This window comes from Xiphophorus hellerii, chromosome 12 (assembly GCF_003331165.1).
Source record: "Xiphophorus hellerii strain 12219 chromosome 12, Xiphophorus_hellerii-4.1, whole genome shotgun sequence".
Taxonomy (NCBI): domain Eukaryota; kingdom Metazoa; phylum Chordata; class Actinopteri; order Cyprinodontiformes; family Poeciliidae; genus Xiphophorus; species Xiphophorus hellerii.
Window position 1 is genome coordinate 32,193,630 of NC_045683.1, and position 72,089 is coordinate 32,265,718.

A 72,089-nucleotide genomic window follows, 5' to 3' on the forward strand; every position below is an offset into this window, starting at 1 on the left:
CTGCTCCTCAGCACAGCTGTTGCTAATCACCTCATCCTCTTCTGCTTGAGCTTTTCCCTCAGCCATTTCCATTTCACTCTGACTTCCTCCTGTGGTCTTTCTGTCACTCTCCACTCCTTTTGTATTTAAACCTGGGTGTTCTCGTTGTTTTCTGTTGCTTCATCCATCTGTCTTCCATGGTTCTGTTTTGTTTCCTGAGTTTACCTTCATTGCCTTCTACATCATACGTTTTCTTTTGTTATTTTTTTTCATTAAATATATTCTCATAAGTTATCTGCACTTGGCTTCAATCAGTGGTCATTATTTGACCATTGGGTACTGTAGTGGACTGGAAGTGGATCAATGACAGACGGTTTTGTGTCTCAGTGAGTTTTTGTGTAGGTGACATAACCATTTTGTTATGTCATGGTAAGATGTAAAACTTTAAGGTTTTCTGTAGGTCTTGGAGAGTTCTACAACTGTACCAAATTTCAGACTTCTACATTAAATTAAGGTTAATACGGAGGGTAATTCGAAAGTTGCTCAGGGGGCGCTGTTGATCAGTTTGTGGGGGGAATTTTACGAAGCCCTTAACACATGTAAATTTCGCACACAATTTCACAACTGATGCATATGCAAAGTTTGGTGACTTTTAGAAAATATTTATACCTCCAAATGGCCACTTTATTTTTGCTAAAATTAATAAACCTTACAATTTGTAGCACTTAGCTTATCAGGCCTAATTACAAGGTGAAGTGTGAATGACCTCAGCTCAGGTTTTCAGTCCATCCAACACCATCAAGTTGTTCTGCAGTGTTCTGGTTTTTTATTACTAATACTTTATACCAGCATGGATAGAAATTTATTTTTTTTTTTTTATCCAAAGGGAAATTCAAACTTCGTCGCAGCAAAACAATAACTCTCAAGAAACATAAAAATACAATAGAAACTGGGTTAGAGCTTTTCTCAATCTGCCAATGCCTCCTCCTTTGTGGTTTGACCCTGTCTATCTGCCCCAGATAGTCTCCATGGTACCAAATCTATTATGCCTTGCATGTATAATGATATTATAGGTGGGCCACAAAGCTTTATTACATGAACCCTCCTCTACCTTCACAGGTCAGAACAAGGCAGCGGTGGGAGAATGTATTATAATGAATGCCAAAGCTAAGCACTAAGAAGCATTTTGCTCTTGCTGCTCTTAAGGAATATGGATTATGAATGAGGGCGGGATCAAACCTGCTGTGGTTTCAATATGTATGAATCTTTTCATATGCAACAAGCCTGCTGCTTTATCCGTCACAGCAGGTGTGGACTAGCAAGCACTTCTGCTACTGCTAAAAAATGCAGCCAACTGGTTTACAATGTTCTTGACTCTGTGCTGAGCTGAATTACATATATTCAACAAAGTTATCACGTATTAATGGAATTCTATTTTCCGCTGCAATAATTATAATTAAATTCTAATTAATCAGATAACTCTATACTAATTTTATATTTTTGATGCTTGTGTTCATTCTTGTGGGCATTGATAGTACATGGAAGAACAATCATTTCTCTGCTGCTCATCCATGTTATCATACTGTGTTAAACAATAATCATGAGAGAGCCTAAATAAATGACATATCAAATCAACACACAAGTAGTTCACCAAATACAAAATGTATCTTCTTCCAATCACATTGCGACCTTAAGACTTTAACCATGCAGAAAGCCTGTGATCAGGCTTCATCACTCTGAGCTTCATGGGAATGAAGGAACGTATCACCGATAACCCTGTAATGAAGCGACATCTCCATAGCAAACAGGAAGCATTCCACTTTTTTCTGGCTCAGATTGAAGACTTGTGACTTTAAATAGATATATCTCATCCCTGCCACTCACTCTGAACTGTGTACCAAATGCTTGAGCATATCAACAGAAAAACATCACTATCATCCTGTGGCTCCTAAATTGAAAAAAACAAATTCTACTCTAAGCTAGACCTTGAGATCTTGAAAATGGGACAAATGACAAGAGGCAGGGCTTGCAGATTTCAGTGTTAACCAAGATTTGCACAGCTCCTGTTTTGTTAAGCCTTTTGCCCCTAAAAATAAATTTGGCACCTGATAGCATCCCCCACAAAATATCTCTGGAGTTGTTAACCGGAGCCTACACCTGATACACTGAGCCCACATAGAGACGTTCTGTTACCACCATAACCCAGAAAACCTAAACCAGAAAACAGTAACAGTACATTGTAACCAATGGGTACCTTTGATACTCTGTCAAGTGTTCAAATAGGGCTTGACCCAGAAGTCCATACTTGACTTCTGGGGATTGTTTACAGGGTTATGAGGGTTGCCAGTGCTGTCGACGAGGTATACTTTGGACAGATCACCAGTCCACTGCAGGGCAACACAGAGACAGACAGGACAAACAACCATACACACACACACACACATGCACACCCCCTCCAAAAGAGAATTCAGGTCACTTTAGACCAATTAACCTAACAGTAATGTTTTTGCACTTTGGGAGGAAGCTGGAGTACCCGGACAGAACCCATGCATGCACTGGGAGAACATTAAAACTTCATACTTCAGTATTCCAGGCTTGGACCTGAACCCAGGACCTTCTCGCTGCAAGGGAACCATGCCAACAACAGTGCCATTCAGTACACAGTGTAGTGTCTGTACCCATAGTGCTTTGTTTAGCTTGTTTGTTGTTTATTAACTTTTGGGTCTCACTGATCTTAAGCTTTAGCCAGCCTTACAACTCTAATGTTTTATTACTAGATAAATTAGCTGGTCAAACGTGTGTTTGTGTGATTGAGTGGACCCCTCATATAGTTTATGTCTTTCACATAAGATTTCAATGAAATATATTTATGCTTGTGGTTGTAATGTGACAAAATATGCAAACGTTCAAGGGGTATAAATACTTTGCAAATCACTGGATATTGAACAATCTGAGTGCATTAGTGGTTTTATGTGCTTTTATGTGTATGGTTATAAATTTCTTAAAATGACATGTTTAGTAAAGTAAGGGCTCACATTTAACTTACAGGTAGTTATTTTCCAAAGCTTAGAAGTGTGTGCATGTGATGTGTGTGTTGTGTGTTGAAGGGGAATTAAGAGTTAATAAAATGCACCAGAGGGTGAATTTAAGAAAACAATGACTTAAATTAATTAAGTTAATTTTTTTAATGCTATATAGAAGAATCTAGGATGTTCTTCCCTAGTACAGAAGGTTAAGGTGGCTCCATAAATATTCAGGTTCTGAATATTTATTGTTGTTTAATTATGGTCTGTCATTGTATCTGACAGGTTTCATATATGCACAGCAAATGTCCAAACTTTAGGTAACCAAAGTATTCAAATGATTATTATTATTATTATTATTATTATTATTATTATTATTACTTGTAAGATCTGGCAGACATTCTAAACATGTATACAGTAAAGTCTAATATTTATCTTGGCACACAAAAACTTTTTTTTTCTTTCCCTGACATTTCTCTTTGCTTTAAACAACTGAATGGATTTGTGAGACAACAGGAAATAAGTAAATCACAGTGCACATCGATGTGGTCCTGGGTGTGAAAGTATGCAGTTAGGTGTGTGTGCTGTAGACTGTGTGCAAATCTATTCCTGGGCCTGGGGAACCTCTTCTGCAGGTCTAATTACTTTAATGAGGGATGTCTCCCTATCTATCAACCCTACCCAAGGGTACACATTAACATTCCCCCCTTATAGACATACACAACATCACTCACAATTAACCACAAATTCATCAGCACAGTAAATTCTGTCTTTTGTGGTGTGAAACTTTTGCCAGAAAGCTTCCACTGTTGACTGGTAACTCAGGTCAAGTGATTCAACCCAGGCTTGTTTTGATTCTGTATAATTTCAATCTGTATACCTGGACGGCAAGCTGACGTGGTTATAGGTAAATATTCCTTTTGTCCTTCTTTTTCTGACTTAATAGATCAGACAGTATATACAGTTATTATTGGCCACAACATTTCTTCCGCTACCAATTTAAACTGGCTGACAGGTATATAAAAAATATATTTTTGTTTTGACCAACAACTATCAGCCAAGCAGTGTGAATATATTTGTAGATGATGGTGTGTGTGCATGTGTGTGTGGGGGCGTGTGGGCGTGTGTGTGTCTTTTGTGTGTATCTATATATTAAGCTTCAGAGAGCAGTACAGTGCTAGCAAGAGCAACACCCCACCAAGGGCCAAGCCTTTACTCATGGGAGACCTGTGCAGGGTGTGTTATCGAAACTGATCTGATGAGCCGTGGATGTCCGAGGATTTGAAAAAAAAAAAAAAAAGCACACGCCAACGGCCTCATTTCTGCCCATGTACAGTCAGTGCTGCAGTGCATGTCTTCCCTCTGCTGGGCAAGGAAGAGAAATGCAGCATGTTGTCCACCAAAAGGACGTAAAGCAGAGGGACACAGGTCGACTCTTTTTCTAAAACACATGCAGAGATCTGCTAACAAACAGGAAGCCACAAACTACACAGTTTATTAGAATGAACTCTGCAGTCACTTTGGCAAATGAGAAACCAAACATGGCAACCACATTCTGGTATTCATAGACTTGATTTGGCTGTGAATAGGTTAACTCTTAATAAATCCCAAAGGCAGTTATAAATAAATTTAGTTTGGATCGAAATTACACCTGATAACCTGGAAAATTATGGCCAGATAATTTTCAGCCTTAGTTATTGTTAATGGATACCTATTGAATAAAGTTTAGGTATTAAAGTAATAATAGATTAAGGAATAAATTGATCACTGATGTCTTCAGCAGCAAGGCACAACACACAATCAACTTCTCTCCAACATATGAGTTTATTAACAAAATGATTTCAACCTTCTAGTTAAAATACTCTATTCAACAAACTCACAAAACTAGTAACACTTAACTAAACTGCAAAGTAAAAATGATAGAGTGCTGAAAACCAAGAAATTACCAAAAGTAAAATAGTAAAATATAAATATGAGTAGAACCAATAATCAATAAAGCAATATATTGATGGTAAAGTTCAGCATGAATTGTGAAGTGTAGAAGCAAGACTTATTTAAGAATAATTTAGAAATGTGGCTAAATTAATTTATAAGCAATTTGGATTAGGTTGCATCAATTTGGGCTGTAGATCAGACACACAAAGCAACATCAAAAAAGATAAGAATTAATCATGAAATAGCTCATAGAATAATATACAGTATTATCACAGTCCAGTATGAATATGTATGCTTAAAGATCAAGATTTTAAAGAGTTAAATCAGCTCTTAAATAATTCAGAATGTGTGTAGAAATCGCAAGAGAGATGAGGAATAAACCAACCAACTTTGTCCTTGGCAAAGAAGCTGCTGCTGCTACCTTCAGCTTCATAAATGAAACAATGAATGATATGTACCTCTGGTTGGACTGTGTGATCCTGTAGCTCTGTGTCCGGTCCAGTAACACCTGTTTAGGGTCTGGTCTTTTGCTCACAGGCCGGCGGCTGTGGGGTTTAGATGCTTTGTGGATAAAAACTGTCTGCACTGCATTGGCATTTGGTTAAGAAAGTAACAATCACTCGTACAAATGAGTCAGTCTTCTGGAGGGAAATGTACAAATATGTCCTTTCAGAAGTTATGTTCGACTCTGCCACTGCACTCTGCTTTTTTTTTTTTTTTTGGTTTATGTGGGAAACAATTCAAACTCACAATGGTTTTTTTTGTTGTTGTTGTTTTTTTATTACGGCATTATCTAAAATTACTCCAGTCAAACACAATTTGATAAGACTAGAAATACCCAAACTATATCTAGAAATTTAACTCAGCCAGTAAACACACTAAAGTTGATATGGTCAGTACTGTAAGTAGGTGTGTCAGAGGCCCTTTACCATTATGTCATCATGTAAATTTGATCTCATATTGATTTAAGAAAAGGTAAAGCTTAAAAAAAAAATTTATTTGCTAAAGGAAAATATGAGCAAATTGAACAAGTATTATCAGTTGTAATGAAGCTTTTGTCAGAAACTCAAAGAAAATACACCTGGAAAAAGGAATAGTAAATGTTTTCAGGGTTTAAACCACTTGGCTTTAAGACAGCTGGATAATACATCTGCTGTCAGTTCTGACAAGTCTCAGAAACACACACCTCTAATCTCAACCCCCTCACTTCCCTCTTTCTCCACTTCAACCATGAAAAGTGACACCAACACAAATATTAAACATCTTCCAAGGCTTACGTATTCTTTTCTCCAGCACTCCTCCTGCCCCCCAGGACCTCATTCCTCCCCCACCTCTCCTCTCTCCCTCCCATCTTGTCTTGTCCTTGTCTCCTCAGAAGCCCTGGCAGCCAGATCATCTCTGTCTCTTAGTGTCAATTAAAAGTGAAATATCTGCATTTGTCAACATATCATTTGTGGTGTGCCCGTGATGCACTGCTGATTTGTCGTCCAATTCCTGACACTGGGGACGGAATGCCGAGGCGGCAGTCTCCCTCATTAGACCTGTAGCTGGTATCATGATGGCTGACACCACCAGGAAGCTGCACTCCCCGCCATCTTGATGCTAATCCACCAACATAGCACGTCTGTCAGCCTTGTCACTTGCCAGCCAGCTACCCAGTCAGGTAGAGTGAGGGGCGGAGGGTGGGAAGATGCTTCATTCTCCACTTTCTGAGAGCCAGAGATGATATTTAAATTTGTTTGTAAAGCACAGTTTCAGTATATGGAATTTTATGAAGCCATGTGACGCCGAGTGGACATTTTGGTGTGGTGGAAATTGTAAACTGCATGAACTATCTTTCACCAGCAGAGCTGGTGAAAGATAGTTCCTGGGGGCGAGGCTGTCTGACTGTCAGCAACATTATGTAACATTTAAATAGAAGGCTGGATCCAAGTGTTGGAAATGGAAAAGCAGTGTAAGAAAGATTCCTCTTATGGATGGTAAAAAGCATATTCTGACTTCTTCCAGACATGATCTTAGTATAAAAAAGATTGCTAGAGGGATATTTGTCACAATTTGCCAAAGTTAAACCTATGAAAGGGTACCTTTCTTCAAATACAAGTTTTTATTATTATTACTTCATTTCCCCTTGTCTGATGCTAATATTTTTAAACATCTGCATCTTTCTGGCCTTCTTCTGTTTGTGGGAACTTTGCATCTGTGTGTTCATGTGCTTGCAAATATTTGCAGACCCCGAGAGTACGAACTGACACTTCTAATTTTAATTAAGTTAAAACTACATTAAATGATATTATAGTTAATAAATATAATTTGATACATTTAAGCGAATAAATAAATGTAATTAAGGCTAGGCACATGAGTTTATATTTTCCATGCACCTTCAGAGACACATAAAGACAGCTATAAAGTCGGTCTTCTATCACCTGAAGAACAAGTCCAGGATTAAAGGACTGACGTCCCAGCAAGAACTAGAGAAACTCATATGTGTTTATCTGTAGTTGCATTGACTACACTGACTCCCTGCAGCTCAGAGAATAGACTTTAAAATAGTTGTTAATTTATAAATTACTGAATACATTGGGATATATAAAACATGTTCATTAAGTTTAATACACAAAATAATTCCCAGAAATTGAGATTCCATCCGATCAGTTCTGCCTGTTTTGAGCTCATTAAGGAATGCGCTGTTTTAGAGCTACATCTCAATTATGCAAATGAGCTTCTGCTGGCCACGCCCTGCTTAAATTAGAACCTCAAACTGAAAATGTCTACAAGTAAACGCACCGTGGTCCAACCGTAACCATCTTTGACTCCAAAGAAGACGTGCAGCCTCCTGAACACCCATCAATCCAACCACTGAAGGATAAAACGCTGCATATTTATATCATTAGTTCAAACTGAGGATTCTTCTTTGCTTTCAAGGCAGTGTGCCAAGAAGTGAAGTCGAGCAGCTGACATCAGCACAATAATTCAGCACAAAGACCATTTCTTCTGTAAATGCAACTTATTTTAAATATATATACTGTATTTGCAAGGTTAGAGGAGAGGCAGTTCTCTGAACATGGACAAGGACATCACTAGCAAAACTAAAACGAAGGCACACAGCTCTGTTCTATATGACTGGGAGAAAATGCATGGACACATGCTCTGTATTATACTTGTCCTGCAGCCATTGTGCAGGACGTCAGCTGCCCCTGCGGTTGTATGACTGTAGGCATTGTGTGTACCTTGAGATTTTCCTTTAAGTAAAAAAAGATATATATGTATTTTAAATTATTGGATTTGTTTGTTATCTAACCTTCTTTATTATTAAAGTTGTTGAGAAACAGAAAAGGTCTTTTGTGCCAAAGCATCCTGTACACAGCCCACATCTGCATCTGTGGGGGTGGGCACATGTCCGTCCTGAACCTAAATCTTATTGGTGTGTTTATTTTTGTTTATTTGGTGGCTTGGTGATCTTTCTGTAAGCTAGAGGTGACTGTGCAGTGAAACTAGAAATGAGTAACCCTGGCTGAGCTTGTACTGTGTAAGGGGTCGCCAGTTTACAAGCTTTTTTTTTTTTTTTGTGGTTTTGGGAAGTGAAGAACTGACAGGACACCGCCACCGCTTCTCTACTGAACATCCATAACATCGGCTGGGCTCTCCTGACCGTCAAATTGAACAGATAAATCCAGTCTAAACATTTGCCAAAAAGATTATTGATTAACTAACATTGTTGCTTCACCTCCTCCAAAAGTCTCAAAGACTCTCTGAAATATACTTAGATAAGAGCAGGGCAGTTGCCTTCTTTTTTAAATCCACTAGATCCAGTGTCTGTAACTTGGAAATAATTTTGGATTATGACATTTCTCTTGATTTAAAGCTCTGACAAACATTATCAGTGCTTTAATAGTAAAACTCCCAAAGCAAGACGTCCATCTGATGTTTTACCCAAAAGTACAGATGTGGCTCAAATATTCAGGAAAAAAGTTGGATTGACTGATAGGAAAAAGACATTTTTATCCAAGTGGTTGACAGGGTAAAGTTTGATCAAAAGAAAGGATACCAAATGTACAACCAGACAAAATTGAACTCACTTTTCCAACACTTACAGAGTTAAGAGAATTAGATGCACTTTTGACACCGTTATAAGTTTTCTTTTTTTCCCACTGTGTTCTTCTCAAAATACATCCCCTCTACCACACCACATCCTATTTCTGTCCCACTCAGTTAATATAAGAGTGCATTCCTTTGTGCATCTGAGACTCCCATCCAGAGTGTCTGCTGGTTTTGGATTGGCTACTGATAGCCCATCTAATAGATCAAGCATCACCCTCATCCTCCCTTAACCCATTACGTGGGAGTGGAGGAGTCTGGAATGCTGACATGAAAGTCGGATGGCAAGTTCCACCTACCTGAAGGCAGCACTGCTTCACTTTAAAACTTCATGCAGTTCATTTCCTACCCTACCCGTTAGCATTACCAAAATCATTGCTATTTGTTAAATGCAACAATTTTAAGAGAATTGCTTTACCTTTCTTCAAATAAACAAGTTTCCATATGTTACCATATTATTTGGTAGAATTTCCCCCTTAACATGTATGACTTGGGTCACACATTTTGATTCCTTCAACAAGCTTCTCACAGTTAAATCCTGAAGGTTTGGCTCATTCCTTCTGACAGAACTTTGTCAACGCCATGTGCTAACATACCGGTCTAACTCTGGCTCCAAAATTGAAGAAATTCTGAGATCATGTATATTTCTGGATAATGTTCATTTTTCATGATGTTATTCATTATCAAAAGTCCACAAGTCCTGAATTCCTCTTTCTTTTTCTTGTGGAGTAATAGCTTTGTTCTCTATATTTGGTGTATTCCCAGAATGCTTAAGGCACAGAAGTGTTGTGTGCCATATTCTTGTTTTCTGTCCTTTTAAGGACCAAAAGACATTTATCTTAAGTCACGTTATGTTTGACTGAGCTAAACGTGTGACATTTATTACAATTTTAGAAGATAAAAGCATCAGTACTTGTTAAATTCACTTTTTCTTTTTTTACTTGAACTGTGAAAACACAAATAAAAACACACATATGTGCTTGACAACCATATGGCTCTATTTACACAAACATAAAACATATATAGAAACTATCAATGTTAAGCATATGCATCTTCACATAGACAGGTTCAGTCAGTGCATATGAAGAGTTGTCTTCCAGAAGGACATCTTTGAACACATTGGGCATGACATCAGATCAACACATACAAATTCAAAGCCAAAGAAACATTAACACATGTAGGCTGAGTTAAAATCAGTGAAATTGGAGGCTCTGGCTACACAGCTTCAGGGAACTATTATTTCCTCTATCACATAAAAGTGAAACTAGTAGGAACTGTTTCATAGAAACTTCATTTTTACCAAAGCTGAGCATATTACAAGTTTAAATGATTCAGTGCTTGATCACAACCATTCTGAAAATACATGCATTTACCTTTTGAATAACAGTGTAAAATAACATGTTGTCAATATTGTAAGATCTTAGGAGTGCTAAGTCTTCTTCAGTCTGCCAGTCAATCTAAACACAGAGCATCCATACAGCATCATGGGACACATCAGTGTCATGGATTCAGAAAACATCAAGGCACATATCAGTGTTGCACCATGAACATATATGTTTTCCTATTTTCAAATTTTATATTGTTATTTCATCAGTACAGGATTGAGATTTGTAGACATCAGTTGACTTGATAAAATTAGCCTAACAATTACTTTTGCAAAATAAGCAAACACAGATTTATGCCAGTAATAAATAGCAAATTACTCTCAAAATTTGACATTAATAATAATTTGAAGTTTGTTTCTCTGTATTCCCTTTTTGGCTTCTGATTGCTGTTTGCCTGATCCGGTTAAAATGCAACACCTCCTGATGATTTTCCACAGTTAAACCGCAACTATAAAAACTAATATGCAACCATAGATTATGGGAGTTATAGATGCTCAGCAATGTTAAAAAGAAACTGAGTGATAGAGAAAAAACTCAGCAACAAAATACAGTTTGGCCTGACTGTACATATATTACATGAATACATACAGTATTTACTTTGTAGAAAGAAATCATCTAGACATAAAAAATACATTAAACACCTCAATTCCAACCATCTTCCCTTTTGCAAAAGACGGATTGAACAGGAAATGTAAAAAAACCAGCAACATATCCTTTCATGTGTAGATTCAACAGCATTTTCTCTTTTTAACCAGACTTTTGGCATTTTGCTTCATTCTGTCTAAAACTACTCCCATATGCAGTCATCTTATGTCACATTTAATTCATGTAAAACACCATTTACATGAACAACTTCAAAAACTAGACGTTTGTATGATAAAACAAAGTCCAGTGCCTTTAGATTGCTTTGTTAACACCTGGGTTCACCAGCCACAGTGCTGCTCTTACTTCATCCTGTCACACATAATTCTGCCGTTTGTTTTTCCATCATTTTATAAGGAACTTCTTCTGCAGAAACTAATTATCCATGACATAAGATGAGGGTAGTGTGTTAGACTGACTTGATGTCAGATAAGCACCTTTCAGTATTGCAAAAGCAACTCTTTGAATGATTTTGAGAAATTAGCAGCACCAGAGAACAGAAGGAAAAGGCAAGCAAGTTTTTGGGTTTTTCTGGGTACAGAGACGTACAGGAGCATGTTGGAATCATTAATATTCCCAAGTAGCTAACATAATTCATCTTGTACTAATACAATGCCTGTCAAAAAGTAAAGAGAACATTATGAGACTTTTTTTTCTTTTTTTAGAAATGTAAAGTATTAAAAGTAGTCAGTATCTGACCTGGAGGAGGCAGCGGTCAGTTTGTCCTCAGTTTGAACAAACAAACCAATGCTATGAGCAGGACCAAATCAAAGCCAGGTCTCAACAGCTAAAGTATTTCCTAATTCAGCAGTATTAGGAAATACATTTCATCTGTTTTTAATAGAAAAGTGTAGCTTTTCACACATTTTTCAACCAATTAACCCGCCAAAGTTTGGCTACAATTTTAAGCCCTTGCAAAATGAAAGTTCAACAAACCTCCCAGTGACTGAAGCAGGATATCTTCCTGCTGCATTTTTAATAAGCCACAAGCTACTTATGAAGTTGTTTTTCTTCACCTTACCTGTTGTTGTTGTATTTTTATGGATCGGATGAAAGCAATAACGCATAAATCATCTGTCAGATTTCAAAGTGACAAGGTGCAAAATTACCATATAAAATATTTGTTCAGTCTGTATGGCAGTCCAGCATGTTTTGACATTGATCATATTCCTAGCTGGTTCTCCAAACCCAGGTTTCCCAGTTCACTGTAAGGAAGATTAGAACTAAGACTGAGCCCTGTTGCATCCCCCACACCGCTGCCTTTTCTCAGATCTGTGTTTTGTAACAGCTTCCTGATCACATTCCTCTCATGCAGTGGAAGGCTGTCTGGTTCTTTAAATGGATTGTTTTGTCAGAGGCACGCTTCAAAGTGTCCACTGTCATTACATTTAGTAATGTGGTTTAGTTCGTCATGGCATTACCACACCACAACAATTATTCTTTATTAAAGCAGATTATTTTTCCTACATAAGCAGCCTATTTGCAATTAATAAGAGTGTTTTATGCCTAATCAACAGTAGATATGTTTTTCTTCTCTGGACAAGGCCATGCCAGTTGTTTCCCTATTGTGAAGTCGTCATGAACAATGTTCGCACATCAAATTGTTGAACACACAAACGTAGACAACTATAATTTGATTAAACTTAATATCCCCTTTTGGAGCTTTTTCTGACACACTGACCACAGCAACAGCATTTTTAAATAAATACTTCAAATATGAAAATATAGAAAAAAGGTTCAGTGACTTCAACTTGAGCAGTTTAGACGAACATATAACCCAAAACACAAAAATGAGGACAAATACTCAAAGTAAGTAGAATAAGAATAATAGGTAGCACAGTTAGCCTATTGAGCCCTACAGTGTTTACTAAATAAATAATACAGCTGACGATGTCCCAGTCCAATCCCAGGTTTCGCCTCAGGATCCTTTTCACATGTTCAGTGTGCCTGGTGTTTGTTTGCCTGTCATTTCGCCTTAGTTGCATTCTGCATAGTAACTTTTTTGATTATCACTGCAGATTTTCTTGAGTCTCTTAATTCTGTATTATGGTTTCTGTGTAATTTTGGGGGAGAAAATGCTTAGAATCTAAATATCTTTTGATGCTTTTTGCCCATTTTGTGTCATGTGATCTTCTTCGTGTGCTAAGTTCAGGAAAGTTTCAGTGCTGGAGACAGAAACACCTGTCTGCAGTTTCTGAAGCAGGAGAAGTGTATTCTGAATTATCTCTATTGACTGAAACTGCAACAAAATGCACTGTGAACTAATTTATAGAGTGATAACAGTGACCAACGATGCTAATGTTAGCCAACCATTGCAGCAACGCACTCCACTGAACTGAGTTTATTGAAGACAGATGCATGTCTTCAATGTACGTTATTTAGATGTACGCATATATAACTTTACATTTCCAGGTTGTCACTTCGTTTTACATTGTTAACCTGTGTTAGAGCATCACAGAGTAAATCCATCTAGTTATTTTAACCAGATGGGGCCTGGGCTGACACCTGTTCTTAAATGATTGGGACATCCCTACATGCCGCAGTAAGACTTTGTCTTTCCAAGCCTGGGTGGACGTCCATTCAGGCTTGGAAAGATATTTCAATTGTGAGGCAAAGTTCTACCACATGCACTGTAAAATCATTCGCACAGAATGATTTTATCCTCAAAGCTTTAGGCAAAATATCTCATCTGGAAAAAAAAGAAAAGAAGGATGAGTTGGCTGGGTACAAGAAAATAGTTAAAAAGTTTAAAATGATTTTGCTTGTCAAAAAAAGCTGCCAGGACTTGTCAGTTAAATAGACTGTTGTGCAAATTTCACATTATGTAAAATACATGGAGAAACTTATTTCCCCTCAACAGCCACATTCCTCATTCTTCTTTGTCATCGTTGGAATCAGCAGAAAAAGGTTTTTCCTTTGTTAACCATTTAATGACGAATCCAGTGTCACTAGTTACTCCAGGCAGTTTATGACATCTTCCACTGTCTCTTATTTGTTGTTAAAGCAGTATGATACTGCTAAATATTTTCCTGGGCTTGATATGCATCCTTTGGATGTAAGATAGCGAGGTGGGAATGTAAGGCTTTAGATCAGCCTCTCCTCTGGTGGCACTTTGAGCACACTGCCCATTTCCAGCCTGGCACCGGCCACCTCCTGACAGCTGGGGCTGTACGTACCCTCCGACTGCCGCTTCTTCCTTGCTGTCATGATCAGGAAAAACACAGTCAGGATGGCTAACAGCACACACAGGGTGGTCAGGGGGATGGTGACTGCCAGCCAGGGAACTCTTTCCTTATGCTCTCCTTTCTGCAAGAACAGCACAGAGTAATATTTAGAACTAGTTAAATGGATTTCAGCTCTAACTTTCATCTGCAGGTGGCAGTTTTAATAAGTAAGTGTTTGTGAAAGTTTATCCTAGTCAACCAATGTTTCGATCAGAATAGCAAGAATAACTTTGTTACACAGTCCGAGCAGATATTGTTAATTTTCCAGTTCAGGTGATATCTGCTTTTCCTCCAAACGTAAACAGTTCATAATGACTATTTACAGTCACTATGACTTTAGTCATGACTTTAGTGTCATCAGACATGACCCTAAAAATTAATGTTTTTGTGCTTGTGTGTATTTCTAAACTACAATCTGGCTTTAGATGTTTATTGTGAAGTAAAGACTTCTTCTGCACTGACTGAAAGGCCTTTCAACACACGGTGATAAAGGACCTGTTCTCATGTACCGCCATGCTGTGGCATTGCAGAAAAAACCACTGTAGCACTTCAACAGGCAGCAATTTGCACAATATTGTCTGTAGCTAGACGTGCTGCATAGAACGACACTACCAAATGCCACACAGGGAAAAGCTCACTAGCTAGCCAGCCAGCTGGCATAAGTCTGTTACATAACAGCTATGAGAGTCTCTATCGCAATGGTAAGCCCACATCTCAGCAGAAAGCATGTCTTGGTATACCTATAATGTTTGCTAACATGGTTGTCAGCTTTGACCTCAGGCACCAGTAGCACCAGTGGAACAGTTAAAGTCAAAGAGCCAGTCATCACTTAAACAGGCATTTTCTCAAAGCACTGCATATGACTGCAAAAGCAAACGGTGGAGTGACATTACAAACACATTAACGATTCACCTATTCAAACAGGTGAAATAATGGGTTCAGAACAAAGATTGATGGATTCAAGGTATGCTGTCCAAACATTATACCAAGAACACAACTGGAAATGGAGCTATGTGCAATCACACACTTTTCAAGTATTTATAATGTTATAATGTTCATTTCTAATGTTTATAGAACCATCTTATAATACTTTGTTTTGAAAAGGAAGCAGTGTTAGAGTTTCATAACTCTGCACTTGATGGAGGTTGAGGTAATGTGTCTTTAAGCAAGATCTTTATTCAAAGCAACTTTAGACATGATCCTTAGCCGGGTATGTCAAAATTTTAAACTTCAGTCTCTGAACATGAATGAAAATGATTCAGTTTGCAGAATTCATCCAACTTACATTGCTCTCACACAGCTTGCCACTGAAGCCTGGGACACAAACACACTGGAAGTGGTTGAGTCGGTTCAGACAGGTGGCTCCATTTTGACACGGACTGGACTCGCATTCATCTATTTCCGTCTCGCACCTGAAACACATCAGAAGGTTTTTGCAAAATGCTGACTGACAGGGTGGAGGCTAACACACACACCCACACACACACCCCAACACGCCTGCACTCTTTTTTTGTTTGCATGCTATCTTTGTGGAGACTTTCCACTGACTTCCATTCATTTCTACAGCCTAACCTTTACCAGAAGCTAAACCTAATGCTTAACCAAAAACAGCATTTCCCTTTGTGGGGACCAGGCTTTGGGCCCACAAGGTGGAGTGAGTCCCCACAATGTGTCAGAAAAATAGACCCCACAATGTAATATGGGTCAGAAAAATTGTCCCCACGATGCATCAAATATGTGGTACACACTCCTTAAACTGGCATATATCAGAAACACACTGTGATAAGTGGTGAGTGTTAGATATGTATAGTATGAAGGTCTTACCTGACGCCAGTGTATCCAGGTTTGCAGGTGCAGTTGCCTCCTATGCAGACCCCACCATTGAGACAATCCTTGCTTGCATCACAAGCTACTGGAGGGAAACGCCATCTATTAGAAATGTACAAATGCACAATTTATTTCCAATGACACTTTAGTAAATATGAAAACACATTTTTTCTTCGCCAACAAATTTGTTGGACAATATCAAAAAATAATGGAAACTACAATCACTTGGCAAGCTATAAATACAGTAGATCACCAGTTCAACATGGACATTCTATAGTATAAACACTAAAACTTCATATTTATGGATGATTCAGAGTGGCTAATTGTTCTAACATGCTATCCAGATGTCTGATGGTATGATAGTATCCACAAATCAAGGATGGACAGTCATAGTAGTTCAGCAGGCTAAAGTGGCTTTAACCTGATGTGGGCTATACCTAATAAAGTGGCAGTGAGCAAGTGCAGTGTGATGTTGTGCCATAGTTCTATTTTATAGCTCAAGAAGACTAATAGTATTTAGCTGCATGTATACTGTACATGTTTCTTTCACATGCATTTACATATTTCTCAATTTCAGACATGAGAAAACAACAATAAGCCAGTATTAGCCCAAAACATGAAATAAATATTGAATAAATGCTGATTTAAGCTGTATAAGTAAAATTAAATGAGATATGAAGAATTTGTAGAGCAACTGATTTTCCTTTGGCTGTTGTATGGTTAGTACAACATCTACATGCAGGATTCAGAATGTAATGGTGGATTTTTTACCAGTAACTGAGTCAATATGCAGATATCTCTAAATGTTACATTAAATAGTGTACTTACTGGCAGCGCGTGCCTTTGTACCCAGGAGGACATGAACATGAATGAGCGCCAGTAATTTCTTCACAGACTCCTCCGTTAATACAGCTGAACTCCAGACAGTTATCCACTTCATTCTGGCAGTTGATCCCATCATATCCAGGATCACATGTACACTGGTAGTCTGCCATGAGGTCTGTACAGGAACCATAGACACAGGGAGCTGAAGAGCACTCGTTTATCTCCTTCTCACACAGGTTGCCTTCCCATCCAGGGCTACAGCTGCAGTTAAACTCGTTAAACTGGTCCTGACAGAGTCCCTGGTTAAGGCAGGGCTGGGATTCACAAACTGGTGCACCTTGACATCCAATGATTGGCTGAAGTCCACTGATCATGGAGAACTGGCTTCGCTGAGGGGCATCTGGTACCTTTTGAAGAGGCAGATAGACACCACCTATTCTCACTTCCCGTAAACAACCAGTGTAGTTTTCTGCCAGCCAAACTTTGCTGTTATTCATGAAGTTGAGATATCCTCCAACGCCAAAGCTGCCACCAGCTTTCTGCCCATCCACTGTGAGGTGCCAACGAGACACTGGAAAGAGAGGGTTGACCATACTGAGCTGGATCTGGTGCCATGCCCCGTCTGCAATGGTCCTGTCACTCATGAAGGCCAGCAGTTCTTCACCTGGCCCACTATCCAGCTTGACCAGCAGGCTGGAGTTTAATAAACCCAAACAAAAAACCTCTTCTCTGCCTTCAGAACGCAACAAGATCCCATTTTCGTCCCTTGTCCGTATGGCCATGGTGATGTTGGTCACAGGGTTCAGCAGGGAGCCATTGGCAACAAACTGAAGAGAATTGTCCTGAAACACAGCTTCTGTCAAACCTGTAAGAAAATCACATGTTGCTAGCAAGTCAGTTCACAGGTTCCTTCGAAAAAGATCTTTGCAAATGTGTTCCAAATAAATGTATTAATAAAATCAGCCATGTTGTGTTTTTAAGACAACATGGTTGATTTAATAGGTAACAGGAGAAAAGTATCGCTTCTCACATTCGTAACCATCTGTTAGACCCACACAGATTGCTCCCTCAAAACATGGCTTCTCAATGCACCACAGGCGGGTTTCACAGAGCCGGCCCGAGAAGTTACTGGGGCACACACACGTGAAGTCATTCCAAGTGACCTGACATTGTCCGTTATTTAAACAGGGGTTATCCTGTGAACAGAACACAGATTGAGGGATTAAATGATCAGCAGTAGAATCTCTCACCTGTTGAACCTACCTCAGTAAAAGCTGTGCAAGGGATTAAATGGTGACTTTCAGATCAAAGGATATCACATTCAACCACAGTCAATGGGGTAAAATGAAATGTAACACACTGAGTCAAAAGGGCCCATACACGATTTGCAAAGCACAAGATTTCAAGTTAAATAATAGCAGGTGGAGATTCAGTGTTTGTATCTGCATCTGTACTCAACCATAAAAAGAAGGGAACAATCAGGAATTAACATATAATAAAGTAATATTAAATACAACTTCTCAATGTTGTTCATCCCCTGTTTGTTGTGGAGTTTAGATAGTCTTTAAAATGGACAGCATTGCTTCTCTTTTACCTTACATGTGTCGTCACTGTGACAGCCTGGCAGCACATTCACCGTGGTGAACTGGTAAAGCTCCAAACCCTCCAGATGATCCCCAGGACTCATTTGTTTGTCATCCAGCCGGATGTCCTGAAGGCAGCCCTTGAAGTTTCCACCCCAGGCATTCATGTTCCTGCCTGCAGGGAGCCCTCCAACAAATGCCACATCTCCTGCTTCTACGCTCAGGTTGCCTAAGGCACGGTGGTTCCCCGCTTTAGGAAAAACCACATGGCCATTGATAATCTTTATGGTCACTAAATGGTTCTTTCCATCAGTGACTTGCTTAGCCTCAGACAGCAGAGTTGTGTGAGGACTGTAGATGGCAACAGTGCTTTCCTTCAGATAGACCGTCAGATAGGACTTTCCCTCTCGGTGGAACTGCAGGAGCAGGCCGCTGTGTTTTAGGGATCGCATTAAAAAGGAAATGGTGAAGTTTTCTCCATGGCTGTTTGAAATGTTGATAAAAGAGTAGCTGCTGGTGTTCTCATAGCCAAAGGTCAATGACTGGTATTCTGAGTTGGGAGTGGAAAAAAGAAAAGTGCAACTATATTATTTCAAAATATTGGCAAACTGACCACATATATAAATTGGACAAGCAAAACACCTAAAAGGTTCCACAGTTTGCATTGTATAGTTTCAGTTGTTTTGATCAGGAATGTCACCATAATCCTGGGTTTTCAGTTATGGATTTGAATGTTTGTTTCAGGATGTAAAGATCACACAACATACAACTGTAATGATTTAAAGAAACAAGAATCTGACTATATTCTGGATTTCCCCATCCCATATAAGGTCAAAATTATACATAGAGGTTCAAATATATACATTCTCAATAGTTAACATCCTTTGGGAGGTTATGCCACAGCCACATGGTTTTTGCAGCCATCAACAAGATTCTGCAAAGAATTATGACTGGATATTTGGCAGCCATGTCCTAAAGCTGTAACCATTCAAAAACTGGCTCTACTGTGAGAGAGTGGAAACAGAAAATTGTTTGATTTGAAAGCATAAAACATTCTGGTGTTCATGGTCAACAACTCAGGAATCACAAAGAGTCAAATAAATTGTTTAACTAAAAGAAATCAGAATGGCAATGATGAGTGTTTGTAAATTTCTGTCTGAAACTGTGTATAACTTTAGAACAGCAAAGGCATCTGGCATTAGGAAGTAAAAAGCACCAATCACTTTAAATTTGACTGGGAAAAGCTTTAAGAAAAAGAAAAATGATCCATGCAGATGCATGTTTCAGTTCGTATATCTGCCTTTGTGTACAAACCTCCAACAAATACTCACTATTCTAGCTACAGGTAAGTCATCCAATAAACCATGCACATTATTTTCATTAACAAGACAAGTCTTTGTAGATATGTGAACTATTACCTTTTTCACAGCGGCTGCCATAATATGGCCGATGACACACACAGTTTGCACGAACCCACATGTCCACACACTGTCCTCGGTCCGAGCAGACGCCCTCAGAGCACCAGTCCCTTTTGGAACATCCGAGTTCCAAGCCCTTGTTTTCCTCCCTGATGAGGTCCTGAGGTAGCAGCAGTGTGTGGTCAACTTTAAGGTCTTCCATACAGCCAATGAATCCTTTCTCACTGGATAAGTGAGAGGAGTAATTCTGAGGAATTCCTCCTATATAGAGCTGTTGGAAAAATCTAGGCTGGAGGAAAATCAGATGGTTGTGACCTTCATTCCTCACTTGGCATTCTTCCTTACAACTAGGTCCTGTCACAGTCAGAACCAACCCATCATCCATCGTTACAGTCACCTGATGCCATTCTCCATCATTGACCGGGATGGGGTGAACCACCTTCAGTACCTTCCCTGAGCTCAGCGTAGCCTGTAGAGTGCCGTCAACAAGCTCCAGGGAGAGAAAACGCTCCATGGTGCCCCGGTAGTACAGCAGCATGTTGGGTAGAGTACTCCTGAAACGAAGCTGCATGTGGAGTGCTTGGATTTTTTCGACAGCCTCTCGTTTCGTCTTGTTCCTGAAAACAGGCAGCTGCATGAGAACATAGCCCTCTATGTTGAAGGAGAAGGTGGTCAGGGTGTTGCAGCGTTCTCCACCCCAGCCAGGGGAGCACATGCAGATGTAACTGTGATCTCCGGCAACGTTTAATATGGGGACGCAAGTCGCCCCATGCTGACACTGGTGCTGCCGGCAGCCGAGCAGCTTTACGTCACAGTCACGCCCCCCCCAGGGTTCCTGACCCCGCTCTGTCATGGGGCAGTGACACCTGTAGGAGTTGGCAGCATCCTCACACGTGGCGCCATTCTGGCAGGGATTGCTGTCACACTCATTGATGTCAACCTCGCAGAGAACACCTTAATGAAAAAAGCACTAAGGTTAATGTTGCTCATAAAACTCTCAGTGAGAAGCATTAACAGGGTGTCTTTAGGTAAAACTGTAAAGTCTAACTATAAATCATCAACAATATTATGTCTAGGAAGTCAATTACCATCGACAAATACAGATAATCAGGCAGTTCTGGTTAGTGTAAGGCATCTGTTGTCCAAATAATACGAATATGAGGAAATGACATTATAGACATCACTAGGATTAGAAATCCAATTAAATCTGTCTTTTTTAATAAAAGCGTCAGCTGGACATAGAAATAGTGCACTAGATACTTGTCAGATAAACCCACTGACACAGTCTGGACTCTAATTACGGATTTTCAAACTGGTGTTGTTGAGAGCTGCCTCTTTAAATTCAGCGTTAAGCCCTGGCAGTAGCAGTCAACCTGCATTAATGTAGTCCTTAAAATACTCTGCAGTCAAAGAGCTCTGCAGCTCATCTTTTCAATGCCAAAACTCCAACCTCTGAATAAAAAAGACTAGAAGTTTCTTCTATTGTTGTTGCTTTAAAAAAGTCTGTCCATCATACCTATCAAGCATTGTGCCCAGTAGCAGCAGCACAGCAGTGGCAGCAGCATCAGCCGCCTCCCTTCCATGATCCTCCAGGACAACTGCCAACCCACTCCTCACACTAGGGATGGCAGCAGAGACACAACGAGGTCCGCTGCCTCTCTTTCTCACTTCCTTTGCTTTGCACCAAACTGTCAGGCAAAAGTGATTGCAAGGCTGCCCTGCCCACCTTTTCTCTTCCTCTCTCTGTCACCCTCCCTTGTCCTTCCCTGAAAAGGTTCTTCCCTCCCTTTCCTGCTCTCCTGACTTCAGCTCAGCCCTGGCACAGAGGTAAGCCTCCATCTGGCTCCTGTCAATTGACACGAGGAATGCAGCGCTGCAGTCCCTCCCACATCTCCTCCTAACATAGATGGCAACTAACAGCAGATTTTTTTTGCGAGAACCAGCAGGAGGTGCTCCAGGGTCAAACTGAGGCAGACCAAACAGGGTATCTCTGAGAAGGTTCAGACATGCTGGATAATCACTGTTGTTCTGTTAGTTTTGGTAGACTATTTAATATGTAAGATTGTTCAAAAGCTTTTGTGAATAATCTGTGTTTTCACAAGAAGCATTCATGGTAAAAAAGGTTTGCAGAGTCTTCAAGAACATTGAAGGTTCCTTTGTCTTAGTTCAAAGCCACTGCTTGGTAAATGAAGGACATTAGGAGAGTCAAGGTTTCAGCTGAGCAATAGAAACCTCTTTTTTCAACTCTAAATTTTTCATCAGATTGTCTTTTTTTACATTTGATAATATCCTTACTTTTTTCCACAGACAGGAAATGGGACATGTTGTAATCTGTTAGAGGTAAGAAGTTGTCCCACCAAATGAACTCTGGTGTGGTTACAATGTATGTGTGAATGCCAAGCTGATGAGAGACATCTCCAAAGGCAGGAAGTGCACTAGTGAGAAGAGCATTCTGGGTAAATACAACCAAAACAAATGCACTAGCAGGAGAAATGGCTCATGGTCTTTAGTCAAAGACAAAAACGAAATCCTACAACTACATCTCTTTGAAAAGTGGCACAATTTACTCAAAGTATTCTGGAGAGAAATGTTGAAGGCACAAATGTATGCTCTTTCCCACTGTGCTCTTCTTTTTCATGTGGGAAGTGTTTCAGACTCACCTCACTATATTTTATTTTATTACACTCAACATCGACTCAGTGTGGCATTGTCTAAAATTACTCCAGTCAAACACATCATGATAAAAAACAACTGAGGTAAAGTTAACCTTCCTGTTTACTCTGTAGATTCCAGTACAGAACGGACACAACCTCATCATTCACCCAGCAGGTGAAACAATGCCGACCTCCATGGGTGAAAAATATAACAAAAAATATACATTTTTTGAATTATGAGTTTTGACGTATCACAAATAACAATTCTTTAGTTAATAGGAAAATTACAACATATTTAGGCCAACATGTTCAACTACTCGTAGAGCCTTTTAAGTTTTGTCACTGCAGGATTCTTTAGAATGTGTGTAAAAGACCAAAGCATTTGGTAAGAACAATAAAAAAATATTCATATTTTACAATGAATCTTATTATGATACCAAACATAATCTAAATCTGAAACACAAAGTTGTTTTTATCTGTCTTCTTTAGAAAATATGAACAAAGACAAATTGGAGATTTGGAGGGTTTTTTTATTTTCAGTCTGCTTTAATTGATCATTGAATTTAATGAAATATAAAAATAAATGTTATCCATGAAGACTTTGCCCAGGAAAGAAACAAAAGTCGGATTTTCAAGACAAAAAGGTAAAAAATGAGACCCACACATATTTTTTACCTTTTAACTGTCCCAAATGCTCCAAAAACACTTAAATGCAAGTCAATGGGTACATGAGGACACCAGCATCCTAACTACAGTTAACACTATAAAATGTCTTTTAAATGTCCTTCTGCTCTTCCCTGTTTTGTAGAAAATCCTGGCTGATAACTGCAGGACAAATCAACTAAACAGGTTCTTGTTTTGCTGCTTAAATTGTCCTGTTTTCATCAGACTTTAATTAGGGTCCTAAGCAGCTTTGCTTTAATCCTCCCCTGACAAGTTTCCTAACAGACCCCCACTTAATATCCAACATGGATTCCTGGCATATGGCTCCATGTATTGGCTTTGTTGTTTGCACAAATGTTTATCTATAACATATGCTCTCTCACCAGTACTATTCTCTTCTGTGTTGTGACCTGCACATCTCACACTCATAACAATATGGGTGAACCAGCCTTTTATTCTTTGGATGAAAACTGACTTCCTTGGTCTGGAGTCAATATTTGTGTGTCTTATTTTAGGGTCATCAGCTGTTCTGTGTCTTTCTGTTTTGAGTGATAAAGTGACTAATCTCTTCTAATTAGGAATTAATAGGTTGACTAGCCATGAGGAATAATTAGGAGGAAGAGGATTAGCCCTTTATTGACTGGTTGAGAAGTTTCTGGGAACTATGGTGACTAACGGGATATTCTGTTCAGAGTGCCTTGCAAAAATAGAAAAATATTTCTAAAACTGATACGAGGCACAATGAGACAGAAAATGTCCAAAAACAGTTATCTGGTGACTGTCCATAGTACAGTCTCTACTACGGTAGAGACTAAAGGGAGAAACTTAAATAAACAAAAATAAATAAATACTGGACTGGACTAATTGTTTCAAATTGGATTGAACCTAAATGACTGAATCTGTCTGTACGACTGAACTGACTTTTTAGTAAAGTGCTTTGAGACTACATTTGTTGCGAATTGGTGCTGTACAAAAAAAAGGGAATTTAAATTATTATATTTTTGCAACAATGTGGCTCAGACTCATAGAATCAGGACTGTTCTTAGATTTTTACACAGCATTGTTGTTTTGACTTCTGTTTGACTTAATACATATTAAACATGGGTATCACTTTATTTGACGGGGTGTGAATAAGAAGGCCCTTTTAATGCCTTCTTTTAATGCAACTTTTAAAGCAACTTTGCATTAAAAGTGTCATAATTTTGCGAGTAACACTTCATGACAACAGTCATAGATAATTCATAAAGATTCCTTCATGTTCACGACAAATGTTCTGTCATGTTTATGACAGTGTCATGTCAGTCTTATGCACACCACATAAAATAAAGTGTTATCTACAAAGGTATAATCTATTATGCATTGTTTTTATGCACTATAATCTAATTAGGACCTCCTCATTTTTAAGAGATAGTAATAAAACCCCCAGAAGTGAAAGAGGTGTACTTTCTGTTTCCCATACGTGCAAACAAATATGGCTCTTCCACGCATACAGGAAAATAAATATATGACTGCGTTAAAGCAGACAGCCATGTGCTGAGTGCAGCTCAGGATAAATGTTCTGTTCAGAGGTGAGATAAGGACAGCAGATAAGAGGTTTCTCCTACCCGTGAAGCCCTCTGGACACACACATCGAAAGGAGTTGATCTGATCCTGACAACTTCCGCCATGATGACACGGAGCAGACTCACATTCGTCCACATCGACTGAGCAGTTATCTCCTGTTCGAGGGACACTTTGATCAGAAACAGAGACTGTGAATAAAGAAAAGTGAATGTTTTTGTAGATGATCTGAAGCTTACCTGCAAATCCTGGCAGGCAGCGACAAATGAAGCCAGCTGCTACGTTGTAGCTGAAGTTGGCTGTGGTCAGTTCAGGAAGCGTCCCATAGTTCTGGAGAATGGAGCGCTGGAAACACTCTCCATCATTTTCGCATGGATGCTGTTCACACTCATCTATATCCACCTGGCAGTTCTCTCCTTCATAACCTAAACATTCAAGTTGTATACACTAATGAATTATTTTGCACTGATCAATACTTTATTTATCTGCAACATTTAATTTGCAGAAAATTGTAGGTAAATATTTTTTAGTTCAAATTCTTACACCTTCCCCTAGTACTAACTAATCTCAGCAGATTAAATTATGATGAAATAATTAAAATTACAAATTAGCTTAGTTTTTAATTGTACACAAAGTCCCTGTAATTAATAGCACATTTTAAGTCCAAAATACACACATAATATTGCTAAAAGTGTTGCATGTCTGTCTTCACACACATGGATTTGAGTGACCTCACATTTTTAATTTATAGGGTTTATACGATGTCACAGTGTTATTATGGGAATCGCTCATCATTCTTCCAGAACTGTATTTGTAAGGCCAGACAGTGATGTTGGATGAAAAGGCTTGTCTAACAATTTCTTCTCTAATTCCGAAAGTGTTGTCAGGACTTTCAAGTTCTTCTGAGCTAATCCCACACAAAGCTTAAAAGAGGCTAGAGAGGCTCTATATGAAGACAGAGGCTATCCTGGTTAGTGGTTCTCAAAGATGTGGAACCATAATATTGTCCAAAGTTTGTTGGTACGCCAAATTTGAAGAGTTCCTTTTAGTGGAACGAATGGGCTGAGTCTAACTCCTGAAAATCAGCCTCACACTATAATCCCTCCTCCACCAAACATAATGTTTGCCACATTCCAGTCAGAGACGAGTCATTCTCCTGGCAACTCCCAATTCCAGACAGACATGATTTAGAGAACACGGCTCTGCAGCTGGATCCAGTGTCAGCTTGCTTTACACAACATTCCAATGCATCGTGCGCACACTCTCCATTCAAAATTGCTTTCACTTTGTCAAAACTCACCTAACAGCACAATGTGGAATAGAGTGAATACCTTTGGCGACGTACTGTGTTTTAAAGGAATTGTTTATTAACGTTCCACCTAAACTGTACACAACATGTGCAGCGAATGTGCCTGCTTTTAATATTTAAATCACGTCTTTCAACATGTGTCTGAATGTTTCCTTCCACTGAGGTGGGCAGGTTATTTTCAGGCTAGTTCGTGTCGAACTGCAGTATACCTGGCCAGCAGAGGCACATGTACTGGTTGATTCCCTCTGAGCATGTGGCTCCATGCTGGCAGGGATCAGATGCACATTCCAGGATGTCGTTTTCACAGTGGTCCCCGGTGAAGCCCGTCCCGTCACAGTCACACTGATAACTAGGAACCAACACACACACAGCGAGAATGGTCATAATCATGTTTTACTTTAAAGAGGGTTTTTTTCTTTAAGAAACAGCCTTCTCCGTTGCTTCTTCATAGCCATCACCCCACAGAGGCCGTGCATGCTTCAACACAAATTCAATTCAAATGTAGCATAAAATGTTTCAAAGTGAAGCATAAAGCGACTCTCAAAAACAAATGGTGGCACCAACATTTCATGCTATGTTAAGCAGTGAACTGTGCCTTGAACCTTGAGTTTTATATGATAGGTCAACACAACGTCATGCATGTTTGTGCTTTCTAAAAATAATCTAAAAAGAGGGGCGTGCATTGTATTTGATCTCTTTATTATGATGCCCCCAAATAAAAGCTGGACAGGATTAAACAGTAACTCACAAAATAGATTATTACATTTATATCTGATTAAGTAGGGAAAGTATGCATTCTTTGCCATATATTTTTTAACGTTACAACTTGTATTAGGTCTTTACCTAGTGAAGTTAAAAAACACATTATTTTTTAAATCCTTTACTGGTAAAAGTTGGAAAACTTGTGGCATCCATTTTCCCTGGCCAGCGGTCAGATAGTGTGTGTGTTTTTTTTCTTTTAAACCTCATAAAATAGAGCATTACTACCCACAGGTTGAAACGTCAGACTGAGTCAGTCTGATACTTTGCACACTAATGACAGATACAAGCAGCACCTCTCAATTTGAAAAAGAAAAGAAAGGAAGAAGAGGAGAGATTAAAATTAGCCAACATACTAAAAAAAAGGGGGACAGGGAGGAGTGAAAAATTTAGAGAGAAAAAAAGGAAAAGTGCAGAAAGCAGCCAAAGGCTGAGTTGGTTACACACACTGGATTCCAGTTAAAACTAGCATAGTATTTATTAAATCCTTCCTACGTATTCAATCTGTGTTTCTAACATGCCAGGTTTTTGGAAGCTGTCCAATGACTCATCAAGATGTGTAACAATAAGTGGATTAATTCTTATCCAGTGTCAACTTTACAGTCTGCCCTGCTGCCTCAGACAGACATGCTGCAGGATGTGACTCTGACACGGCTCATCATTATGATGCCTGATTCAAACACCAATCTTTGGTTGCCAACCCTTTGTTTTAATCAGATCTTCAACTACTTCACAGTTCTGAAATTCTCTGAGTTTCTATTTATGTTTATCTGTTCATTACTTTGTGTCTGTGCTGATATCAGCTGTCTGTCACACATTGGGACAGCTCAGCTGTGACTTAGTGAATAGAGTAGTCATACTGCATTCAGATGGTTGCATGTTGATGTTCTCCTATGGGAGTTCACCCTGCATTTGGCGGGTTGCTGGTTTGATCCCCACTCCACCCGCCTCGCCTACTGGTTGGTGGTCAGAGGGCCCAGTGGCACCAGTGCATGGCAGCCTCACCTCTGCCAGACTGCCCCAGGGCAGCTGTGGCTACTATTGTAGCTTGCCACCAGCAGTGTGTGAATGTGAATGGGTGAATGACTGTAGTATGAAGCACTTTGAGCTTTTCTGGACTTGATAAAGTGCTGAACAAGTTCAAGCCATTTACCATTTATGCAAGGCAAGTTTGCTTCCGATGTTTTTGTTGAAACTGTCACTATGTCGTGACTCGTGACAGTATAGTAAAATACACATAATTTGTGTGCTAACTAGAAACAACCAATCAGAGCCAGGAGAGCTCTCAATCATGCTTGTGTCCACAATGCTCCCTCTGCTACAGATTTTCCCTGTCAGCAGAGCCTGTCATGAATACTAAGACTAGTTATCATGGCCACCGATGACATCAGACAAATGGTTTTTCTGTAACAATGAATTGTTTCTTCGCCGTTAGCACATTTAGCAGCACGTTGATGAGGTTGATTGACAGTGCAAAGATTCTCCTCCTGGCTCTGATTGGTTGTTTTTGGTGAGGAGCGGTGCTATTATTGCTTCAGACGACAATAATAGCTCAGGGAAGAGTTGGAGGAGACAGATTTTTTTCATATTATACAGTCACAACATTGTGATAAATTTAGCAAATATGTAAAAAACATATTCTTATAAAAGTTACTTACTGCAGCTTTAAGTGTGGATGTGTGGGAGATGTTGGGGGGAGTTTGTGAGTGGAAACGGTTGAACGTGGCTTTAGTATAAAGTGCTTTGGGTGGTCACTATGTCTACATAACATATACGTACATTTACAGTTGGCATGAATTCATATTCTGGGAGGAAACCAGAGAACCTACTAAACCTTGCAGTAAAAGAACATGGAAACTCCACACAGAAAGATCCCAGCACTATTAACTCTAAATCAGTGTTTCTCAACCTTTTTTGGGCCAGCGCCCCCCTATCAATTATCCAGGTCCCTTACCGCCCCCATTAAAGAATTTGTAGACTACTTTGCACTGAATATTATTTTATTGTTATTTCTATCACTATTGTTGATATTTTGAGTTTTATGGTTGTTTCTGTATTTATCATCAAAAATAATTTCCCAGAGAACAAAAAAGCCATGTGAATAGAAATTATTTTTACAGCCATCTATGAAAAATGCAATGAATGGACATTCAAGTTAAAGTCGGTAAGCCTATCAGCAGCTAATCAGAGTGGAAAAAGAATATTCTTCTGTGGAATTTTCTTTCTAAATCTGGCACAAAATGACCAGAAAAAAGATGTACAACAATACCAGTTTAAACTTTGATCTATTTGCAAAAAGACTGTGCTCTGTAACATGAAAACATGGATAGAACTGTAACTATATTAATCATAACTTTTCTTCTCTTCAGTGTTTCTGTCAGTTTCTGGTGGTGCAGCTCTGTGCTGCCTTCAAGAGAATGGGACATCAGAGTATCATTCATAAAATTTCACCCACTTGGCATTTGCTGTATAAACCAGTGCTTTCAGTGGCAAACCAAAAGTTCCAGATCCTTTTAATTTATCAGGTGATTATTGAGTTTTTGCTCAAGCAAAAGGTCTAGTCACAGTTAAGGTTGGAGAAAGTCTGAGAACAAAATGTCATGAGTTGAAGCTTAAAAGCATGGCTTTTTGTAATCTTACCTGTTGACCCTATCATTGCACTTGCCCCCGTTCAGACAAGGCATGCTGGCACATTCATCAATGTTGACCTCGCAATCCTGGCCCTGGAAACCTGCCATGCACTCACACGAGTACAAAGCAACATGGTCTTGACAGGTGGCACCGTTCTGACAGGGAAGAGACTCACACTCATCGATCTCCTCCTCACAGTTGATGCCTGCAGAGTACCAGAGAGAATGAAACAAACATCATGCTTCATAATCCAAGAATATGTGAAGCACTAAAGCCATGATAACAACAGGATTGACAAACTAATGATGGTACAACAAGTATCTATCACAGATAAAATGTGTGTTCTCCTGCAAAGTGAACACATTTTCATTCTTTGGCGAATTATATACAAGTTAAATGTGGTTTTATAGCTGCTATAAATGTCTTATGAAAACAACTCCAATCCAAACTTTATGTTATCAAGTTCAGAACAGATACCTCTGTTTTGTCTGTTTTCATTCTTTCTCTATGTCATAGAAGATAGTAATAATCTTATTTTTATTACTATCTTGTGGGAATATCATGTTGTGGGACTTCATGAGTGATGCTGCATTAGAAATGCAGAGACTGTGTGTTGAGTTATTTTGAGTGCTCAGCAAATGTACACTGTTATACAAACTACACACTACCTATATTGCGTCAATATAGGTAGTGTGTAGTTTCACGAGAATATAATATAATTTTTACAAGATACCATAGATCAACAGATAGATGTTAAGACATTGACAGCACTAATGAAAAGCAAAAACTGAATATCACACACGGGTTTATGAAACATTTTGTGTATCTATCGCATCACTAAATGACTACATTACCTTTAAAACCTGGAGTGCAGACACACATGTAGTGATCCACCAAATCCAGACATGTGCCATTGTTCTGACAGGGTTGTGAGGCACATTCATTTATGTCGAGGTCACAATGATAGCCCTGAAATCCAGGCACACAGAAACACTGATAGCCATCAACTCCGTCTTTACAGATGGCTCCGTTTTGGCAGGGGTCAGACCAGCACTCGTCAATATTCTCCTCACAGTTATTCCCCTGGAATCCAGCAGCACATCGGCACTGAGGGCCCTGGTCAGGGACGTCCAGGCAAGTAGCACCATTCTGACATGTTTCCTCTGAGCAAGTGCCCACGCTCTCCTGGCAGTCGTCACCTCCCAGACCAAGAAGACAGTGGCATGAATACCCATTGACATTGTCCACACAGTTGGACTTAACACCACTGCAGGGGTCACTCTGGCATTCATCTACATCCTGATCACATCTGTTCCCTGTGAAGCCATCTGGGCACTGGCAGGTGAACTGATCCGTCCCAAGTTCACTGGTACAGTTGCTGCAAGGTGCAAAAATACAGGGATCGTAGCGTTCGTCGCAGTTTTTACCCATGAACCAGACTGGTCCTTTGGTGCACAGACACACATATTCACCCCTGTGGTCGATACATGTTGCACCATTGTTGCAAGGAGAGGATAAACACCTGTCTGCTGCTGCTGTGCACAATAATCCTAAAATGGGGAAAAGACAAAGAAAATAAATAACTCAAAACTTACAATCTATACATTGTATGAATAATAATCAACTAAAACGTAAAAAGTTCAAGTGATTATCTAAGTGCCTTTGTAAGATTGTTGGTCCCTTAACAAATGATCTTTATCAGCTTTCTAAATAAATAACTGGGTGGTTTGCTGATACGCTTCATAAAACAACTCCCGGTAGAACGTATGGGATGCCTGCACCTGGAAGATGTTTCGACAGTTTTAACCTAACATATGACAGCAAACTATGCTTTCAATTCAAGAAGTTACAAGTTACAATCTTTCATTATTTAGTTAATAAAATAGTGTAAGAATTTGTTACACATAGAGCAGGGTTTCCCCCAGCGGGCAAACATTGACAAATATTAAAGAAAATCATTCATATACACAAAAACTATCAGTCCTTATTTAGATCAAATTAAAATGAAATAAAGAAATAAACTTCAGTCAAATCAAGATGAAATAAGATTAAAAATGAGATTTTCTATCACCGGTGTGAGCCTTGATCATCTACAGTAATGCAACAAATGTTTGGAATAATAAGTATGTATAATGAATCTGTAGAATATTTGACTTAATTTTCCAACTGAATAAGTGAATTAAGTAAAGTATTCTATAAAATTTGAATCTTCTGAGATTCATATATTGATGCTGTTAACAACAACTCTGGTATTTGTTGCATTTCTTCTGGCATCCATGAACTTTTGCAGTTTTCTGAGATTGAAAACAAAAACCTCAACGTCCACATGAGCATTTCCTGCTAAGTGCCATGAAGGAGTATCTGGAAGCCCATATGCTAAACCAACCTCAGACTCTTTAGCTTACAGAACAGACTTGCTCAGGTGTTTTGTTTAGAAATCTGAACTATGGGAGGAAGTTAAGACATGAAAAAGATATGCCCTTCATCACAAAAGTATCTTTTTTAGTTACGTTTAACAGTAACAATGGTCTTAATCATCTCCAATTACATAATCTAGTTGAATAAAGAAAACTCCACTGTTTACATTTTGTCAAATATTTATAATTTTATGGTCATATGATGATTTAAAATGTAGGCCTATTGATTCTGGATTTCTGCCACTTGGATAACATCAGATCACTTTTTTTGGGCTTTATGAGAAATAAAAATCTAACATTTCTGACATGTTAGAGTTTTCAGTGTTTATCAATGAAATTCTAGATAATTTTACAAATATTTGTCAGCCCTACTATAGGTCCTTATGTTCTAATATTTTACTCATGCTAATACAACAGTCTGCTTACTGTTGTAACACTTGGAGAGGCTTAGAAACCAATCTTCTGATGAAGAATTACCGGCAGCTCTTTTCTGAAGACTTATGTGTAGAGCAGATGGTGTTAAAGGTAAACCTATTATAGTGTCTGTGTCAACAATGAAAGTTTCACCCACTTCATTTAATGTAAGACAGTAGAAGATAATGACAGTCACATACAGAGCAGAGCTTACAATTTAAACTGTTATGACAGAGGTATTCAGTCGTCCCTCCAGATCAGTCAATTCAGGTGATAAAGTCATTTCCACGTTTGAAGGTGTGTAAAATCCAGCATCAAGCTGTGCTGACTGTTTCTAATAACATTTGTAAAAGATTCGATCACATGCAGTAATTTCAGCCCTGGACCAAGATAGGATGCCACCTGTTCAATAAGTGCAGTCATGAAATGTCCTCAGTTGCAGCAAGAGGAAAGAGACTGGAGACAACAGAGACTCAGGTGGGAAGTGGCATACAGTATTACGCTAAAATATTACGCTATCACAAAGAGAGTCAGCAGATGCTGAGGAGCATGCAAAGTCAGTAGCAAGAGACCTCCAAGCTTCATGTTAGGGAATCAATTTTATATAGAGAGCTTCAAGGAATTTGTATCCATGACTGAGCAGCTGCATCCAAGACTTTTAACACCAAGTCCAAAGACTAAGTCCAAGACCAAGTCCAAGTCCAAAGCAGCAAATGGCCTGCTTTGGCCATTGGCTGGAGCAGTGTAAAGGACACTCCCATTGGATTATAGAGTAAACTTTGGAGCAAGGTGTCATGGAAATCTGTCTGGCAATTCAGTAGACACGTCTGGATTTGACTGTTGCCAGGAGAACAACGCTTGCCTGACTGCATTGAGGGATTGTTGCAGTCAGACAGAGTTGGTTTCAGTCCCTTAGTGCCAGTAAAGGGAATTCTTATTTTTGTATAATGTAAATACATTTTGGGAAATCTAATCCCCATATGTAGGAACAGGTTTTGGACGGTCCCTTCCTGTACCCACATAACTGAGAACCAATGCACAAAGCCACAGCCATACGGACATGGAAGAACCTTTCCTGCACAAAGTCTCTGTCCTAAATCTAATACAACACCTTTGGATTGAACTGAAGTGAGACTGTGAACCATGCAATCTTGTCCAACATCATTATCTTTAAATAGTTTAATAAAATAATAAATTTCCACATAAACATACTCCGAAACCTGTGGAAAGCTTTCCCAGAACAGCTGAAGCTGTTATAGTGCAAAGAGTAGGTTGACATCATGTTGAATCCTATGAAGTAGGATGTGACTCAAGCTCATACAGTATGTGTGTGAAGGAAATAAGCTGAACAAGTCTAATTTAGAGAGAAGAATCTCAACTTACCCAGTCAGCCATTTTTACCCTTGTGGTAAAAGCAAAGTAAATCTTTAAGTACATTCTATCTTCAAACCATTCTACTTTTATAATTTTCTGGATTTAAAGGCCAACCTTCAGAGATAAGGCACTTATATGTCAGGCAGGTCATTCCTGACACCTTCTCCTCCTGCCAACTAACAAGACAATTGATTTTTTTACCACTGTACTGTTGGTTGGGTGGATAAAAGCTTCCCAATTACATGGGAGACACCCAGCTTTTCTGCAAACAACAACATCATCAACAGCAGTAACAATGCATTTATGTCTTCTATCTAACACCTGCATCTCTTATTCTCCACTGTATGCACTTTAACACCTCCACTTCCTTTCACTGGCATCTCCTATCACTTCCACCTAACACCAAACCTTCCTTCTCACATCACTGTCTCACTTCTCCTCCCCTCACATCCCTGCTTTTCATACCCCATAAAGCCCAGGAGGTTCAGTGTTCACTATATCACCTACACTTTAAGAACATACAAGCTTGTTAGGACAAGGTTCACGTTTTGGCCAGAGTTACCCTGAAACAACAGACTTGATTTTAGTTACCTAAATAAATTCTACCCTGAAATGATTAGAATAGATCTGAATGTTATAAATGTTTGACATTCAGATCATTCAGGAAGGATAAATTTTATGTATAGTTCACCGCAAGATCCTGCAACTATGTTCATATGTTTTGAACTATCTCACCTTTTGTCAAAATGCAAGCATAAACTTGAATGTATGAAAAAAAAAAAGTATTTTGCAAATAAATTCTAAACAGGGTGATGTACACATGTATCCAGGCCCCTGAATGTTTGTTTGTGGGGTGATTCTACCAGCTTTACATATTTACACCAAAGCCTTTTTTTTTGCTAACTCAGCCTACTCACAACCTTCATTAGATTGGAGAGTGAGTATCTATCAATGTTGGTCTAAGTATTACCATAGATTCTAAGTGTGGACTTCGACTGGCCCATTCTAACACGTACACATGCTTTGCTCTAAACCAGTCCATCGTATCTCTGAGTGTATGTTCAAGCTCTTTGTCCTGCTGGAAGGTGGAGATTTGCCTGGTCATCATCGTCCTACACCACTCTGCTCAATTCTAATCTACTTTCACTGCTCTGTCTCGGATTTCTCCCGCCTGGCCAATCAGCAAACAGAAGGAGAAGTTGTGACTGATGATGTTGATTTTCTGCACTGTTTTCTTCCTGTAGTTTTAGCAGAGGAACTTAATGACGCTGTTCAGTCCATATTGGCCACTCTACCAAATATTGAATGACCATTAACAGCCGCCTCATTCAGATCAGCTCTTTTCTCTTTGCAGTGCAGGATGGTGCTTCATAACTTCAAACTGGTGCATTTCATAGGTCATGGGGAAATGTCAGCCATTATGTAAAATTGAAAACTTCAACAGAGCCTGCACCTCCAGGAAACAATCGTTTCTCCCTGTATTTATTTATGGCCATCTGACTGAAGACTTTGAAAAAATAACAGGTTTTTTTATACTAACCAGACATATTACTGTTAATGTTTTTACTGTGTCATTTTACAAACAGCACCCCATTGACCCCAGTGTCCTCACACAATCTATGTCTGACATGTACATGTTTTGGCAGTGACAGTTAATGTTTGAAAATCATTATGCACCTTAAAACCAAGATCAGTAATAACAGTTTTAAAATCTACCATTAATACTCCAAAGTCAACAGAGCAAGGTCCAAACACCATCACCTCTGTTTTGTTTTTGTTAAATTGTAAAATGTTCAAGGTCAACCATACTTTAATATCTTCTAGGCACACGAGGAGATGTTTTAAGGAAGAGGCATCTTTCTGCTTAAGGCAAATAAATTTGACCAATGAAATAAGATCCTCTGTCTTGTGAGGATGGAAAGCAAAGGCAGCAAAAACAATCAGAAGAGATCATCTCTCCTTTTAACCTCGCTCTGAGATCAGATTTATTTTAGATTTCTTTCTGCATTGTTTTCTTCTTCTGTCTCCTTCATACCAGACAAAGCCAAGATGATTCTTTCTAGCAAAGATGCTGTAAGTCAAATCATGGCCGCCTAATCTCATGACCACCGCTGAAGGGTTCTTAAAAGCAGCAAGGCTTTCCTCACTCCTCGCCCCGTCATCCAAGCTCAATCAACTCCTCACACATTCCAGTGCGATGATAATGGCCCCTCCTACGTCCACCCACCCGTCCCATCCCAAAGCACTTCATAGATCACTGCTGTAGCCTGACGGAGTTCAAACCTGGCACTGACTGGTACCAGCGTCTCAAACCAGCTGTAACACTAAGCAGAGCCGCCGACTGTTAGCAGGTAGGATGTCAGGATGACGCTCACCAGAGGTCTCTGCATATCTTTTAAGAGGTGTGTGTGTGTTGGGAGAAAGGGGAGGGAGGGGCAACTGAGTTTGACCTAACACATTAAACCCCCCTGCTGTGGGAAGGAGCAACAAACAAATTCACTTTTAAAGTCTTTGCTTCTACCCGCTGGGCAAAAAGTATTTTTTTTAATGTTTTAATAAATGTCCAATATTAAAAAAAAAAAAACTCCAAGTATTGAATAAAGCTTTAACAGCAGCAGTACAAACATGTCTGATCAGTTAGAAACGGAACACGCCGGCTTTAATGCCTCTGGAAGGAGAAAAGTCTGTAGTGTTTATTTTATTTCACTAATAGATTCTATTGTTTCATATTGGAAATACCAGGTAAAAATAAAAGTTAATTCATCCCATGTCTTATACCAAAAACCTGCAGACATTTAATATTCACTTTAGTTTATGAAAAACTATAAAATACACGAGGAGATTCTCTGTTACACAGAACATTCCTCCATCCGAGCAAAAAACTACGTAACTCCAATAATTCTCCCTGAGCTTCTGACTGAGGCTCAGGAAATGGATCAAAACAACAAATACACAAAACCTTTTGTAAACTATATCACTTTCTACACCTTCACAACCTGACCAGTCAGCCCCATCATCTTCCACAAACCATGTAGACTTTATAGATTACTGAAGGATGTTTCAGAAAAAGAAATGGGATCTGATGAGCAGAGATGGGATCCATCCCACTTTGACTGAAACACCAAAACATGAAGAATCCAGTTTCCAGAACAGACGGCCTGAACTGATGGAATGAACTGGTTTGAGTTGGACCTGATGATTTTATGTTCAGTCCTCTAACATCACTTCATTTTAAAGGTACTACTGTAACATTTAATTGAAATGAATTAACTGGGTTTGAATCAAGTGAAGCAAACTGAACTGAACTGATTTATGTGCAGGTGAAAGTGGCACGCTACGTCTAGAAGAAGAATCAGCGCTGTTCCTCCCAGAGACAGGGGAGCCCCAGGATAACGCACGTTAAGCTCAGAGGAATTTTATTGAATCACGACATGAGACTGGCAGCTCCACCAGGCCCAGCTTTGTCCTCTGGAGGCTCCACAGCAGGTGGCTGCTTTGTTTTATACAGAAAAAAATTCCTAATTCCTTTTGGACCCAGTCAGAGTCTGAGACGTACATCCTTTTGTCTGGTGTGGAAGCCTTGTGTTTCATTTTGGAGGCAGAATATGGGTCTTGTTTATGGAACTTTAGAAACCAACTGTTGCTGTTTCACTTCAAGGAACTTCAGAGCTTTTAGAAGTGTTTTCTGGAGAGTTTATAAAAGTTCTTCCCCTTCAGTGTTTCTTTCTTTACAAAGCACTGCAGTTTAGCATTTGGATCATCCTGCTCCCATCAGGCCAAATTCCCTCAGAATTAGTCACAGTTTCACGTTGACAGGCTGAAAATGACAGAAATTACAGTAATATGTGTTTCTTCCATCTTTGAGGTTGCTGTTGTTCTTTAAGTTGGAATTTGTGAAGGCTAATCACTCTGAATTTAATCAACTTTTTCAGCTTATTTTATGCGTCATATTTTATTTTTCTCATCTCCCCACCAAAGCCCTGCCTTTTCCTTTAAAAAACCAGCTCAGCCCCACGGCTCCCTCCATGCTCCTTAACGTCCATTGACCCCTCTTTTCAGAGCCGAGACAAAAAAAAACTGTGCAGCAGTGCAGCTGGACGCCTAACACGTTGCCATGGTGACCCCTAACAATGCCACCAGGATCCAATCAGTGCGTTCGGCGAGCCACCATTCAAACGAGCCTCAGACGCCTCAAATGAAGGTCACGGGAAAAATGGCTTGAGTGGGTTTCATAAAGCTGCTGGGGTTGACTGACCACCCCCCTACACACACACACACACCCCTACACACCCACACACACGCTGTGGGTCAGCACATGCTGCAGATCAACATAAACCATAAAGTTAGTAGGAAAAGTCAAAGGATGTTAAATCTTTTTGACAGGAGAATATTTATAGATGTTGAAAAGAAAATTATTATTTTTTTATTTCACAGAAACCTTTCAAAAAGATGACAAAACAAAATAAAAAAAGACAACTTTCTTGACTGGAAGAAACTAAATAAGTCTTTTAGTTGTCAAACTAGAAAATGCTACGATCTCACAGAAAAGTTGTGCCAAACACACAAAGACACTGCAGGTTAAACAAACTCCAATCTACACCTTTAAACCCAAATCTGATGTGATGAACGGCTGAAACAACCACGTACCCAGCTTGAACATCATCATTGTGAGCAGCACTGTCCTCTGATATCTGGACCAAACTCTGCCAGGCTCCATGGTGACCAGGCTGCTGGTGTCTCCAGTCAGTGCAGGTGGATGATGAAAGGCCACCGGTTCTCCATCCAGGCTGCTTCAGGTTAGCTGCAGACAGACAACAGCAGCCGCTCCATGCTGGACCACTGACACTGAGTAGGAGGCTGCGTGAGAGAGTTTTGGAGTTTGTGTGTGTGCGTGTGTGTGTGTGTGTCTTAAGGGTCCAAGCAGGGATGGAGTAAGGGAGCATAATCACCCCAGCAGAAAGAGAGGGAAGAAAACCAAGGGCTGGAGTCAAGGATTGGATTCATTGTTTCTCCTGACTCGCTGACAGCTGTAACCAGTGTTGTAAAGTAACGAAGTAAAAACACTTCACTACTTTACTTAAGTATATTTTGGAGTACTTCATACTTTCCTCGAGTATGAAAATTTTTGATGACTTTCACTTTTACTTCACTACATTTCCGAACTTAATTGCGTACTTTTACTCCGATACATTTTCAGTGTGTGGTTTAGTTACTCGTTACAAAAAAGCGAGAGAGAGAAACGCAAGTGTTTTGACCCCACCTACTGATTGACTGCAACAGTCCGTAGCCTACTTGCCTGGGCTTGTTCATCACCACCAATAGGATACACCTGTTTCGCTTCTCCCATTAAACACAAAGCAAGTCTCTCAATCAGCAGCAGCCACATGGAGGAGGAGACGGAGACCACAACGACTGCAACTACGTCGGACACGGCTCCAGGGGAACCACCAGCTGGTGATGAGAGCCCATGGCCTTATTTAAACACAATACACTCTTTCGTGGGTGTTAAAGATTCGTCGTACCGCATGCAGTGTATGTTATTCCTGCCCGAAGATGTGGAAATTCTATCTTACAAAAACTCCCCGTCCAACTTGAAGAAACACATCGAGGTAACGTCTTATGAAATGGTTATAATCCTGTTTCAGTAAGTATAGCTTGGTCACTAGGCACTATTGTGAAATCTTGAGCATAACGTTACCTGTATAAATGAACTTTGTTTGGCATTGTTTCAGTTCCACACGTGGTGTATTTAGCTTAGGCCTAATGTTGACTGTAGCAGGCTACCTAGACTCCTCTGTTCAAGGGGGGACGGAAGCCATAGCGATAGCAATTTAGACTAAATTTAACTAATAATAATCAGTTGTAAAGCAGGTTAAGTTAACCTTGTGCTATAGGTAAAGCACCTAATTTTCTTAACTAAATGATGCCTGCAGGTATATCTATTAGCAGGTTTAATTTTGCCTGCACTTGGTTGTGTACATTATTTTAAGTGTATTTGACAAGTTTACCAAAATATAAAAAATGTCATTCAAACTACATTTGCCTTGTTTTACTTTTTACTTGTACTTTTCATTACATTACTTGAGTACATCCATTTTTACAGTAATTTCCATACTTAAGTACAAGAAGTTTCAGATACTTTAAGACTTTAACTCAAGTAACATTTCAGTCAGTGACTTGGACTTTTACCAAAGTCATATTTTGGAGAGGTACTTATACTTTTACTTGACTCTGAGATTTCAGTACTTTATACAACACTGGCTGTAACTGTCTCTGCAGCTCAACGGCGCAGTGGATCTAAATTGAGGCTGCTGCAGGGTGACCACAGAGGTGAAGCAACATGTTATCCAGTTTAGATTAGATGGAAGATTTGAAAAGCAAAACTGATTTATTTTCTACTGATTCATCAGCTTTACAAAAGACACAAATAGGTAAATATAAAAAAAAAAGTTTGTTTTGAAATATTTACATTAAATTAATTTTGTTCACAAATTTAGAATGTAAATATACATTTATTAGGAAATGCTATAAAATGGAAAACATCAACTAACTTTTCTATTGCAATGTGTGATATTTTAGCACCCCTTGGTATTAATCAGTACTAATTAAGCTAATTTCCAAATAGTAGTATGTTTCTACACCTGCAGAAAGAGAAAACAAATCAAAAACGACAAACCATAGCAACGAAACAATGTATGCATGTGTGTTTTGGGGTCTCTGTGTTACCCATAGGTTGACTAGTGACCTGTCCAGGGTGTACCCGCCTCTCGCCCAATCACTGCTGGAGATAGGCACCAGCACCCTGCAGGTTCAGTGGGTACAGACAATAAATGGATGGAAGAATATTCAAATTGTAAGCAGAAAATCTGTGGTGGTTAATACAAGCTGTGGTCCAGTCTTTTCAGAGACCAACACATACAGCACTCATAGTTAGATGACAAAGTGATATTTAAAGTTTTGAGCATAGATAAAGAGAAATCAAATATGGCAAAATTCTAGACCCTCCTCCTACACTAACATTCCAGACAAAGGAGACCACTAATCACAGAAGCAGCTAAGAGTTGATGGTAACTCTGGAGGAGCTGCAGAGATCCACAGAATAAGTGGAAGAATCTGTAGACAGCCACAAGTACGGCCGCTATGTAAGAGCAGGAATAAAAAGCCATTATTTCCACAAACCATACAGGGACACAGCAAGCATGTGGAAGAAGGTGGCCTGGACACGCCATCCCCTCTGTGAAACATGGTAGTGGTGGCATCATGCTGTGTGGGTTCTTTTCTTCAGCAGAAACAGGAAAGCTGGTGAGAGTCAATGGGAAGACGGATGAAGATAAATACAGGGAAATCCTCCCTACTCACTACTTACTGTTGCTCAATTACCAACAGTGAGACCAATAAAATAGTCTGTGGCTGTAGCGTGACAAAATGTGAGGGAATGAAAACTTTTGCAAGCTGCTGAGGGTAGAAAGTATCTAGAGAGCATTATACAAATTATTTTCACAGTAAGAACACTTGCTACTGGCAAGACTCGAAGTCCAGTCCAGGATTATGATGAGAATGTCTGAGATCAATGATCCGTCTCGCCTACCGCACCCACACACCACACCACCATGCCCAACCCCTCCACTGAGAGCGGGAGGAGATTATCTAGCAGCTATCTGGTTGGTGGAGGCCTCTTTGGAAGCTTAACAAAATGAGAAATGCCTTAACCCACCCCCTCTTCACAAACCCCCAAACAACCCCAAACCCCCACTGCAGCTCTTTAGCATCAAGCTTATCTCCAACCTTCACAACTACTCTAAAAGTTTTAATTAAACACTTGGCAAAGTCTGAAAGGAAACAACAGAGGGAGGAGGAAACCATCAACAAGCAGCATGCAACGGCCAGAATCAGTCTGCAGCAGATCCATAGGTTCACACAGCTGCTGTGTTCTGTTAGACTGAGATGTTTATAAAGACCCAGACATGAGTCATCACCAACCACGCCACCAGTATCAGGAGTCATGGTACTTTAGGAATCTTTATCTCATTCTACACTAGAAAGAGCTGTTTTGACTTTACGTTTTACATGACGCTGAAAAGTAAACAGAAAAATGTGGTTTCCATGTAACGTAACCACAGTAACCTGCATTACTGACAGTCATGACAAGCAAATGTAATTCTTTTAAGTAAATAACTTTTACTAATGTTATGGCATTTTTATTTACTTCACATTCGCAACATCTATAAGAACCTGGCCATCGCCTTCCTACACATTTTAAATCTCCCTCCACATCACAGTCTGGGATTTCTTCCACTGACTGAATCCAGCGAGCAGAAAGAGAAGTTGAGAACAACAAGTGTTTTAGAATTGTAGTTTGCCTTTAGTTCAGTACATGTTGGTCATGCTTCCAAAAATGTAATTAGCATTAACAACCATCTAGTTCAGCTCTTCACAGAGGAGGATGGTTGTTTGCAGTACAGGCAATTTTCCAGTAAGCTTCATAGCATTAAACTGCCACATTACACAACATCATGGACAAAGCTTAGTGATTGGATAAAATGTCAAAGTTCAGCACAACCCATGTCTCCAGGAAGGAATCGTTTCTCAACAGAGAGCCCAGAGCCTCTGGATGAAGCAAAGCTTTTTCTGTTTTTTAAGGCAAAATTTCCCAAAAATGTGTTAGTGTAATGTTAACATTATAATTGAGATGTCAGAAAATAATAAAGTCAACTTTGATGCAACTGGTGTTGCAAACAGGTTGTGATTGGGGAGTTACACAGTAAATGTTACTGGTGTTAAACCGGCTGGCTGACTGGACTCTACGTTACTGTCACTTTTGTTTCTCATCTGAACAATGGGGTCAGCAGAGGACACCGGTCACAAGGAGATTTTACAGGAAAAGATGAAACTGTGGTTATCAACAATTCAGCAGTAATTTGCAGTGAGGAAAGTCCTACCATCGACAAAACATTTTCATAGAACAATACACGCGAGAAAACATTTTTCAGACCCAGAATGGTGACAAAAGGGAAAAAAAAACTAATTTAATACATGGAAGGGGGTTTTGTTTTATGCATCCATCTATTATCACGCTACACGCTGATCCTTAATGGGGTTGGTGAGGGGTGCTGGTGCCTATCTCCAGCAGTGAACAGGTGAGGGGTCGCCAGTCCATGAAAGGGTAAGAGATAGACAGGACAAACAATCATTCACACACACAGACTCACACCTAAGGAGAGTGTAGAGAGACCAATCAAGTGGCAGTAATGTTTTTGGACTGTGAGAGGAAGCTGGAGTATCCAGAGTGAACCCACGCATGCACAGGGAGAACATGCAAACTCTATGCAGAAAGACAACAGGCTGGGAATCGAACCCAGGACCTTCTTGCTGTAAAGCAACACCACTGTGCAGCCCGATTTTGTTTAAGTGACATCATATTTAATATGCAGAATGAAGTCCAGGCATGAAATTACCAAATTATATTTAATGTTATTGTAACAATAGTTTACAATGTGTAAGACTTGTCTCTTATCTGTGAACTTGTGTAAAGTTGTTGTAAATTTTTGTCATGGAGAAACTAAATATTACATTTTATAAATCTGATCTCTTATAACAACATGAACTGTCTCAATTTTAAAGGTATTTTCATTTGAAATTGTTAAGACAGAAAAAACTGAATGTTACTCATAAAAGTATTTGATCCCCTAAATCCAACCAGAATAATGTGTATCACAAAACGGTTCCAGTTAAGCTCAAAATATTCATATTTCTGACAAATTAATTTCATTGAGCCAAGAAGTTTGTTCTTGTCTTTGATGGACCAACATCATTCATAGTTTCTCTAGGAAGTGTCTGAGTGAATGTATCATAGAGTATCATACCCACAATGTATCATAGAGGAAAAACTTTATGGGTTTGGGTTGTTATTGTGTACAGGGGACTAAACCACATTAACAGAACCGTTGGATTGGGTCTTGGACCATCCAGTCTTGATTAGAACATTATTCCCTTCCAGCATAACAATAACTAAAATAGAACAACAAGATAATCAGGTTGCATCAGTGTGTTAACAAGCGGCAGCACTATCTGTGCCTCATGTGGATGTAGAGACAGATAAACCCTTGGCCGGACGGCAGCACAGTTTTTTCCCATGCTGTTATCAGCTTACTGCTGGAGCCATACGGAGCAGCAGGCTGACGGATCTGAACCAAGAAGATTGAGTAAGTTCTCTGTGAGTAAACAAACATGCTCGCTGAACACACTGCAGCTTAACGGACGCTAACACGCCCTCCTCCTTTTACACCTGTGCTGGACGATAATACAGATGCTTTATCAGCAGACTTGCTTCACACATTTATAGTATTACAGTGGATTGTCATGAGATCCTCACACTGTTGCATCTTCAAAAAGAAAGAGATGCTAATCATATTTGGTGTATTTTGTTTAGTTTGCATCCCCTGTAGTTGCTTTTTTACAGGTAGAACAGGTAGAACACATCTCAGTTTGGAATCTTCAACCAAAATGCTGTGACGGCAGAAATGCAGACTGATTCATAACTACGCATGAACAGTTCAGAGACAAGCATTTGTGTTCTGTAGTCAGGGCTTAGGCTGTGTTCACACAGCAGGCACATTCTACCCCAATCTTATTTTCTTTCACAGCAGTCTGAATGGTCCAAGTTTGATCTTTTCCATTTTGAGCCACTTCCATAAGTGGTATTGAATCAGAAATGTATCAGATTGATTTCAAAGTGTCAGCAGTTTGAACGCATTCCATCAGACATTTATGTCATTTATGTGGGACATGCATCATAATTCTGTACCAGAAGAGGCTAGATCAGATAAAAAACTCCTGAGGATGAAATTATGAATGAGCTCTGTTCACAACAAAAAATTGGAACTGAGCATTTAGACCTGCTGTGTGAAAGAAGCCTAAGTCCTCTTGTGTACCTCTGCTTGCTTCCATTTGAACAGATGAAGAAAACACAGTTGGTGGCATTTACAGGCAGGTAGAAGAAACATAGCTATCCTCTAACGAGCAGCTGATGCTAATTTGACTATTGAACAGTTACATAGGTTTGTAACAGCCCATTACAGCCAGCTGAGTTACAAGGTTTTGGTGGAATCAGAGTGGGAGGCAAAAGGGCCCCAAAATCTGTGTTTGTGTTCTTTGTGTTTCAAGGCAAAAGTTTGAATATTCATTTATTTTATGGGCTAGTTTTGTTCTGTCCAGCATTACAGAGAGGGGCTGTTCACCCTGGGAGATCCCTGATGGAGTCAGTCGTTCATTTGAGCGCCAGTGCAGAGACAGATAGAATGGAGAGCCATGCATACACAAAACATGGGACAGAAGTGGAGTAACAGGAGAAAACCAATGCAACTCCATCCAGAAACACTCCAACTCTTATTTGAACAGAGGTCATGTTGCTGTAAGGTGGCAGCAGCAACCGCTACACCTGATGCCTGATGTTTTTTTTCCAGTTTTTCTCAAACGACACCCAGCTACGTTTTCTGCTTCCCACTGAGAGAGGAGGACCAGTTCACTTCATAATTTATGAGACCATATAAAGTTCCAGACAGATTTGCAGTCAGTGCTCCCTGCCATTCTCACTCCCTTTTTTTCTGTGTGTACCCTCACACTCCCCTCCCCTGCACATTTCATCCTCCATTCCAGTCTGACCCTTTACAACAATGGAATCTCAAAGAACCTCCAATTGCCTTGTGACCCTTAACTTCACCCTTCTACAAGTCTTTTCTGAACAGTGCCAACAAAGTATGTGGCTGACGCTCAAATAGGAAGGCATTCAAACTTAGATTACCAACCAATCCAGTAATTCTGACATCCAGGTTTAGAGGCCCACAGCAGAACAACAGAATATATAAGCTTTTTTTTTTTTTTAAATATCACTACCTAAACTTCCAAACTGTAAAACTTGAAGTTTGAATAACTAATTAAAGTTATACATGAAGTAAATGTTTATAAGAACTAAATCAAAAGACTGTGTTGGTTTAAAACCCATCAAACTCATCAAGTTGTTTTATGTCTAAATGGAGCCCATGTGTGTATAAAGGGATGTAGATACGGAATAACTGAAATGAAATAAGTCCCAATGAAGCCAGAGTCAGACAGTAAAAGTCACATTTTTTATAGCGCTGTGTGTAGCAGTCAAAGTCTTATAGTTACTGTGAGCAGCTCTTTGCTGCTCTGCTTCTTTTCCTGTTTTCATTGGTGATGATCTCAAAGGTTGGAAACCTCCTTTCCATCACCCTAATGTTTAGCTCCCTCCAGGGTTTCTCTATCAGGTTTAAGTCCAGACATTGACTGGACCACTCCAGTATGCTCACATTACATCCAGTCAGAAGAAGCACCTTACTGTACTTTACAGTTGTCAGTGGTCAGCAAATCTCTGTTGTGTGTTCATTAATGGACTGTTACTAAAACCTGATTAGAACGTGGAAGTGATTTACTGGTTTTCATTTTGTCTGATGCCTTTGTTCTTGAACAATAAATAATACATTATAATTAAAGATAAAGCTGCATATCTTTAAGCTATACAGATAAATGTCAGAGGTTCACAAAAACAGCTAACCTCTCCTTTCATTATATTTTCTCTTCATGCTCCAAAATGGTTTTCAGTTGTTTGTACCCCTGGCCTGTTGTCTGCTGTAATCTTGATGAGAGCATAACAAGCCTGAACAACAGGGTCCCTAGCAGTAGCCCCCCTACACACACACACACACATGCCCCCCACCAGCTCCCCAGAGGGCCCCTCGGCCCTCCTGAATGTCCTTTATTAACCCTTTTCCATCCAAACCTGGGCTGAGCTACGCTGCCTGAAACGCTCCACTAATGAAAGAGATTTGAACAAAGCTGTGTGAGATCAAAGCAAACTTCCTCTGGTCATATTTAGAAAGCAAACAGTAAAGCCAAACATGACATTCCATTTAGCTTTCAAAATCCTGTCTGTCTGTCAGCTTAGCTCTGATATTACTAGCAGAATCTCCCAGCAGGGGAGGGAAGATGGCCCAGACTCTACATGTCTCGCCACATCGCTGGAGCGATGTTGTTAAATGTTTCTGGTTCTATATCTGAGAAGGTTTTATAGAAAACCAAACTTTTACAGAAAACTTAATGTGTAACAGTAACATCCAAAACAAAAAAAGACAAATCACCATCCAGTTTCAATCAGATTTGTTGGATAAGATCCTTCAGGAACTAAACCGCCACTTTGGCAAGATTTAGATCAGGATGGCTTTTTAACAGCGTATTAAACGATTAACCAGAAGACTCAAGACCTGTTGGACGTGCCAAAAGGCATGATGAAAGTATGTTGTGTTATAAATGCATTTGCTTGCTTTGAAACCACCCTCATCTGTAGACTTTTGACATAGATCATAAGGATGTATTAAGCAGCTGACTTAATATCTTACAATGAAAAGCAGACTACTGGGTGCATGCCTGGGGCCATACGATGCCCTCCATCCTTTCTGGGGCTTAGGTGAGACCTGATTGGGCTTTAATCAAGGCTTCTGGCTTGGCAATCCCCTGGACCAGACCAGACTAACTCTGGTTTGAGGCAGGCTAGCCGCATCACTGGAGCTAAAAAAGATGGACTTACCACCTTTTTCAGACAACTTCCTGCTTCTTTGACATCATCACTGTTTTAAGAAAATCTCCTAAATTGAAGACAGTCTGTCCAGGTTTACCCTGCCTCACCATATTCTCAACCTACAACAGATTAATACCACTTTTACCAAACAATTAATGTTCTGTAAAAGTCACTGTAAATGCTCGCTCATTATACAAATTTATCTCAACTTGAAATGCCATGTAATCATGTTAGTATAACAAAATGGCCCACACATCACTAGCACTACATCAAGAACAGATGCTATGGTTACAAGAACAGACAATGATCCTAATCTAACTTTAGCTGAAACAAACAAGCATTTGTTTGTTTGTTTGTAGTAAGATATGATTTCATACTAAATCTAGAAGGCTAATGATAACTTTTGTGAAAAACTATCCAGTTATATGTATTTTATAAAATAACCTTATTTTATAACCTCCAAGGTTATAAAATAAGAATTTAAGAAAACATTATTGTTGTTGTTGTTGTTTTTTTTACTATGACTGCATATATCTAATAACCATAGGAGGGTTAACAGAGTTACATTAATCACATAAATGCTAATTTCAAGTAAAAGCTATAAATATCAAATAGTTAGAAAACATTTAGTTTTCAGTCCCTAGATGAATGCTGTGAAAGTCCTTAAATTTCTAATTCATGAGTGATTATAAAAGTGATTTTATAATCTGAGAGTTTCGGATATTTGAAATCACCTATAATGAGACATCTGGGTTCCTGTCCCCTTGTCCTGCCATTGGGGGACAGGAACCCCTAATGTCTTTATCCACTGGAGGGCGCACAGAACGCATGTGACTGGTGAAATGTGTAACTACCACAGTTAGTCACTAGGTGGCAGTGCCGGAGTATTTTGTTGGGTTTAAAATCTGCCTAAAGGTGAGCTTGTGTGCAGTGAGATGCACACAGTGACAAAGTTTCCTTGTGTAGCTCATAGGGAAAACATTAAATTACAAATGCTTTTGAAAACTTTGAAAAAAAACAAAACATTTCCTTCCTGGAATTAAAGTTATCAGTGCAGTTGGTAGTTTTAATTCCAGCTCTCTTTGTGCTTTGTGCTCTCTTTGTTTTGAGAGAGCACAATAGAAAGATACTGTATATTGTGCTCTCTCAATTCTTTAATTTTCCAAAATTGTTCTCCTTTCAGAAGTGTTATTATGGCATTTTAAATTCTGATTATGTCCTGGATTCCTTGTGTTTATTAGGTCAATGAGCTACTAACCAGTGGAACATCAAAACATATGTTATCTGTGAAACAGACAACTTATTCATAACTTGTAAGAAGCTTTTTCACCTGGGTAACCAGACAGGTTACTATAGTTAGCAAATATGAGTCTCCAAATCATGTGCTGTGCATTACAAAAGTATTTACACCTCTTGAAATTTTTTCTATTTGATGTAGTTCAGTTTATTATTCAAATTGTTTTTTTTAGGAAACCCAGGAGATTGCATCAAATCATTGACATTGACGAGCCTGTAGTAACAGTAGTCAGTCACTTGCATTAAGTATTTCTTGTCCTGCTGAAAGGTGAGGCAGGTTTGCATCCATTATTGTTCTTTATTTAGCTCCATCCTCCCTGTCTTTGCTAAAAAGGCAATCTCAAGTCTGTGACTTGCATACCTGACCTATGAATCTCTATGACCTGTGAATTTAGAGATAACTCTAACCCTAATCCATGAACTGCTTCCCTGTTTAATACTCTTCTTGTCCAGTTTGTCAATTTAGGTGGACAACCATGTCTTTCTAGGTCGGGGGTTTTACTACACACTTATGTTCTTGTGATAGTTCTCTCTCAGATTTCCAAAGCTTGATATATTGTTTTATAACTTAATCCTGCTTCAAACGTCTTCACAAAGTTCTTTCTTTATCTTTGGTCTTAATAGTGCTGTTAGTTCACTAATGTTCTCTAACAAATCTCTGATTCCTTCACAAACCCGTATGACAGACATTACACACAGATGACCTCCGAACACAAATGGCTGCACTGGATTACATTTTACTGTGTCAGAGTCAACGGGTTACAACACTACTGACTTTTGTTCAAAAACTATTTTGAAACTAAGTATCATTTTCCTCCAAGTGCTACTTTGTCCTGGTTTGCTATTTACTGTAAACTGAGACGTCAGGACTTATTATGTTGAAGTTTAGTTACACTTGTTACTGGTTTTTACAAAAAGAATATGCTTCCTATGTTGCAAAGTAGTAATGCTTTATAAGAGTTACAGGTAGTAATAATAAGCAGGGTGGGTATGTCTCGACAAAATAATTCTAAAATAATTACCTGTCAAAAAGATTTATGGTGCATTGAGTCAAGCTGGTGCAGTGCAGGAATCTCTGCATGTCCTGGAACTCCATGAGCCAACCACTAAATAGTTATTCACTATTATTCTTTGCTAAGGACACAAACACACACATCTTTATGTGCATGAAGAAATCCAAATAATTTTGGAGGGGCTCAAGGAGGATGGTGCATATTACTTATTAAACTTTAGCTTTAATAACATAAAGCTACACAATTTTTAAAGTTTAACCAGTAATACTTGTATAAAAAATGTGTGTCAGATCATCATTTCTTGGTTAATGTCAAGTTGTCACAACAAAGACATTTTGAATAATGTCAACTTTATGACAACAGTCATAAATATTCATAAAGACTTACTCATGTTCATGACAGGTGTTATGTCATGTTTATGACGGAGTCATGACAGTCTTATTCACAACCAGTCAAATAAAGTGTTACCAAAAAACCTAAATCCTCACATGAAGAAGTTCTGTCGCTGATGTTGCAATTTTACCCAGTAGCACAGCAGTAAGCTGTGAATAAAAAACCCTATCATCAACTGATCTGATCAACTGAAATGTAGAATTATGTGCTGGTGAACCCATCAATCACAGCCTTATTTACTGCCAGTGATAAAACATGAGCATGCAAGATGAAAATGATATATGTTCTGTTCCACCTACCCAACAATCTGTTTACAGACCCATGAATTAAAAATTGTATGGAAAGAGTATAATATGTTCTCATGTAATACGTGAGAACATAAAATAAAATATTGTCATGTTATATCATCAGAGCAGCTGAACCATAAATAAGTGAGGAATAGTCGAGACAGCATTGTTGGGGTTTTCCTTGTATCGCCCCAACATGTTTTTCTTTGGATTTTTTTTTTTAAACTAGTCTGTTTGCGAGCCAGGCTGCTGCAGAGCAGGTGGTAGCTCTGCTGCCTTGCTTTGGAGCAGGAAGGTCATGATCCCAGTCCAAACTGTCTGCAAGGAGTCTGCACAGCGTCTTTGTGTATGTGTCCATTGTCAACATCCTGAAATAATGTTTGGTTGATTGTTCTCTTTAAGTTGCCCTTAGGTGTTAGTGAGTGTCTGTGGTTGTGTGTCCTTTGAGTTTCTGTGTTGCCCTTTGTTACCCTGGTGACCAGGTTCCAGGTTGTGTGGATAAAACTTTTATACCTTTTGTCGCATTACCCACCACAAACAACACATTTCAGTGTATTAAGAGGTGGAAGGAAAATGAGAAATAGTTTTCAAGTTTTCACAAATAGAAATCTGACACTTGTGTCACCAATCATCGCTTCTTTCACCTCAATCATAAATCTCTTTTCTGGTCTTCTTCTCCGCCTCCTGGCTGGTACTCTTGCCTCACCATGTCTCCTCTGGACATGTCCAAACCGTCTCACTCAGGTCTCTTTGGCTTAATCTGCTAAGCATCTAACATGAGCGTGTTCCTCCCTGATCCCATCATCCCCATCGCTCCCAAAGAGAATCTCAACATCTTTATCTCTAAAGCATAAGTGACAGTTTATCATGTCACTTCTTTTTTAACATTAACTTAACTTAGTTATTTAGTTTCCATTTTAAAACATCAAACATGCCAACCCTTAGAGGCCTGAGGGATGATTGTTTACTATAACCTACACATTCCAAACAGCAGCTAAATTAGAAGGTATGGTGTTATAATGAGCAGGATGTTCTTTAGTGGAGTCTGGGAATGCTTTTAAAATGTTTAAGAGCTTCAAAAGAGAAGTTTGAAACCAATAGTCTGATGTGTTTCTAACATGCAAAGCAGATTAAGATCAGCAATTCCTCCTGCATCCTGGGCATCCCGTGCAAGTAGAGAAAACATATGTTCTCTGGTTGTTCTACAGTAACAGCAGGAAAAAGCTCATGCAATGTTTGTCAACATAAATGATAGCTACACTTGTATTAAACTCGTGCTTCATTTTAATTTTGTGTCTAATGATTAAGCAGGTGTTGTTCTTTGACATTCTGAAAAGATTAGAAGTGAGAACTGGTACATGAACAACAATGTTACCTGAATTGGTTAGTTTTTAAATGAAATCTGAACACATTGGGCCCACGGAAACAGAGATTCTATGGCAACATAATAATGGTGCCTCAGAATTCAGCCTCTTGTTGTTGTTTTTGTGTCTTTGTTGCTGATCTGTTTCGTGTGGTGGGGAATGAAGACAGGTAGGTCAGTTTTATCTTATACTTTACAAAGAAACCTTGGAGTTTTGTGTTCCTTATTATCTTGATTTACTTGATGAACTAGCTTGTTTGATTCTGAATGAGTAAGCAGCGTTCAGTGTGATAACAACTGAATGGTACGACCTCCTTCCTTCTCTTCACAGGTCTGGCTGACTAAATGAGCTCCTACTTGTTTGTACAGGGGGATGTAGATTTCTGTTCTCTTCTGGCTGCATCACCAAGTTATTTTGGTAGCTTCTTATGCACATCTTCTCTAAGGATGACTCCATTATTTTCTTCAAGAGTGAAGATTGGCATTCAATCTGCAGACCTCTTACTACTTTGCTGAAGAAGCATTGCCTAGACAGCTGCATCATCAGCCTTCTCAAGCAGTTGTAGCTGTTGTGATCTGGTTTCTTCTGCTTCACAAAAATTTCACAAAAATTAAGTGGTTTTGTTCAGCTTTTAATGCATTTGTTTATTCAGATGTTTATCTCTGTTTTAATGCCTTCTCCAGCTCCATCTATTTAGATATGTCGGTCATGACTTTTGACTTCAGTTTTATGACTCAAGAGGAATCACATTTGTCAGCCCTAGTGGAGGTCTCTTCTGGGGCTGAAGGTCCAGCTAGACCTAAATACAAAAAAATAATGTACAATAACAATAAAATAAAATTTTTACGGCACAACTGTTGGATGATGCATTTTTTTTCCAAAACTGTGGTTTGTGCCAATGTATGTATTTTTGAGAAAACGTCATACTCACTGTATAGACTCCTAGTGGCTTTGAACAGTAGTTCAAAGCAGTAATCAAACCACTTATAAAAAAGAACAATCTGGACAAATCACTAATGCAGAATTACAGGCCGATCTCCAACCTCCCATTCATCAGCAAAGTTATTGAAAAAGCTGTGTGTAAACAATTAACTAGCTTCCTAATGATAACCAACCTCTTTGACTCCTTCCAGTCTGGCTTTCGTGCTCACCACAGCACAGAGACCGCCCTCGTAAAAGTGTTCAATGACATCCATATAAATACGGACTGTGGCAGAACCACAGTGCTGGTTCTGTTGGACCTCAGTGCAGCTTTTGACACTGTTGACCATGACATATTACTGAGTCGACTGGAGAGTTGGGTCGGACTCTCCGGTCCAGTGCTTAACTGGTTTGAATCCTACATAAAGAACAGGGATTTCTTTGTTTCAATTGAAAACTTTTCATCAAAGAGGTTAAAGGTCACATGTGGGGTACCCCAAGGTTCATTCCTAGGGCCCCTTTTATTCAATATTTATATGCTCCCACTAGCTCAGGTTATAACAGGAAATAATATTAGCTATCATAACTATGCACACAGCTCTACATTATGATGTAACCAGTTGACCTTTGACCCCATCCAATCACTGAACAGATGCTTAGAACAGATAAATGTGTGGATGTGCCAAAACTTTCTCCAGCTGAACAGAAACAAAACTGAAGTTATTATTTTTGGACCTAAAGAGGAACGATCTAGAGTTATAGATCTAGAGTTATAGATCTAGAGCCAATGCACAGCTTCAGTTATCACTACTGAAAACCAGCGATCAGGCCCGAAACCTGGGAGTAGTGATGGACTCTGACCTGAACCTCCAGATCCACATAAAGACAGTTACAAAGTTGGCCTTCTATCACCTGAAGAACATTTCCAGGATTAAAGGACTAATGTCTCAGCAAGATCTAGAGAAACTCATCCATGTGTTCATCTTCAGTCGTATTGATTATTGCAACAGCGTCTTCACAGGTCTGTCCAACAAATCAATCAAACAGCTGCAGCTGATCCAGAACGCTGCTGCTGCTGGCAAGCTCACTAAAACCAGGAAGGTAGAAGCACATCACCCAGTTCTAAAGTCCTTCACTGAGAGAATAGGCTTTAAAATACTGCTGACAGTTTAGAAATCCATGAACAGCTTAGCACCACAATACATTAAATATCTGCTATTGTTGTACCAACCTTCTAGACCTCTTGGGTCTTCTGGCTCTGGTTCTGCTCTGCATCCAAAACCAGAACCAAACATGGAAAAGCAGCATTCAGCTTCTATACACCACAAATCTGGAACAAACTTCCAGAAAACTTAAAAACAGCTGAAACACTGAGTTCCTTTATAGCTGCAGTGTGAAACTTTTATGCAAAATATGTTTTTGCATTGTCACTATGCCGTGACTATCATCCTCGTGCATGTGGCGCTCACACCCTCCCTGCTGCTCTCTGTTACGCTACAACTGGTTCAACACAATAGAGTCTGCCATGAATGCCCAGGCTTGACACTTTCAGAGAACCTCTGTCTCACACCACACTGTCACGACATGGTGGCAGTTTTAACAAATACAGTACAGACCAAAAGTTTGGACACACCTTTTAATTCAATGAGTTTCCTTTATTTTCATGACTATTGACATTGTAGATTCACAGTGAAGGCATCAAAACTATGAATAACACATGTGGAAATATGCACTAAACAAAAAAGTGTAAAACAACTGAAAATACCCCTTATATTCTAGTTTCTTCAAAGTAGCAACCTTTTGCTGTGATTACTGCTTTGCACACACTCTGCATTTTCTTGATGAGCTTCAAGAGGTAGTCACCTGAAATGGTTTTCACTTCATAGGTCAACCTGCCCTGTCAGGTTAATAAGTGGGATTTCTTGCCTTATAAATAGTCATGAAAATAAAGAAAACCCATTGAATTAGAAGGTGTGTCCAAGTCTGTACTGTATGTAAAAAGTATATTTCTGTAAATGTTACATAATGTAGCTTTTAATCAAGAAATTTGTAAACCCACCTGTTTAAATATGCCTTATTCAAAATACCTAGAACAATCAGTATGACTGATATGTGTTTGCTTGATGAGTTTGATGATGACATTTGACAAAATGTCATTTTTACTGCTTGCTTCTTAATTGGTGACTATGTTATCTTTATATGGTGTAAAGTACTTTGAACCACCTTGTTGCTGAAATGTGACAACAAATAAACTTGACTTGAAGTTCTTAGTGTAGTTGAACACTTGCCTCAATGTTTCAGCTAAACCGAAATAGGATTGATTTTATCTTCACAGTTCTTCTAGGTCGAGCTTTTCCACTGAAAACATGTCACCTGGTATCAATATTGTGCCTCACTGATTGCTGTTCATCTGAAATAAAGAATGCTGCTGCTTCTCTTGTCAAACTCCTGTTTAACCACAATCCAACACCAGTCACCTCATAAAGAAAGCCATAACATATTTACATGTGGACCTTCCTGAGTGGGAAAGCTTTGATGGGGTAATAACTCCCTCTGCTTCCCGTCTCCACCTGGACCATTTCCAGGTCCACAGAAAAACCCGGTGAAACATTTAGAGGTTTTATTCTCATGATCACTGCAGTAGCACCTGATGCTGTTTGTTCATTAATGTTCTCTAGTGAAAGTTAGAGAATATTGAACATTGACAACTGCATTGATACTGATTTTAAAATTACACACAGATACTAATGAGATGTTTTCTTAGGGGTATGTAAATAAAAAGGACAAAAAATTTAGAAAACCATAATTTATTCCCATCACATCAGTTTTATTCCAGTTTGTTTTGGTTTATCACATCAAATCCCAATAAAATACTTTGACGTTTGTGATTGTGTCATATAATGGGAGAATGTTCAAGGGGCATGAAAACTCTTCATTTATGCCTCATTGTAGTCAGTACCTTTTGGACTCAGGTGTCATTTACAACTGAAGAAGTTATGGAGGACACTAACTTTATTTTTGTCAGTAAACAGAATACAAATCAGCATTGCTGGTGTTTTTGTCTTTCTCGACAAGACAAAAACATCTAGACTTTCTGGACTTTTAGTACAAAGTGGTAACCAGTTCTAACTGGTTTTGTTGTTTTTGTTTCCTTATGTCTGCTTTTGATTTGTTAAGTGCTCTTGTGCCCACATTTTGTTTTACTTTCAGGTGGCAACATTCCTGTGGGATACGGATGAGTAACTGGCAGTTGAGAGATTAAACAAATGTGGTTTGTGTAGGTGAGGGCTTTTGTAGGTAAGTTGGCGTGCATGATGAAAATGCATTTTGGAGCTTCTTCCATATTAAGCTGTGCTGCATACTACCTCCTTGCAGAAAGACCCCAGGCAGGGATTCTAGCCTATGACCTTCTAGTAATGAAGCAGCAGGGCAGCCACCTGCTCCACCACACACCATCTTCTGAATGTGTGTTGAAGTTTAGCTTTGGTCTCCTAAAACTAGTCCAACTTGTTCTACGTGTTGTTGTGTCCCTTACATGGGTGATGGCACACAGAAGTCTTTTCTGAATTCCTGGTTGAAACGCCTCCTTTACGATAAAATCAGATAATTTTATTAGTCTTTTTATTTTTTACTAATTTTATTAGTATTAGTATTTGAAACGTAATCAATTACAAATTTATTGATGGAACTTGACTTAATGTTGTGTTTTGATTATTGATTCTATGTTGCTTTGTGTTTCTGTGTTTGACATGATGTAAAGCACTTTGAAATGCCTTGCTGCTGAAATGTGCTATACAAATAAAATTTGATTGATTGATTGATTGATTGATTGATTGATTGATTGATTGATTGATTGATTGATTGATTGATTGATTGATTGATTGATTGATTGATTGATTGATTGATAGTCTCCCATGGGAGAAATTTGTCTTGGAAGCAGGGCCAAAACTGCAATACAGCAATAAGGCCTGATTTGTGAATCTCCGCCTGACCTGTAGAGTTACACTGGCCCTCATGGATGCTTCTTTGAATTTTTTGGAGGCATGTGATTAAAAGGAATAGAACATCAAATACCGTTTTCTTTTTGTTTGTTTGTTTTTATTTGCAGCTAAAATTATGTCACCAGAACACATCATGCAGTGGAAGTAATGCCAAATGGAAGACACAGAAAAATCAGCAGAGCTGTAGCTTCCCTATCACTTCTTTAAACTAAAATATCTATTATTGTCCACCTGACCTTGTGATCAAACCTACACCTGGTGTATGATGTTTTCAATAAATTACTTGTGAACCCCAGAAAATATCCTTAAGTTACAAGCCTTTTACTTTTATACTTTTTAAAGCCTACCTGTGTGAATGTGTGATGAAATGAGAATTTGACAGCCAGTTTCTTCCCACCAGCCATATGGCGCACTTCAGTCTGGATATGGCAGGATTTCCATAACCTCACAGCTGAGCTTATGGAAGAGTTCATTCACAGCTGAGCTTATGGAGGGCAAATAGTAGCTACACGTAATGTCAGTTCTAACTGCTTTTGTTTTTACTTTTCCTTGTGTCTGCTATTTGTTTGTTGCATTCTGATGTGCCAATATTGTTTTACTTTCAAAAGTCAACATTTCAACGGAATGAAGATGACTAACTGGCAGTTGATGTCAGAGTATTAAGAGATAAGTCATGTCTTTTAATGGGGTGAATGGTTAGAAATCCTATAGAACTGCTTCATAGGTACATTTGGTTGTGCAGGTGAGAACTTTTACAGGTGAGTTAGTGCTCTTGATGAAAGTGCATCTACAAATGCAAAATGGCTCTGGAGCCACTACTGTATCAGTTGTACCACGTACTGAACAGACTCAGGCAGTGGTTCAGTCTCTGCTTACTCCCACATAAACCGTCCAGAGCAGCTGCAACCTGTTCGGCTAAGAAGAAATGTGATTATTTTCCTTCATCAGCATAGAATCAGAACAGAACACAAGCCTGCTTTAGATGTTAAGGGGAGGGAAAGAAAATGCAGGATCTTTGTGTCAGAGTGGGTAAAATAATCAGCCATTCTTGAAGCGCAGGAAAACACACACACACATGCACACGCCCACACACTACACACCACACTGTCACACGAGAAAATGTGTCTTCACATTGTCTCGTGAGGATTCTTAATCCAAAGGGTTTAATGTGATTCCAGCCCGTCCTTCACACCTATTGAATCTTCATGTCTTCTGGAAAGACTCAAAAAGAGTCAAGGATTATGGGAAATTTTATTTTTGACTGTTGTTTAAGAAATACAGTTTGAGCTCAGACAGTGATACTGGATGAGAAGGCCACTGTTTTTTTCTAGTGGTGTTCTGTTGGTGTCCCATCAGGTTCTTCCACAGTAAAGTTGCTCATCCATGTTGTTATGGATCTTGCACTCTAAACTGTTCCCACAAATGTTCCCACTGAATACAGGACAAACTCTTACCTCCTGAGCCACTATCCCCCCAGATATGAATATTAATGAATTGATATTAAAAATTTATATTAATTAAAAATGCCCCACTGTATCCTAAATTTGAGATATATTTAGTTGTTTTATAGTAAACACAAAACACTTGAACTGACACTTTGAGTAAAACCTGAGCATGTTTCAGGGCGCAGGGAAAGGTTCATCTTTCTAATTACTACTTAAGCAGCAGCTAATATACTGTATTTCTTTATCAGTTCTAGTGTATGACTTTCAAAAATCCAAACCAAACTGAACCCAGCAAAAATGGTTTAATTTAATTTAAACAGTTCATGTTTAAACTTTGTTGCTTTGCTTCATGCTTCAGTTCCTTCCCCCTGTCTGCAGCTTCGCTTCATGGAGGTTTTCCTTAGTCAAACAGAAAACATCCAGGAATTATCTCCATGGTGATACAGTTATGTAATGCACACCGAAAGATCTCTTAAATCAAAACGGATTTCCATTGAAGTTTGGAGTGGCTATCAGGTCTGACCTGATCAGTTAAGCAGTCTACGTAGGATATGACATAAAAAAAAACATAGAGGAAAGTATAAAATATTTTCTGTTGTCACAGCACACCAAGGACCTGCTGGGATTTTTTAAAATTATTATTATTTTTTCTTTCTTTTCTAGTAAAAAGAAAGAAGTCTCTAACAAAGAGCTGTCTAAGGACACCAAGGACAAAGCTGCAGACCTGCTTGAGGCTGGGGTGGGCAACAGAACCGCAGGCAAACAGCTTGCTGAGAAGACAACAGTTGTTAGGGAAATTGTTAGAAAATGGAGGAAACTCAGGAGGACCGTCAGCCTCCGTCAGACTGGGGCTCCATGCATGATCTGGCCTGGTGGCGTGTCGATGATCATGAGCTAGGTCAGGAATCAGTTCAGTTACCGTTACCTGAACCGATTTGGGACCACAGGCTCAAAGGTTACCATAGCAACACATTACTGTGTCACGTCATGAATTCATTTTCCTGCAAGGTCCCCTCTCATGCCAACACATGTCCTGTGACCATATGGATGATCTGAGGAGGTATGGGAAAAGGTCATGAGGTCAGATGAGACTAAAGCAGAACTTTATGGTATAAACTTCCCTCCATGTTTGAAAGGAAAACGAAGGATGAGAACAATCCCAAGAAAAAAAGCTACAGAAAATGTCTGACCTCTCCCATCTTAAGCAAGATACCAAATATTATGTTGCATTCTTCTAATGCACTGTTCATGTAATAAAATACAAAGTTATTGTTGAAATGTATGCAATTTTTGTTTTTTGGGGGGTTTTTTAGATTCAAAATTTTACAGATGAGATGTACCTACTATGGAAATTAAAGACATCTTTATTTGTTCTAAGTGGGTATCAAATGGTGTATCAAATACTTATTTTCCCCTCTGTATCATCAGTACTGCAAGTTTTAAATTTGATGTCATATGAAGATCTTATACTCTGCTATGTGGATCAATCAGCATGAGGCTTTGCTCCAGAACAACAAATACAAAAGCATTAAGCAAAAATCCTGCAACTACCCTGTCCTTGATGGAAGCCACATTACATACTACATCTTGCCCTGGATTATGGGGATGTTAGCATGCCTATTTTTAACTGCCATTCTTAAAATGCAAGCTTTTTGCTACATTACATTGCTGAAGAATTCATGTGTTTTCCACTGAAAGATAGAAGGGATATCACTGGGATCTAAAAACCTTCAGCCAACTTTTGTTTTGAAGGAATGTTTGTTTTGACTTTTCTTTTGAACATGAACCATGAGAGTTGTTGCCAATGTTTTATTTTCTCTTGCAACATCTCTTATCAAAACCAGTTTGGTGTGTTGCATTTCACTGTAAGTGCAAATAGAACAATGTGTGAAGTATTTTTTTTTGAAAGATGCAATTCCGTGGAAAGGATCTAAGATTCGCACAAAGGGCTGTACCACTGGATGAGCTGCATGCATGTCACATGACTGGCAGTCAAAACGAAATAGTTGTAAGGTTTATCCAAAAATAAAAATACTCTTCCATTTGGACTTTGGTTTGGTTTCTTCAACAGACTTAATTTAGTCTAAAAAAATACTATTTATATAGAAAACAATCCTTGAACTACTGAAAAAAGACATAGGTTATGTATTATTTTACCAATAATGACAACCTGAAGTCAAAGTAGAGGTTACTTAAATTGTGGTCACAACAAATAAAGATACCTGAGTCAGAGATATGGAAGCTCAGAAGAAATACTGCAGACAGTGATTAATGAGGAAGCAAAGGAATGAAAGAACACAGATGATTTCAAGAAAGGTCATGTCTGAACAGAAACTAAAACACAGCAACCAGAAAACTGTACATCCCCAAAGTAGAACATAATCCAACATAATTATTCATAAATTATGGAAGACCAACACATAATTAAAACTAAGAGAAGAAATGCATATATATATATATATATATATATATATCCATCTTGTATATATATATATATATATATATATATATATATATATATATATATATATATATATATATATATATATATATATATATATATATATGTGTGTGTGTGTGTGTGGGGAGTGTAGGGGTGGGCGTGTGTGTGTGTGCTGCTGGGCTCAGGCACAGATGACATTCAGAGTTGTCTTTGCGAATTAAAAAAAAGGTTTAATTTACCTTAATACAAAAACTCAGCTTGTCACACTCGGTACCTAACGCTCCTCAGCAGAATGAAAATAATCCACTGCCTCGCAAACGACACGTTTGAGGAACACACGTAAAACAGTCACATTCAATGACATATAAAAAATATTAGTACCAAGGATCAAGGCACAAGACAGACACAAAACCAAGTTCTGAAGGAATGAACAAGCTACAATGAAGAATGAATGAATTTATTATACTAAACAAAACAAATTGGGTGGGGTACCTGTGAACTATAATACACATGAACAGTAAAATAAATAAATAAACTAATACATTTATTTATTAGTTTAAATAAATTTTATAAATAAAATTTGTAAATAAAGTTTATTTATATATATATATATATATATATATATATATATATATATATATATATATATATATATATATATATATATATATATATATATATATATATATATATATATATATATATATACTAAGATGACTTTCATCAATTTGACTTTGGTCCTTACAGCTCTTGTACTGCATCCTTAATATCTTATTAGCATCACTCTCATTACCCACATAAGCAGCAGCCCAAACTAGCAAAAGTAGTACAGTACAGTGGAAGAATGTTTGAACTAATGTTTGACTACTTATCTAACTAAGCTAGCTAACATTACTGCCTATATTTTATTGTGCATGTGTATTATGTGTGTGTGCGTGTCTGTGTGTGTCTGACCACCAGGATGAGAAACGTTTGATTACCTCCCAGGGAACCAGATATGTAAATGTACAGGAAGAGCGGTGTGCTGCTCTCCTCCCACTTGCAGCCTGTGTGCATAAATAGCAGCTTCGACACAGAGAGATGAGCTTCATCCTCACTGGATAACAACCCAGACCTCTGGCATCCTGAAGCAGGTGAGTTCTGGAGAAGAGTCCACTTAGAGGGGATATACATATTTGTTTTGTAAGACTCTAGGAAGTTTCTCATATAAATTAGCTTAATGAATTTCTAAGCTTAATTTAATTGTTGTTAATTTTTTTTAAACTTGGTTTCATTCCTTTTCAGACTTTTTTGGCAGAAAAACAATGGCAGGTAAGTGCAATCTTTTTCCAAGAATTTTCCAAGACATACTTTATTGTCCTCTAAGAGAAATTCTTGACAGCAGAAGGATGTATTGTGTCTGTATCTTTCAGTGACTGAAAGATACAGCACAATAAGGTAAACATGTAAAGGTGTAGTACAGATCATAGGAATGCAGTTTGGTCTGATTTCAATAATTTAAAGCTACTACCCTGAAAAACAAGAAAAAGAAACAGATATTTAAATTAATGCATAAGATAAAAACCTAAAATGCAATAAAGGCTTTTTCTGCCATTCTCCAAATGACAGTGGGTTTATCAAGAGAGATGGCGGTTGGAAGAAAAGATTGTTTAAATTGTCACTTTTGCAGTGAAAGGCTCTGTAGCATTTTCCTAATAATTTATAGTCACCAAACAGAATACAGGACGGGTCCATCAAGGTGTTTTTGGCCTGTTTAATTACCGTAGAGAGATAGCAAAGGAAGAGGTTGAGATTTCGACCTGATAATTTTCATCAAGGTTTTCATTGTTAGCAAGTCTTCACTGTAAAAATATAAAAGAAAATCTCTAATTTACAATAAGATACCAGCAGCTGTGGTTGCCAGAATTTTATATGGATTTTAGTGTATAAATATGGTAAATTTCTGGCATCTACAGCTGCTGTTTTTTGTTTGTTTGTTTGTTTGTTTTGTTTGAGACTTTTTCTTTTACAGTGTAGATTTGGGCTGCATGGAATATGAAGTCTTTGGGGTCATTTAGAGCAGAAATCATCAACATGATCTCCCCAACCCAAAGTATTGCACATAATGATGCCAAGATGTTATGTGCAATGCAATGGTTTTATCATTGAAACTTGTTTTCTCTGGGTTCTCTCTGGCTCATAAGTTTTTTTCTTTTTTTTTTCAGATGAAACCTTTAAGGAACAGTTCCTGGATGCACATAATAACTACAGGGCTGAGCACGGTGCTCAAAAACTGACCTACAATGGTGATCTGAACTCTGCAGCGCAGAAATGGGCTGAGCATCTTCTGCAATCTAAGACCATGCAACACAGTAACATTGAGGATGGCGAAAACATCTACTACTCATTCAATTCACAGAAAGTTACACCACAAGGTGCCTTCTCCTTTTTTATTACATCTTTATTCACTGGTTTTTAAATAATGCATTTCAGCGTAATGCATTATGATCACAGTTATAAAAAATCAATGTAGAAAACAAAAAGGTCACTGTTATCTGCTTAATGCGTGGTCACTAAAAGAAGAAGTTACTGTTTCCATAGACCATGTAACAGCCTTTAGCGTTCCAATCTGTTTTCTGCATTCTCACCTGTTTATTCTCTAATGTTTCAGGAAAGTCAGCTGTAGATTCTTGGTACAGTGAAATCAAGGATTATGACTTCACCCGGCCTGGATTCCAACCAAAAACTGGTAAAGCACAACACACCCAACAACTTCTAAATGAAACACAGATCTATTAAAAACATATGCATGAGAAAAATTTACCCAATGACACCTTCATCATCCCAAATCGACCTTTCTCCTCCAGATCAGATTGAAACTGTCATTGTTGTTTGCAACTATTATTATTTGCCCCCATTGTCTCAGAGCTAAACATAAAGTGGAACAATTTATTTAGTTTAGCATTTCTGATTGTCCCTTTGAAAAATTGCTTAGTGAAAATGAAATCATACTGTAGAGGAGATATGTTCATACTGGCAATCCTGAAAAGATGCTGCAGATGGTCGTTGTCATTGATGGTCATTAGAGCTTGAAGAGGCAGCAGACGACCATCTTCTTCAACATGGTGGAATGCTCGACAGAGAGTTTAACACCGCAGTCTGACTGGACTTCTGTCTGTCTTCCTGCAGGACATTTTACCCAGGTGGTTTGGAAAGACACCAAGGAGCTTGGTGTTGGCGTGGCCACCGATGGTCACACTGTCTTTGTGGTTGGGCAATACCGCCCAGGTGGGAACATAACAAATGAAGGTTACTTTGAAAAAAATGTTCAACAAAAATGCTAAAGGTAACCATTATAACACATTTCAATTCCTTCTAGCAAAACCTCTTTACTCTCTAAACAGAACAGAACTACTGTCCTATAGATTGAGCTTTCAAGCTCTATTACTTTGTCTCACATGCTATCCACACAATCACACTATGCAGACATATACAGAAATAAATAATAAAATCTAGCAACACAATGTGGACACACTTGCCACAAGTAGCAAGCAGTCCCATTAGTAAGAATAGACATTTGTATAGATAACAAGAAGAAGGAAATTATTCCACCATGCAGGCTCACAGACACACAAAGGACATTCAGCACATATCAAACATCCACAGCAACATGATTCTGCTCAGGAGCTAAAAAGGATGGGCAGCAACCTTAGCTTGGCAGCTGTATTGCAACTCAACTCACTTCCATCTTCAGAAAGATTTTTCCCAACCAACTGGAGACTGTCCGGTCCAGACATTTCTGCCAGCTAAAGAAGCTTTTATCAGCTCTGTATTTTAATAGTCTGGGGCTTCATGCAAACCTCAAGACATTCTTATCTATCTGCATATTTAATATGTTTACTTGTTTCCTGATTCACTCTTTAACAGTATTTCCTGTCTGGTTGCAGGTTAAAAGCTGTGCAGGTGGCTGCCAGCAGAGGGCAGAATGCTGCAGGTTACACCTCCAGTGAGAGAAACTCAGCTCAGGGAAAAAGAAACAGTATAACTTCTGGTGATGGGAAGGGGAGAGTCTTCTTTTTCTTTCTTTCTTTTTAATTATGACATACAGAATAGTGTAATTAGTGATCTGAGCAAAATGAACAAAGCTTCAAATAAATGTTTTCCTGGAAATGTCCAGTGCAATTTCATTTGTAAAGCATGACCATGCATGTTACCATGCATATAAGCAGGTATATTGTGTATATTCTTCTGAAACAAATAAGGTTGTTGAGTTTTGTATGTAGAAGAGCAAACACATGGTGAGCCTGTGGAGCCATTTTTTTCTGAATTCTATCAAAAAGGCTGTCATCTCGTTGTAATCTGTTGATGACAATGACAAATAAATCTTATCTTATCTTATACCGATTTGATTATTTTGGAAACCTACAGACCTTCAGTGAGCAGAACCAGATCCATAAATACAATGTAGTTTTAGATTTTTTTTGCAGGTTTAGTTTTGAGCATACTTCATTGTAGAGCTGACCTATTGTCACAGTTTAACATGAGTCAAATGTAATATTAGAACAAGCTATGAAACATTCACAGCGATATCAAGACAGAAGTCATAACAAAGTGACCATTATTTGACAGTTTAGAACCTGAAATGTAAGCACAGCTTCACCTGCAGGACTTAGAAGAACTGTCAATACTAAAGGAAGTGCTGCAGACAATTCACCTCCTGACTTTAAGAACATAAAGGTTTGCTATAAAATAAAGTAAATAGTGCTACCAAACTACTGTCCTACAGATTGAAAATCTGTCCCTATTGCAGCCCAGTGTGGAGCACATTACCTCCAGTTCTTAAGCCTGGAGGATCATGTCACTTTCTGTTCAGTTTCACATTGCTTTGACTCAAAAGCAAGAAGAAATAAAACAAATTTAACCCAGTGTTACTAGTACAAATTCCTGCTGCAATATACATGAACATTACCAAAAACATCTTAAAACATGAAACCAAAAGAAAAGAAAAACAAAAAAAGAAGAAAACAAATTCTCAATCCAGTCACAAAACGGTATTCTACAGTATGCGTGAATATTGATGCACCTCAAAATACTCCTAACAAGAATCATTCAGATCTCTGAAACTGCTGAGCAAATTCCACAACAAATCCAAATACCTTAAAAAGAATTGCAAAAAATAATAAATGGAAAATATTCAGTGAAATCAAACAAGAAATCCTCATGAAGTTGAAGATTGCTTTCAACATCTAAACAAAAAACCTCAACAGCAACATAATAAAAAATAAAAGTAAGAATTAAACATACAGAATAAAAGTGTAAATGCTCTCTATTGGTGAAGCGCTTCATACAGTCCAGAGAACGCTAGTAAAATTCAGACTATATTCAGTTATATATTCAGTTCACCTACTTAGACACACATTCACACACTGATGGTGGTGAGCTACTGGACTGTAGCCACAGCTGCCCTGGAGCAGCCTGAGGCATGCATGCACCGGCGCCACCGGATCCTCTGACCGCCACCAGCAGCCAGGTAAGGCGGGTGAAGTGCCGTGCCCAAAGACCGAGATGAACCAGTCTGAGGGATTTGAACCAGCAATCTACCGGCGGCAGGATGAACTCCTACCTCCAGGGTCTCCATAAAACGTTGATTTCAGTTCAAAAAGGAAAAGGGAAAACCCACTGCTTATTAAAGCCTTTCTCCAGTTGTCTTCGTCATTTTGCATGTGGATTCATATATTTTCCACATTATAAATATATGTATATAATTTGTCCTCAAGGTCACAGTTAGCCATCACAACACACTTCCTTCATCCATTATCCACCAGATACTTTGTTACTCTGTCCATGGGCTTTTATAATAGTCTTGTTTTCATTTATTTATTTATTTTTTTACCTGATTTGTGTTCACACAGCACTTCAAATCACCATCCATGGTTCTATTCCTCAGTTTCACTCTGACTGCTATGCACATTTTGTTTTCTAAAATCTTTTTAACCTCCTAACACATTATTCCCTTTTTTCTGATAATACTCTTTAAATATTTTCTAGTAATTATTTCCTGCTCTGTACATTATTTGAGCAGTTTTGAGTTTGACAAGTTCCATACATTTCATCTTGTTCATCTTTAATATAAGGAGTTTCTGTGCTCCAGTTGCAACCTTTTGTGAATTATCATTTTTGCTTTTTTATTTTAATGTGCATAGTTGCTGTAAATCACAGCAACTATGCACATATGTTTCCCAAAAAATATGTGCATTTCCATGTGTTTCCCAAAATCTCCACAAAATAATATAAGCATGATGTGACAGTTGAACAAAATAATATCTTTACTAATTCCTGGTTTATCATATACCTTGTTTTGCCAGCACTGCAATACTCTTTGTTATTTTTGTTTTTGCATGTCTAAGGAAAGGCTTCCAGGATGTTTAATGATCCAACATAACACTCTGAATTTTGCTTTCATATACTCATATAGTATATATTTTAACATTACTATCATTATTTGTATTTGCTCCATTATTTTTCACTTTCCAAACCATATTATCTTTGATTTGCATACAAATATGTATATCCAGCCATCAATTTTCTGACACCCTTGTCCCTAGTGGGGCCAGGAGGGGAGCTGGTGCCTATCTCCAGCTAACGTTCCGGGCGAGAGGCGGGGTACATTGTGGACAGGTCAACAGGGCAACACAGAGACAGACAGGACAAACAACCATGCACACACACACTCACACCAATTAACCTGACAGTCATGTTTTTGGACTGTGGGAGGAAGCAGGAGTACCTGAAGAGAACCCACGCATGCACAGGGAATCGAACCTAGGACCTTCTTGCAAGGCAACAGTGCTACCAACTCCGCCACTGTGCAGCCCAATGTTGTCAAACATATTTACTGATTTCTGAAGGCATTGTCTCTTATAGATGCCATAAATAGTCCCCTGACCAAAAAGTATTGCATCATTACAAAAATATTACATAATGCGAGAAATCTTGAGAATTGTTTGCCATGAATTTGCAGTACTCTGTTTGGGTCAGCTAATGGAATGTTAACGTACAGAGGTGCTGGAGACAGTATTTGCGCTGAGTAATGTTTTTTTTAAATAGCGGAGTGTCCAATAAGAGGACGGATAAAACGTTTCTCTTTACCAAAGTGGGAAAACAGCGCCACCCAGTGACTCATTTCTGTGGTACATTGTGTGAAAGTCTGACATTAATTCTGTTATTTTTCATTTTATTTTATTTTTTTTTTCTTGGTTTGAATTTTAAAGAGAAACACTGCATACTAATGTCATGTTAATTGACTTTGTGAAGTTTTATTTACTGTTGTAATGTTTTGTGTCATTGCCTGGTTCTGCAGTCAGTCTTTGGTCAGAAAACCGACTTTGTACAGAGCAATTTCCTTTTGGATTTTGATACCTTCTGAAATTACATTGATGGTTGATCATGTAAACTTAAAAAAAATCTTAAAAGATGTCTATTAGAGAATGATTTACAAATGACCTGATGGAATGTTTAAATTTATATTTATAGTCTGCTATTTTTGCACTTATTTTTCAGTATATTTTAAGTTCTGATATGGTTAAAAAGGTTTGTGTGGTGAGACTTTTTTTTTGCCTTTATGTAATGTTTGTAAGTGATTGAAGCAGTAGATTTGAATGCTGTGTTTAATTTCACTTTGTTTGTGTCCTAAGAAATACCTTTACGTTTTTCTCAGGAATGTTAGTAAAGGACTTTTATAATAAAGTTGATGTAGACAATAAAATTACTATTTACTACTGAACCAGTAGTGACATAAAGCAATATATATATATTGCTATAAGTACACTTGTAGCTATACTTATAGCAGTATGCAGACCCCTCACATTCTGGACACAAACTGTTTAGACTTATACTTTCAAAACAGAGTGTCCAGATCAATACCATGAGTTTTTGCACTGATTTAACCTTGTCTTCTTGTTTTGTAAACACATTGTATATTCACATATTTACAAAAAAGTTTTTTATTTTTATTTATTTATATTTATGTTTGAAATGTCTGTTGTTTAAATCAAACTGGAGCCAAATGTCTTGTTTGTGTGCAAAAAAGATGGTGAATAAAGCTGATTATGCATTTGTATTTTTGGCATCTCTGCATTTCTTTTTTTTTTTACCCCTCCAGGGGGTCTTTTTGTGGGCTCTAGTGACCCTTATATGATAGTGGGCTGACAGGAAATGGGGAAGGAGAGGGGGGAAGACATGTGGCAAATATCGTCGGGTCTGGGAGTCGAACCCGCGACGGCCGCATCGAGGACTGAAGGCCTCCAAATACGGGTCGCGCTAACTGCTACGCCACCACGGCATGCCCGAATCTCTGCATTTCTGGTACAAAACAGAGCCAATGTTACCGGCTGTGACAAGCGGTGATTTGATCAAGGGTCAAAATCCAGAGTCAAAAGTTCCAAATGTAGATCAAAACTAAAACAAATTGAAATAGGATGCAAAATAATTATTTGTTTTGTTTTATAATCCTATGCAATTTAGTTACATTTTACATGTTTTTGTGAAATCTACATGTTCTGTCTTCATGTACTATTGCTTAACTATAATGATAAATATAGTAGTTAGTTATTTTAATACATAATTATAAAATGGTAGTAGGATAGGATGCTGGAGCTTAGCCACTATCTACTCACTGAGGAAAGTTGATTGTTTTATGCATTAGTTGTGCTCTTTGCCTCCACGACAACATGAAAGAACATCCTGAGTCAACAGGTTGTGGTGGATGTGATCCCAGTATGCTGTGGCTTTTACTTTGTTCCAGCACCTGCACAAGATATTGAAGGTTCTTATAATGTCCAGCAGGATTGTTAAGATCAGTGGATCCTTCCAGTATAAAGAACTCTTTTATTATACTCCTTGTTACATTCTATGCTTTGTGTTCTTTGCCACTTTTCTATCCTGGTGTCTTTGATTTACTTCATGGCACTGAATGGCTACATTCTTTTCCTGTAAAGTGTGTTAGATCTCAATGCTGCTTTTCATACAATCAGTCCTTATTCCTTTAACTAGGCTGTAGAGAACACAACTACTCCCCTTAGCTTTTTCTTCACTCAATTTTCTTTGAAGTTCTGTATATGTTGTTGGAAAATTATGTGAAAGACTGACACAAAATAGTGGATATTTGTGATGTCGAAGGAAATATAAACATAGCTTTTATTCTCTTTACAAATATAGATATCAAAAGTGGCATGCGTTTGTATTCAAACACCTGAGTCAATATTCTGCAGAGGAAAACCTGACTGTCGATAAAGATGCGAGTCTTCCAGGATATATCTCTTCTGCACATTGAAATTTTGTCCATTCGGACTGGAGAGAATCTGTTAAGAGCAATTTTCAAGACGCTCAAGTGAAATAAAGTCTGAGGTTTAACTCAACCATTCATGGAAGATCAGATTCTGTAGTGTAGTGGTTATCATGTCCACCTAACATGAAACAGGTCTCTGGTTCGAAACTAGACAGAAACATTTCTTATCAATGTTATGTTTGTCACAGTGTTGTAGGTCAAGCAGACGGTTTCACATGTGTGATCTGGCACATGCAAAGTGACTTCGATGGTGTAATGGTTACACTCTTGTCTTTAAATACAGGGATCTAAGTAGGACCTTCTGGTGTTGCACCTCATCTTTCGCATATTGTACTTGTTCTCAGGTGTAGTTTGTGGTCTCTAATTTGAACTCAGACAGAAGGATAGATAGTTTGTTCATCTACAAGTTTCTGTGCTCTGTGAGAGAATCACATGCCATATTGCATATCATGTAGTGTTAATATTTGGCATTGTCTACGGCCCATCACTAAAATTGGCCTTTGACAATTTTTTTTAGAGTTTCCTAGGAACTACCCAAAGGAGATCAGTTTCTGTATTACCTTTACTTAACATGCAAAATGTCTCTGGTTTGTAACCAGACAGAATTTTGTCCCCCCAAGTTCTGTTTACCACAGGGTGTTGTAGGTCAAACAGAGGGATTCACATGTGTGATCTGATACATGACAAGACACTTCTATAGTGTAATAGTTAGAACTCTGGCCTTCGAAGCCAGTAACCTGAATTAAAGTCCCAGGAGGATGTCCTGCTATTGTACCTAAACATTTGCACAAAGCAACACACTTTCAGTTCAGTAGCTGTTCTCACTCTTCATTAATTAACTCTATCTTAAATCAGGTAGAAATAGAGGTTTGACATTTTGTCCACCTACTTACTCTCTAATAAATATTTGGCATAGTCTATGGCCCATCATTAAAATGAACCTTTTATAATTTTTCTGCCTTCTTCCTAGAAGATCAAAAGATCAGTTTTTGTATTGTAGCGGTCATCATGTTTAATTATTCTGTCTTGACTGTTTCTAAATCAAAATATTATCATGAACTCTGGGCTCTCAGAGGGAAGTTATTCTTCTTTAAAGATTACACTTTGCTTTCCTCCAGATGATCTGTTGTGTTTCTCGTGGGGTTTTATGAAGCTCCCAGGGTGTGACCAGCAGTTAGACAAAACACATTGTCCTAACGTGTGTTTACTGGGGTCTCATGTCTTTCTTGAGTGAGTTCTGGTCTGAAAGCATTAGTCAGACCGGTTTTTTCCGGATGCGGTGACTCAGCGGTTCTCATTACTGACATTAGACCAGCTGTTCTCTGTGTGCTCCACCAACTTCATACCCACAGTACCTACTGGATATAACTGGATCTTACTTTGGTTAATTTGTTCGGTATCCTGTAGTTTCATAAAAGTTTTTGTTCATTACTATTATTGGAAAATTACCAGTATAATGGTGTTTAATGTAATTCATGCAATTGAAACGTAATTAATTACGAATTTAACGATGGCACTTGACGTAATGTATTGTTTTGATTGTTGATTCTATGTTGCATGACTTTGTGTTTTTGTGCTTTTTATGATGTAAAGCACTTTGAAATGTTTTGCTGCTGAAATGTGCTATACAAATCAAATTTGATTGATTGATTGATAATGATGTTTAATGTCATTTGAAACAGTTTATAGAACAACATGGGTAGCCTGCAGACTAGGACATGACTAGCAGTAAAACGATACATTCAGCTCAGGATAACATACTATCCATTCTATAGATTCACAAGTTGAGACAGGATGATGAATTTCTGTTCATCATAGAATAATCTAGACCAGGTTTGACCAATCAAAGTATTTTGGATCTGAAACAAGGGATGAAATTGTAAATAGACAAAATTGTAGTTTTTAGTCACACTGACCCCTGAAAGCATTTTAGACCTCAGCCACATTCACCCAATTGCACTCACTCAAGGAGGCACATGTGCAGACACAGATCAGTAGGCAACTTAGGGTTAATGCTCTCTCAACATGTGACAGGGAGAAGTTGGAATCAAACCAACAACCTTCTGATGGTAAGAGAACTCCTTCACCCACTGAGTCACAGTTACCCTGTGATGACCCAGTATGGTCCAGATTCTTTATAAAACAGCAGACTAGCCCTGTTGAAGCTTAATTCAGATTCATCCTGCTGGAAAAGTTTGACATTTTTTCATGTATTTTTGTATTGTACAATACTTTTTTTTTTTACAATATCATTTGTACTGGGTAGTGAAGATACTGCCACAAATATTAACAG

At 38.6% G+C, this 72,089-nt stretch overlaps 2 protein-coding genes across 2 annotated transcripts; one reads left to right on the plus strand and one right to left on the minus strand.

Annotated features, from left to right (window-relative positions):
- Positions 1-8,916: 8,916 nt before the first annotated feature.
- On the minus strand, positions 8,917-38,575 carry LOC116729808 (protein crumbs homolog 2). The gene is made up of 13 exons (XM_032578590.1): positions 38,365-38,575; positions 30,367-31,062; positions 29,522-29,717; positions 26,332-26,471; positions 25,053-25,238; positions 24,858-24,971; positions 19,937-20,890; positions 18,530-19,068; positions 17,966-18,131; positions 16,939-17,800; positions 16,108-16,212; positions 15,569-15,695; positions 8,917-14,365 (listed from the first exon to the last, which is right to left on the minus strand). The coding sequence occupies exons 1-13, from the start codon at positions 38,432-38,434 to the stop codon at positions 14,144-14,146; spliced, it is 4,377 nt and encodes a 1,458-aa protein (XP_032434481.1). The 5' UTR covers positions 38,435-38,575; the 3' UTR covers positions 8,917-14,143.
- Positions 38,576-61,519: 22,944 nt separating this feature from the next.
- Positions 61,520-64,622, plus strand: LOC116729207 (Golgi-associated plant pathogenesis-related protein 1-like). The gene is made up of 6 exons (XM_032577584.1): positions 61,520-61,604; positions 61,756-61,782; positions 62,676-62,885; positions 63,122-63,199; positions 63,640-63,796; positions 64,398-64,622. The coding sequence occupies exons 2-5, from the start codon at positions 61,776-61,778 to the stop codon at positions 63,792-63,794; spliced, it is 450 nt and encodes a 149-aa protein (XP_032433475.1). The 5' UTR covers positions 61,520-61,604; positions 61,756-61,775; the 3' UTR covers positions 63,795-63,796; positions 64,398-64,622.
- Positions 64,623-72,089: the final 7,467 nt, after the last annotated feature.

Excerpts from the sequence above, each read along its gene's own strand:
- LOC116729207 (XM_032577584.1), top strand. Across the intron at positions 62,886-63,121 it reads ACAGAAAGTTACACCACAAG|GAAAGTCAGCTGTAGATTCT; the intron begins GTGCCTTCTCCT and ends CTAATGTTTCAG. Across the intron at positions 63,200-63,639 it reads TGGATTCCAACCAAAAACTG|GACATTTTACCCAGGTGGTT; the intron begins GTAAAGCACAAC and ends GTCTTCCTGCAG.
- LOC116729808 (XM_032578590.1), bottom strand. The coding sequence starts at position 38,434 with ATGGAGCCTGGCAGAGTTTGGTCCAGATATCAGAGGACAGTGCTGCTC. Across the intron at positions 19,069-19,936 it reads TGGCAGCCGCTGTGAAAAAG|AATACCAGTCATTGACCTTT; the intron begins GTAATAGTTCAC and ends CTCCCAACTCAG. Across the intron at positions 17,801-17,965 it reads TCTAACAGATGGTTACGAAT|GTTTGACAGAAGCTGTGTTT; the intron begins GTGAGAAGCGAT and ends ATTTTCTTACAG.